The sequence below is a fragment of the Ursus arctos genome, unplaced genomic scaffold (assembly GCF_023065955.2).
Source record: "Ursus arctos isolate Adak ecotype North America unplaced genomic scaffold, UrsArc2.0 scaffold_2, whole genome shotgun sequence".
Classification (NCBI taxonomy): Eukaryota; Metazoa; Chordata; class Mammalia; order Carnivora; family Ursidae; genus Ursus; species Ursus arctos.
In genome coordinates, this window is record NW_026622874.1 from 63,690,631 (window position 1) to 63,757,343 (window position 66,713).

A 66,713-nucleotide genomic window follows, 5' to 3' on the forward strand; every position below is an offset into this window, starting at 1 on the left:
CGTCGCAGCCAAAGCTGTTCAGGACGAGTCCCTCGGCCGCCCGGCGGCTGCAGGACGGCTGGAAGCAGAACACCCCCGAATCCCCGGAAACAAGAGCGCGCGGGCGAGTTTCCGCGACCACAGTGCAGGCAAGACAGCCTCCCCCTACATGCACTTCCGGGTCCGCGTGCGCCTCTATGGTGTTGGCAGCCTAGAGGGACCGATCCGAAACTTCCGGGAAGATGGCGGCGCGCAGGCCGAAGAATGCACGTGTTCACGCGGAGAGGGCCCAGCGGTGACGGTAAGCGGCTACCGCCCCCAGGACGGTGGCAGTCGGAGGCCGGGCTCAGGAGTGAAGGCAGGAGCAGGGCAGTGGCTTTACCCTGGAACTGCGGCAGGAGGGCTGGCATTTAGATCTCATGAGGAAAGAGGCCCGAGGCAGGGTACTGGCCCTTTGGAACCGCTGTCAGAAGAGTGGTCCGGTACGCTTTAACATTAGAAAGCTCAGGTTGACCGGAGAGGAGCTGGTTCCAGAAAACGCGCTCGCAGCCTTCACGAGACTGCGGCGCACAGCCTGGGGCTTTTTTGCTTTTGTGCACAGTTACCATTGTCAGTCGGTGAAAGCACCCGTGTCATATCGACTGAGCGCATTCTCATTCCTGCAGTAAGTGCGTGGGGTTGGAGAAGAAAGCCCGACTGTCAGTTCCAGGGCGTGTAGTTTCGAACGACTGCGATGGTGAACATTAGGTCGGGAAGCACAAAAAGCTGTAAGAGGCCGAAAGGTAACTAAGAACACCTGTTCTGGGGGCGCCTGGGTGGCTCAGTCCTTAAGCGTCTGTCTTCGGCTCAGGGCGTGATCCCAGCGTTCTGGGATAGAGCTCCACGTCAGGCTCCTCTGCTGGGAGCCTGCTTCTTCCTCTCCCACTCCCCCTGCCTGTGTTCCCTCTCTCGCTGGCTGTGTCTCTCTCTGTCAAATAAATAAATAAAATCTTAAAACACACACACACACACCCGTTCTGGGATGCCTGCCATCCTGAGTCCTCTACTTGCCAGCTGTTGGATTTGGGCAAGGAATAAACTCTGCGATTTCTTTGTTTGCAAATGTCGGTAATAACACTTTCTCATAGGATTGTTGGGAGGATGAAATAAGATGGTCTGTGTAAAGCAATTAGCGGGCTGGCATCGAGAAAATGACTTAGTGTTAGACGTTATTGTTGTTATTAAAATCTGGGGACTGATACATCAGAGATAACTTCCGGGAGGAGGCCAGGTTTTGAGGTGGTCTTTTGAAGGCCCCAGTGTTTGAATTTTACTTTTCTTCCAAATTCAAGAAGCAAGATAGAGCCATTTCTTCACTCGGTTCTTTTCTCTCGGGACTCTCAAGGTATCAGGTTTTGGGGTAATCGTCCTTCACAGTAGAAGTGTGAACAGTAATGTAAGTCATCCTGAATTTGCTGTTCTTCATACCTAACCAGACCGGTCATCATTCCTAAGTCTACACATATATTTGTAGGAGGGGTGACTTCGTGATGTGTCTGATTTTTTAATAGCATATTTACTGGGCCTTCTTAAACACAAATGCAAGTTTTACCATGAAGAGTTGTCACTTTGGGAGGCGTAGGGTCACTCCAGTAGTGCCATTAATCTTTAAAAAGAGTCTGCAATCCCTGTAATAGATTATCTTTTTTTTTTTTAAGTTTTATTTATTTATTTGAGAGAGAGACAGAGAGAGGGGGAGAGAGAGAGAAAGAACATGAGCCACGTGAGGGGCAAAAGGAGAAGCAGACTCCCTGCTGAGCAGGGAGCCCTCAATCCCTGAGCTCAGATCTACTATCGTGACGTGAGCCGAAGGCAGACGCTTAACCGAGTGAGCCACCCAGGCCCCTATAAGAAATTATCTTAATACAGTTAACTTTAGTGAGTTAAGTCAGCAGTGGTGGTCTTAGTTTTGTGTGTCTTGTGTGATAAGGCAGCTTAGCCATTTCAGAGGCAGATTGAGTATAAGTTGGATGATTCTATTCTGGGCTCCAAAGGGCGGAGCACCTGCGTGACTATAAAGAAATGCAAATAGGAACTGATGTGATACAAAGAGGCCACTTGGGAGGCAGGCAGCCTGGGCTTGTATTCCAGTTCCGTCTCTTATTAGCTATGTGACCCAGGCTTTGTTTTCTTTGTTTGTAAATTAAAGATAATAGCTGTCCACAGGACGATCAGAATTAAATAAGACAGTACAACAATGTGTGTGATCAACCTGTTATGCATAAAATGCTCAGTAAGGGTGCCCTTCCTAAGCAGGACAGTTTCAAAAGGGATGTACCAACAAGACTGAAGAGCAGCAACGGGGAAGAGGTGCTGAGCTCCCACACCTCAGAGGACAGAGTGCTGGAGTGTGGGTGTGAGACCTGGGCTCCGTCGAGTATTCTCATAACTCGGTTAAAAACCCGGTTATCGGGGCGCCTGGGTGGCACAGCGGTTAAGCGTCTGCCTTCGGCTCAGGGCGTGATCCCGGTGTTGTGGGATCGAGCCCCACGTCAGGCTCCTCTGCTATGAGCCTGCTTCTTCCTCTCCCACTCCCCCTGCTTGTGTTCCCTCCTCGCTGGCTGTCTCTATCTCTGTCGTATAAATAAAATCTTTAAAAAAAAAAAAAAAACCCGGTTATCGCTCTGTTTTTGCGAGGCATTGCATCGCGGGAGCTGTTACCATGTGGTGGTAAAGAGCGGGGTTCTGCAGACAAGCCGTCTTGTTGAGTTCTTACACATATTAGCTGTGTGACCCAGAGCAAGTCCTGTTTCCTCATTTGTAAAGGAGGGATAATAATATTTTCCGAATGGAACGTTCAGGAACTTCTCCTGAGCTGGGAGAATTAAATGAAATAATCATGTGGTGAGCTGTCTGTAAATTTAGGTGTAGTAACACCAGTCCTCCTTGACCTTTGGACCTGCTGATGACCTCTGTGGTCAGAGGACCCTTCCCCCTCCACCGAAAGACCAGGCCTCCTTCCTCTGTCTCTGCCCCAGGTTCAGAAAAGAATTTTATGAGAGCAGTCAGGTTGGATCTGATGGATGATTTGGGCACTTTCTCCTTTTCTCTTAAAGGGATGATGACGGCGTCTTCTTCTCTGGTGAGGGCCTGAGGATTGGGACTCTTCTCTCACCATGAGCCTCACCCCAGAGGTCAAGAGTCGTGGGATGAAGTTTGCTGAGGAGCAGCTGCTAAAGCATGGATGGACTCAAGGTCATCCCGGGGAGGGGGGGCTTCCATGTCCCCCCAGCTCCCTGCCCACCTTGTGTCCAGGGGAGCAGTGTCATCCTGGGCTACCTGTATGTAGTCCATTCAGCTGGAGGAGGAAAAGCCAGTTCATTTTATTTAGTTAGTTAGTTAAGATTTGATTTATTTATTTGACAGAGAGAGACAGCCAGCGAGAGAGGGAACACAAGCCAGAAAAGCCAGTTTAAAGGGAAATTTGCAGGGGCACCTGGGTGGCTCAGTCATTAAGCGTCTGCCTTTGGCTCAGGTCATGATCCCAGGATCCTGGGATCGAGCCCCCGCATCGCGCTCCCTGCTCCGCTGGGAGCCTGCTTCTTCCTCTCCCACTCTCCCTGCTTATGTTCCCTCTCTCACTGACTGTCTCTCTCTCTCTGTCAAATAAATAAATAAAATCTTTAAAAAATAAAATAAAGGGAAATTTGCAGAAGAAAATTTCTTAGTTTTCCAGAAAATGGATGAGTGGAAGAAATTTGACAGTGGGTCATGAGAAATAAGTGGTTGGGAGGACTGGGGGAGGGAGGAAGGGTCACGACCTATGTTCTGAGAGAATCATGAAGGAGACAGCTTGGACTCAAAGGCAGTGACACCGCATGGAAAGGGGACTGGAGGGCGTCCCCGGGGATGGTGTAGACCCAACCCTCGGTGTGTGGCATGGCAAGGAGTGGCGTGTGTTGGTGCCTGTGAGGGCTTGGGACAGGCGGCAGAATAAACCAAGTAACTCACTGTCCTGCAGGCAAAGGCCTGGGCCGGAAGGAGAATGGCATTACCCAGGCCCTCAGGGTGACATTGAAGCAGGACACTCACGGGGTAAGACTGGGCAGGCTGAGGGAGGTCCATGTGGATGGAGAAGGAGACTCCGGGGACAGGGCAGGGACAGGTCCTCGGAGTTCATACTTCTTCCTCTGACAGGTGGGACATGACCCTGCCAAGGAGTTCACAGACCACTGGTGGAATGAGCTCTTCAACAAGACTGCGGCCAGCTTGGTTGTGGAAACTGGGCAGGTATGGGGTGCTAATCGATGGGTGTGTGGACCACGAGGGCCTGGGATGTGTGAGGGTGAGGGGCACGCCATGTCTCCCACTCACTGGTACCTCCCCACAGGATGGAGTACGGATAAAGCATCTTTCTAAGGAGACCACCCGTCGTCACCATCCCAAGCCCAACATGCTGTATCAGAAGTTTGTGAAGGTATTAGGGGCCAGGGGTGGGAGAGTCCATCTTTCTCCTTCCCTGGCCTCCCCCAGGGCCAGAACAGTTGCTTCACATGCCTTACCCGTCCTTACATAGTCTAGAACCATCCTAACATTGTCAGATCCTGTGGGCAGCTTTGCTCTCGCTTGCTTGGACTGCCCAGACCCTCGGCCAGAATAGGTCCCGTGGGTGTGGGGATAGGGAGCGGGTGGTGGGGCACGGGCAGGTGTTGCCAGAGCAGGGCAGGAGGGGAGGTCCAGTGCAAAGGACTTAGAATCCAGAGGAAACCGGACAGATTATCTGACCCATCCTCTGTTTCGTGGTTGTGGCCCCAAGCAGGGAAAAGTGGCTTGCAGACAGGACTAGAATCCTGGTCTTCAGACTCGCACTCTCTAGCATAAGTAGAAGGGAGCTCACATCCAGGGACCATCTGTTGCGTGCTAAGGGCTCTCCATGTTCTGTAGCAAGCCTTTCCCATTTCTCCCCATCCCTGTGGCCATTGTCCTCTCCTGCCGGATTTTGTTCACAGCCTCCTGCCCCGTCTCACTCCCCAGCCCACTCAGTTCACCGCCACAGCGGCCAGAGAGCTCTCTAACACATTTCACTGGGGCTCTGGCTCGTCCCTGACCGAGGCTGACCGTCCCGATGTGTCAGATTGGCTCACAGGGCCGTGAGGCTTTGTCCTGCACTCACCCTGCTCAGGGCCTCTACACTTTAAACCAGATGGGATCGGACTGTTTGGAAGGTACCACCTTCTTTCACCTGCAGGTTTTTGCATGTTCTCTCCCCACTCACGCCTGCAGTATTCTGCTGCCTTTCCCCCTTTCCCTGCCCACTTTTGGTGGTCTTCCAGAGCTCACTGCGTTCCCAAAACGTCCCCAAACCCTGAAGTCAGATCAGTATCCCTCCTCCAGTGCAGGCAACACTTTGCGATTGCCTATGTTCTGTGAGCCTCTGCCCCACGTGTAGATTCCATCTGGGGTGACCGGTTGTTCCAGTCCCACTCTGTATCCCAGCCCACTGGCCCAGAGTAGCTTCTCAGTCTGCTTAAATACAAACACTGCGGGTCGGTGTCGGGGAGGGTGGTGAGAAGCACCATGGGATGACCACGGGGGATACAAGGAGGACCTGATGACCCGGAGCACTCCCCCCTCCCTTCTTGTACTGCCCACTGGTGGCTCCCCCCGTGCCCAGCTGGAGATACACAGAGGCCCATCTCTCTGTGGGTCTGCGGGGAACTGTGTCGGGGGCTGGCAAATTTGTGCCTGTGGCTACCAATTTCTGGGGGGTTCCGGGAGGAAAGGGGTTGACAGTGGTGTTCAGTGGGCTTTGTTCGCCCCCATGATTGCTCCTTCTAGATGGCCACACTGACCTCGGGTGGGGAGAAGCCAGACAAGGACTTGGAGAGCCACAGTGATGACGACAACCAGGGGCCCAAGCCTCCAAAGATGTGAGACCTCATTTTAGTGCTGTGGGCATGTGGGAGGAGAGGCCTTTGAATCTTAAGAGAAAGGACCAAGTGTCAGGCCTGACTGGGGCCGTGTTGTACTAATCTGTGCTTCCCTCGCACCTGGAGAGTGCCAGGTCCTGAACGTGCTGAAGGGATGTTTTAGAGGGCAGGAGAGGTCAGGCCTTTGCAGGAGCTATTTGTGAAACCTGATCTCCCCCCAACAGTCTGACCGATGAGATGCTGCTCCAAGCCTGTGAGGGGCGCACAGCACACAAGTAAGTAGTGGTTCACTCCTTGGGGGTCCTTTCTTTCCTCCTCATCACAAGCCCTTGAGGATGTTCTGTGCCCCTTTGTACGCTTCTCACCCCAGGGGAGGGATCCCCCTGCCCACCTCCCCTGCTGTTGTTGCCTGAAACTGCAAGGACTAGACCTGTTTTCCCTTTACCTCCTCTGACCTGGGTCCCGTCTGTTTCAGGGCTGCTCGACTTGGGATCACGATGAAGGCTAAGCTTGCTCGATTGGAGGCCCAGGAGCAGGCCTTCCTGGCTCGTCTCAAAGGCCAGGACCCTGGGACCCCTCAACTGCACTCTGAGAGCAAGCCCCCCGAAAAAAAGAAAAAGAAAAGGAAGCAGAGAGAGAGTGAGGCTGCAGGAGCCGCTGGGAGTGCAGAAGAGGAGTGGCCGGAAGATGCTGGCCAGGCCAGTGGGAAAAGCAGGAAGAAGAAGAGACAGAAGTCACAAACAGTGGCAGAGGAGCGGGAGGGAGCAGCTGTCGGGAATGTGGATGGAGAGTCTGCAGGAACGAGTGGATCGGGAGAGTGGGAGAGCAGGGAGCAAGCTGATCAGCCCCGTAGGAAGAGGAAGAAAAGGCGGCACCATGCAGAGGAGACGGGGGGCCCAGACGGAGGGGCAGGAGGCCAGGAGGCTGCAGCCAGTGCCGGGACAGAGCAGGTGCAGAGTGGGGCACGCACGGAGTCATGCCACAGACGCAAGAGGCGGCGGCAGCCGGAGGAGGGGGACCTGAACACAGAGGAATCAGTGGAGGGGGCTGCTGTAGACGGTGGGGCTGGGGAAGCAGCAAGTGGAGCGCATGCTGACAGGAGAAGCAGAAGCAAGAAGAAAAGACCATGGCCTCAGGAGGAGGAGGATGTAAGGGATGACGGGGATGAGGAAGGCGGCAGGACTAGGGAGGCAGAGAGCAGGGCGCAGGCCAGCTCAAGCAGCAAGGCAAAGAGGAGGCAGCGGGAAAGAGCTGGAGTCAGCCCTGACCAGAGAGCAAGAAAGAAGAAACAGAAGAAGAGAGCCTGAAGGTCGGGCTCCACGCACCCCTTTTGAGGAGTTGAAGCCTCAGACCTAAGTCGATGGGTCTCCTGCACCCTCTCAGTGAGGAGCCCCTCCCAAGGAGGAAGCTGACCCCTGAATTCCAGCTGGTCAGAGTTGGGTGTGGAGTGTCCTTGGCAGCTTCTAACCCAGCGACCGAGGGCTCAGGTGCCTGTGGGAGCCAGGCAGCGGGGGGATGTAGAGCGCTGGGGCTGTGGGAAGGGGCGTGCACATGCCCTCTGGAGGGACACAGCTGCAGATGCGGCCTCCCAGCCTGGGAACATCCTGAATACAAATTAGAATTTTCTTGGATGCCTCCAAAGAAATTCCTTCTGTTAAGCTTCCATAGTCTTGCTACACTGCTGAGTGCAAGGGGAAAGCTCCGAGAACTTCACTTGGGAGGCTTTTTTCAGTGTCTGAAGTCCATTTTCACAAACCGAAAGTCTGTGCCCCTAAATGCCACAGCCGCCTCCCTTGCCCGTCCTGTTCCCCTGGAGAAGTGGTGCTGGATCTGCCCTGCGGCTCTGTGGCTCCTGCCACCTGTGAACAACCATTGCCAGGAAAGCTCCCAGACTCCACAGCTCTGGAGAGGGGCACTAAGTCTTTATTGGGGAGAATGGCCACGCATCTTCCCTCACTGCAGACGGTAGACACACTCAGTGTCGGGGTAGGGTGGCAGATTCAGCTGGTACTTCTTTTCCAGGGCAGGTGGCACAAAACGACCTCCCAGGTAGTGGTAGCGGCCGGCGAACTGGGTGGCAGATTTTTTGGGTGCTGTCAGGGAGATGAGCAAGTCTGGCTGGAGCCCTCCGGAGTTTCCCTTCTCCACATCCCATCCTGAAAAGAGGGTGGTGTTCAGGAAGAGAGGAAGATGTCTATTCCTCTTCCATGCCCTGTCCTACCCTAGTCCTGAAGGAGTGGGAGGCCCTCTATGTCCCCGCCTGAGGAACTTGCATCCTTGAACCCCTGTGTACTCCTGGGCTTTGGTCTCTTGGATCCAACATGTAAGGGAGGTCCTGAACTCTGCTCCCTGGCCCTTTTGTGGAATCCATAAAGCTGTGTTCTGCTTCTCTAGACTCAACTTTTAAGCTTGGTCTGAGCCTTGGGTCAAGAACAAGGACTGCTAGGTACCTGTCTCAAGACAGGGCAGGGTCCCAGCTCCAACTCCCCCCCCCCCTCCCCCTGCCCACCCGCCCCAGCCAACTTCCTTGGACCCGGCACCTGAGGGAATGTCGATGCTTGCAATGGGCACGGTGAGCCCATTCAGGACACTCAGGATGCTGCGGAACGGCTCCCGAACATCACCTTTGAAGCTGAAGCCAAAGATGGCATCCACAACCAGCTCATAGAGTTCGTCGATCAGCATGGGCTGTGGTGGGGCAGAAAGGAAAAAGCACTTCAGAGCCAGCAGCTGCATAGAAGGCCCTCAACGGGAGAAGGGTATCCTTTGCACACACCACTCGCAGAGGCACAAGCATCATTTCATCTCATTCAGGTGGCATCCTGGGGCCTAGACTTCCATGCAAGTTGGTCACTGACTTAGGCCAGACTGAGTCCAGACACATCTGTTCTGAGTGCCTGCTTGCCACTGGGGAAGCACCGTGTGGGACCGCCTGAGGCTGGGAGTCAGGACAAGCCACCTGACTTCTCTGTACCGTCCTAGTCTCTTCGTCTGTAGAATGCGTTAAACTTAAATCTCATTTCCCATCCTTCAGTCCCTGTCCCTGTCCCTGCAGAAATGGTTTAGGAAGAGGCAGTCACTAAAGTCTCTGAAAAGAGTGGATAGTGTTTACTGCTTGCAGGACAGGTCCTGACCTCGGGGAGAAAGGAGTGACCCTGGGCCTGAAGGGCTGTGCGGCGGGGCAGCACTGATGGAGCATGGCTTCTGGCAAGGGCTCCCCCTACTCAGCACAGTTCAGGCACCTCCTCCCCGCCCCGCCCCACTGCAAAGAGTCCACCCTCCAGAGAGGAAGATCAGGAGGTGAGCTCACCCTGGGGACAGGAGAAAGAGCAGGACACAGGCGGTGGTTGGGGAGGAGGAAGGCACCCCACTGGAGTCACTTACCTCTGGGGGCATTTCACCAAGGAAAGGGATGTCCATTTTCTGACACTGGGTCACCAGTGCGGTGAAGAGTGGCTTGTTCGGTCTTTTGGGATAATAAATGGTTGGCTGGTAGCCCTAGAGGACAGGAGAGGGGTCGTCCAAGCCCGGATCCCAGGAGCCCCGCCGCCCTGGCCCTCGCCCACATACTCACGAAGAGTTTGAGGTGCCGCGCACAGACCAGGCCGTCTCCTCCGTTATTCCCGGGCCCACAGATGACCAGGACCGCGGGGGGGCTCCGGGACATGGACGTGGGGGGATAGGCCTGGAGGCGGGGTCAGAGGGCCGTCAGAGGGGCTCTGGGCGTCCCGGGGCCACCCTGGCCCGCTGTCCCCGCCACTCGGCTGTGCCCAGGCCACTGACCTTGGCAATGGCTGTGGCGCAGCTCAGCCCAGCCAGCTCCATTAGTTGGTCGACGCTGAACTGGTACTCGTTAAACAGCTCCTCGTCCACCGCCTGGGCCTCCTCCTGGCTGCGGACACCCACAGCCTCAGTCCCGGCGCCCTGCGCGCGGCCCGTCCCAGCTCCCGCCCCCGAGCGAGCCCGCCCCAGCCTCGCCTACCTCAGGTACTTCACCGCCGGGCTCGCCATGCCTGCCGGTTCCCCGGGGCCGCCCGCGTGCGGCCGCCACGTCCCCCACCACGCGGGCCCCGCGCGGCAGGCGCCGGCCTGGCCCGGGACGCGCCGCAGGTGCGAGCCAGCGGCGAGCACCCCGAGCCCCAGCAGCGCCCGCAACGCGGACATGGAGCTCGCCCCGCGCATGTGCGGCGCCCGCCCCGCCCCCCCGAAGGCGGGGCCGCGGGCTTGCCCCGCCCCTTCGCGAGCGTGCGGACGCTGGGCCGCACGTTCCAGGGGGCGGGGGGCCTCGCCGCCGGCCGCTTGGGTAGTAATCGCTCAGCGCTCCGGGGGGGTGCCCCGGGTTCCTGCCCTTGCGCTTCCCGGCTAAGTGGACGGGGGCACCCCTGGTCTCAGCGTCCTGCGAGCACGAGCTTCACGGGTGCCAGCGCTTGCAAAGCCGGCCCGGCGCCCGCGAGCCACGCGCGGTGACCGGAGCTCGCGGCCTGGTTTACGCAGCCGGCGGTTCCCCTCTCAGGCTGGGCGGCTCCCGCTGCCCCGTCCATACTAGAGGGACAAGCGCGGGTGGGAAAGGAGGGGTGGCTTTATTCAGGAAGCGGGCGACCTGGGAACAGGGTGGACGAACACCGCAAAGCCATCTTCGATCTGGGCGAGGCTGGACCGTTTTGAGGGGGGGGTGCAAGAAATGTGGGGGCTCCGTGCCAGAGAAGCTGGTGCTCAGGCAGTTAATCGTTTGCGCACATGACCCTGAGCAGGCCTAGTCTTGGGAGAGTCTGGTCCTTCACTCCTCAGGGAAAGGAGGTGTTCTGCTACAGACCAAGGGACTTAGGGCAGCAAGCAAGGAGCGCAGAAGCTTGAAGTAAGTTAACCCCAAGGCCGGCTGGGCTGCTGTCGACAGCGTAATTTAGGACCCCTGTCCCAAGTACCTTAGCTGCCTCTACCTACCTCTGCTTACCAGGATAGCGTGTTGCATTTCCCTGATCATATGTAATATTTACCCCCCTTTATCAAGATAATACCCATGGTGGGGCGCCTGGCTGGCTCAGTGGGAGGAGCACGCAGCTGGTGAACTCCAGGTCATGAGTTTGAGCCCCACTGTGGCTGTAGAGATTACTTTTATTTTTTTTTTTTAAGATTTTACTTTACATAATCTCTATAGTCAGTGTAGGGCTTGAACTCACAACCCGGAGACCAAGAGTCACAGGCTCTTTGGACTGAGCCAGCCAGGTACCCCTAGGTAGTTCTACTTGTGTATATTTATTAGTCAAGACTCCCTACAGGCCTGTTAAAGAACATTAAATAGGATATTTTGAAGATTCATTTTTTTAAACTTTTATTTATTTAAGTAATCTCTACACCCAACATGGGGCTTGAACTCACAACCCTGAGATCAAGAGTTATACGCTCTTCTGACTGAGCCATCCAGCCCCCTGAAGATTCATTTCTAAAACACAATGCGAAGCATGTTTTTTTTGGGGGGGGGCAGTAAGATTTTATCTATTCATTTGACAGCAAGAGAGGGAACACAAGCAGGGGGAGTGGGAGACAGAGAAGTAGCCTCCCCGCTGAGCAGGGAGCCCCACAGGGGGCTCGGTCCTGAGCTGAAGGCAGACACCTAAGGAATGAGCCACCCAGGTGCCCCTGAAGCATGTTTTTTTGAGCATGTGCCACGTGCTAACATGAATCAGCTCATTTTATCATTGTGGCAACGCTGTTATTATTACCGTTTTACAGATGAGGAAACAAAGGCTCCAAGATGTTGACTGACACGCATAGGGATAGCCGTCCTCGGAGCTAGGGTCCAAGCAGCTTGAGCTAGCGTCTGTACTCGAAAGCATTATTCTGTAAGGCACTGCTCTCTGCAAGTGCGGAAATAGGTGAAGTGCCGTCACTGCTGACTTCATCCTGACGAGATGTGACAATAAAACAGTGACACACACATACCCCACCACATGCCCCCAGAATTTATAAGACAACCACCGGAGGGCTGTCCCCAGGAAGGTGGAGCTGAAGACTTCCTCCATCTTATTGCTGCCTTTCAGACTTCCAGAGTTTTCTTTGGGAAATGCCTTTAAAACCAATGTAGGAAGGGCATAGGGATCGAGCCCCTGCTGAGTGCCAGATGCTTACATATTTCATCCTGTCAGTTCTATGATGTAGTTTTATCCTCTCCTTATAGCACAGAGAAGTCAAGTAATTTTCCAAAGATTATACAGCTATTAAACGGTAGAGCCGGTGACGGTTGATATGGAGTTGGCCTGACCCTGTGGCAATATTCCCCGGTGGCAGGTGCTGCTACCTGTCCCTCAAAATCCATTCTCTTCTCTTCCTTTGGCAACAGAACCCCTGAGTTGTATGTGGCCGAGTGGCTGCCCAAGCCAAACACTACATTTCCCACTCTCCCTTGCAGCAGCTAGGCTTGTACATGTGACTACATGCCGACCAATGAGGTCTGAGCAGGGATGACGTAAAACTGCCAGCTCCTCCCTTTGGTAAAAAGGCTCGTTTTCCTGCACTTCCTCTTTCCCCCTTCCCCGCTGGAGGGAAGGCGCCCTGCCGTGGCCGGGCAGCCATTTTAGACCAGGGTGTGGGAATCCCGTGTTGAGGACTGCAGAGCGCCCTGCGGATTCCCTGAGCTCCGTGAACGGGTCTGCTTTCATGAGAGAGGAACAGAGTTGTCTCTGTTTAAAGGCAGGGCTCCATTGGCCTTGGTTAGGGAACCTGCATCCCGGTCAAACCTCTTGAATGCCTGACCAGATGATAAGGAAGGGGAGCAGCTGTGTCCCCAGCCGCTAGTTCTGGGCTCGGCACAGACTAGGGCCTCTTCGGGTATTTTAATGAATCCTCAAATTCTCACGAAGTATGATGAGGTTGTGGGATATCAGTGAGGTTCACTGGGGTGGAGTCCGGAGCCGATGACCAAGAAAGAATTCTGGAGGCGTCCTTGGTGCAAAAGGGTGGTTTCTTAGAGCACGGGGACAGGACCCCTGGGCAGAAAGAGCTGCTGCCCCGGGTTGTGAGGGGTGGCTGATAATACACTATGGGGTTGGGGGAGGTAAGGAAAAGCGAGGTTGAGAAAATACTTTTAGATGTTAAAGACTCACAGGATACTGGAGGCCTGGCCTTTGTCAAGTTTAGGTTGTTTCCCCCTCTAGTAAGGCATTAACATGAGGATCGTTGGGAACTTCCTGGAGGCTGCAGATTATAAGGACATTTAATTGTATCTACATTTCCTTCTGGAAGCTAGGTTATTGATAGAAATGCTTTGTTCCCGGCGCCTGGGTAGCGCAGTCGTTAAGCGTCTGCCTTCGGCTCAGGGCGTGATCCCGGCATTCCAGGATCGAGCCTCACATCAGGCTCCTCCACTGGGAGCCTGCTTCTTCCTCTCCCACTCCCCTGCTGTGTTCCCTCTCTCGCTGGCTGTCTCTCTGTCACATAAATAAAATCTTTAAAAAAAAAAAAAGAAAAGAAAAGAAATGCTTTGTTCATGTAGATCGCCACCAGGACATTTGTAAACTGCGGGAGATTGAAATCTTGCAGGATTGTGGTCTCTATAGGTTAAGTACTTCTTTTTCCTTTAGGGCAACCAGGAGTGCCTGAGGAATGTCACCTACATCCCATGGGGGGGGGGGGGTTGCGTGGTGTCAGTTTCTGCTTTGTCCTCAGCTTGCCTTTTGTTCCTTCATCAAAGTAGTTCTCAGTGTAGTACAAGCCCTCTTCTATGGGTTATCTTATTTCAACTTAAACGCATTCATTTGCCATCTGTCGAAGTGGGGCCAGGGTCTCTCTTTGAGCCCATGACTGGAGCTCTCCGTCCTTCCTCGTGGACCTCGGCACGGGCCACCTGCGATTTCCAGTTTGCTTCCTTGACGTGGAACAGTTAATGGCGCATTTGAAGCAGTCCGAGTGCAAAATCCATCTAGATTTTTACTGTTTTGCCCCAAAATGTGATAATTATCTTGCTCACATCTATTTAAATGGTTTTGAATTGACTCACCTTAATCGAGACTTCCAAGGATTCAACTTTGTTTTCATACAAACAGTGCTTGTTTTCACACTTAGTTCATCAATTTATGTAATATTTAATTAAATCACGAATTACAAGAACACATACACCCGGCACAAGCACATTTGGTATCAACACAATCAACTCCTTAGCATCAGTGGGGGAGCAGAACGGCACGGCATTCTGGAAGGTGCTCACTGCCCGGGTTCGAATCCCGGCTTCCCCACTTACTAGTTGCGTGGCCAGAGAGGACGCACTCGTTTCCAGCGTCTGTGAAAGGGGGTCATCTGCTGCGAGGACTGCAGGAGAAAACACTCGGGAAGCGCTCAGAGCACTATGTGGTGTGCACCGAGTGGTCAGTACCCCTTACAAAATGTGGCCGCAGGCAGCGGCATCCTACAGGCTCGAGGGGCTGCCTCCCCAACCTGGGACTTGCGGTAGAATCCATCAGGGGGTTAAGATGTGTCCTCTGTAGTTTAGATGCCCATTTCCCCTTCGAGAAGGTGGAGGTCTGGAGACAGTCCATGACTGCAAAGCCTCCTGACCAAGATGTCACAGCTTTTAGAACTGGCAAGGGCCTTAGCAATCATGAGGGCTGGATCCAGAAGGAAAAAGGGGAAATTCACTGTTCATTTTCCCTTTTGCTTTTGCCCATTGAGTCCAAAACTCCCAACAAGGAGCAAACTGTACACCTCAGTGCCCAGACTGCAAAGGCCCTGTCCAGCTGACCCACTTGTCGGTGGTGTTCCATTATGTGTCTGTAGGGCACTGAGCAACAGGGAACTGGCTTAGTCGCAGAAACCCCTAACGTTTGTGTGTTGGTGGGGGGGGTCACACAGAGGCCACATTCAGGGCCAGCGGAGTGGGGTCACATGATCACACAGAAGCCAGACTCCATGGGTCTCCTCTGAGGGTTCCTGCTGGGGGTTCCCCTGGGCCAGATGGACGACCTGCGGGAGGCAGGGAGGGGCTTGCCCTTGGGGTGGCTAGGGAGAGAACAGAGGGCAGTCTGCTCTGGCTGTAGTTCCTGTGGCCGTCCCTGGCCCTCACCTTGGCTGCTGGGCCCCAGGGCAGGAGGGGGAGGCTTGAGCGCATGCCCCCACCCTGGACCCTGTTCGTTCAGCAGGATTTTCCGTCTCTGGGAGGCCTCCAGTCAGGCTGTTCAGGAGACGGGGGACGCCCCAGGTGAGCGCTGTTCAGATTGCTCAAGGCCAAAGACAGAGAGGCTCCAAGCACTAGACCCCCAAGCACTGGACCACATCTTCCCCCAGTCTGAATGGTGGTGATCACGTTCCGTTAAAGCCATCCAAAGCCACATCCTCTCTTACTCCTTGTATCCATTCTCCAGGCCTCCTCCTCTCCCCCAGGGACTCACCTATTGGCTTGGGGGCCATTGGGTACCAGAATGCCAGGCTGCTGCATTCGGAGAGAGCCTTGGCCTCCAAGCAGGAGGTGGGCCCCGGGTCCTGGACCTAGATGGAGAGGGACAGGCATATCCATCACAGGCCTCTCTGCACCAAGAACCACATGGTGGAAGGAGAAAGCTTTGGGAGAAGACCGAGGGTGGTGGGTGCCGGGATGCGTGCACCGGTCATGGACACAGAGGGTGCACCAAAGCCTACACTCGTACAGGACGGGCGTTCGACTACAACTCACTGCTTTCTGGAGGCAAACACACTACAAACAGAACAGGATTCCAGTCGGAAAAGCAAGTAGCCGGGAGCTCTGGCCCCAGAGGCTGAAGCCTCAGGAGAAGCTGGTGAACAGCTGGGGCAAGATAGCACCGGTACCTGGCATGTAGCAGGCTTTCAGTAGAACTTGGTGCTCTATGACGCAAAGTTCTAGAGGCTAGCGAAGCCACGCAAGCCAGGAGGAGAGGGGACTGCCGAAGGGTTTGGGGAAACTGGCCAGGGTCTTGAGACGCGAACGGGACAGGGGAGAGGGCTGGGCAGCCTCAGTGGCAGACTGGGGCAGGGGCATCTGGGAAGGGAAGGGGCTGGGAGAGCGCTCCCATTTTCAGGGAGGAGATGCACCATTGGGGACAGTCTGCTCCCACTCACACTCCAGTCTCTGTGCCCAAGATGCCAGCGGCTGGTCCTCTCTCTCCTCCTGGCCCTCCATGCACTCTTCTTTCCACCCACCCGAAGACCTGGAGGGGCGGGGAGCAAGGGGGAGAGCGGCGGCTCCGGGCCACCCTCTCCTCCCTGGGGTGGCTGCAGGCCCCAGCCCCACCCCCACCCCCCCACCTGGCAGCTGTGCACCTTCAGTGCGCCCAACCCTGGAGCCCCAGCCCTGCTCCACTCACCTGTACGGCACTTCTGCTCCACCCCTTCCTGCCTGGGCTGGGTGCCCAGCCGCCCCACCTTGAGCCTGGGGCCTCCCTGGCGCCGAAGTCTGGGAATGGTGGGGAGCAAAGGAAACCAGCTAGGGGTGTATCCACGAGTGTATGTTCTCTGCACACGCTATGGCCCCACAGAGACACAGACGTGCTACAGTCAGACTGGGGCGTGCCACCCATCTGAGAGTGGAAATCCGTGGTGAGGTCTCTGTTAGTGACTCTCGAGTTAGAATCAGGCTCCTGACTATCAGGCCTGGCCAGAGCCTGGCCTCCACCCCACCCTGCCTGGCGCCTCCAGGGGCAAAGTCCCAGCAAGGTGATGGCCACCAGTCCTCTGCCTGGACCAGACTAATTTAATTTTGCTCGCAAATTATAAGTACAGTGTCCTGGTCTTTAAGAGAAGACATAAACCCCACTAAATAAATAGAATAAATATTTAAGTATAATTTTAATTCCTGGGTGGGAGGTTGGTTGCCTGAGGGTCTCTCAGAGTGTGAGGCACATGGACCAGCTGAGAGGCTGGGAGGCAGACAGAGGGTTGGGGGGAGCCAGAGAGGGAGGGGGCAGTGGAGACACACAGAGAAAGTCCCCAGACAAGGCGGCCAGGGAGAGGACCCTCCCTGGAGCACTGCCCCCACCCTGTGGCCTTTTGGAGAACTGCAGCCAAGAACTTGGTTTCTGTCCCCTCTGAGTAGGGCTCCCCACCCTTGACTGCATCCCTGTGCTCACTGTTAGGCTGGTTACCACTCAGGCAAAGAGCCGGCACAGCCTAGCACTGGGAGACATGCCAGAATGCCCCCCCCCCCCGCCCCGGTGTCCTTGGAAGAATGATCTGTGTCCCCTACGCAGGCTCCAGTGCAGCATCCCTAGGGGGTCAGCTCTGCTTGCTACCACCTCCTTCTCTGGGTCACCTCTCCCCACCCCCAGCTCCCCGTCTCAGGGGTCACCTCACCAGGGTGTACATCGGGACAAGCCCAGCCTGGGCCAAGTGGGTCCTCATGGCGTCTGCCAGCTTGGCCACCAGCCGGTCCCGCACAGAGTCTGGCTCCTTCTGGGGAGAGGGTGGATAATGGGGGAATGGGGGAGATCTGGGCTATGCGGTCCTCTGGGGATTGGGGAAGCAAGAAACTGGACAGGCAGGAGGGAAGGGGGCTTTGTATTCCCCTCTCTTCTACCCCATCCCCACGCCTTTGCCAGGATCCTGCTACCACCTGCCCGGAACCGTGAAGAGACGAGCTCTTCCTCACAACAGTGTCCTGGGACCTAGCACACGATGTGCCCGATGCATGTTTGGTGAGTGGATGGATGGCAAGGAGAAGACAGAAGGCAGGCTGGTCAACAGACGAGGCTTCCTGGAGGCGTAGCAGGAAGAGTTTGGTCCTGGGGTGGCCCATCTCACCTGACTCCGGGCCAGCGCTTCCTTATAGTACCGTAAGGCCTGGTCGTGCTGCCCCAGTCTGGCCGCCGCAGCCCCCAGCCCCTCGCAGGCCTGCCACTGCCCCTTCGTGTCCCCTGGGGAAGAGAGCCCGGGAGGTCCTCTCATGGGTGCCCGCACCACTGACCCTCCCGTCCAGAGGTCTCGCCGCTAGCCCCCAGGACCCTTGGCCTGGCCCCTTGCCAGGGCACCTGCTAAGCCCTCACCGGTGTCCCGGGCAGCCTGTAGGGCGTGCAGGTAGTTGTCTCGGGCTGCTCTGTGGTCCCCCAGCTGGCTCAGTGCGAATGCCAGGCTGCCAAAGCTCCGTCCCTGCTCCCGCCGCTGCCCCACAGAGCCTGACAACAGAGCCAGCCCCATCCTAAGAGGGGACCTTGGCTGCGGAGGCGTCCCCCAGCAACCAGGGGCAGGCTCCCAGGAGTCCTGGCGCTCAGCCCCAGCACACCTCCAGGCGCTCTCAATAGCCAGCCTCTCCACAGGCCTGAGTTTTGGCCTGAATGCATCCCCCCCGCCCCCCGCTAGTTGGAGACATGCGACAAAGGCCGGCCAGGCAGGTGTCACCAGCTCCCTTCTTACCCGTGTGGAAACTGAAGCTCAGAAACCCGGAACCACTCACTGAATGTCACACAACCATTCAGTTGGAGGAGGCCTGTCTCCTAGCAGGGGCTCTTTCTGCTGCCCACTGCCACCTTCCCAGCCCCAGGCCTCGCCTCTGAACCCTCACCCCCCTGTTCTGTCTGCCTACCCCATCTCCTGCACCCCCAGCCCTCACCCCCGGTTCTGGGCTTCCCGGCCCTATACCCCGTCCTGAAGGTCTGTCCACTCTTCAGCATTGTGCCCCAGCTGGAGCCCCTCTGATCCCTATCCCATTCCCCAGGCCCTGGTACCCACCGTGCAGGTCAGCGGCCTTCTGGTAAAAGTCCCGGGCTTCCTGATAGTTGCCGAGGGCACTGTGGGCCATCCCAAGGTTTCTCAGCACCGTGGCATCCTCTCCTGGCCCCCGGCACAGGGGCAGGGCCCGCAGGAAGGCCTCTGCTGCTAGCGGGAACAGCTGGAGCTGGGAGTAGCTCAGGCCGAGGTCATTATAGAGCTGCCCTGGAGGGCATGGGCAGGGTCACCAGGAGCCAGGTCAGATGCTGCTGAAGCTGCATGGGTACGGCCCCTGTCCCACTCTCCCAGGGTCCTCCATCCCTTTCCCCGGCCCTCAGAGGAGCCTCTGCCTGCACCCCAGCTCTCAGAGCATCACCTGGTCTGAATGTCCCCAGACCCCATGCCGCCTTTGCCCAAAGGCCTCACCCAGCAGTCCCCGCTCAGGGCTCCTCTCCGCAAGCCTCCGGCTCTCCTCCAGCACCTGCAGCACCTCAGCCACCCCGTGCCGCCCGCTCTTCAGCATACAGCCTGCCGCAGCCCCCGAGGCCAGGGCTGCAGCCTGGGGCTGCCCTGCTTGGGCGTAGGCCCGGCTTGCCTCCTGCAGACAGTGGGCTGCTAGCTCAGGCTGTCCCAGAGCCTGGTAGCAGGCTCCCATCTTTGCCTGGGCTTGCCCCTGGTCACCCAGTGGCCGGTAGTGACCCAGGGCCCTGTGGTACCAGGCCAAAGCTTGAGGCAGGTTGCCCAGGGCCTGGTAGGCCAAAGCCACATTGAAACACTGGTCACCATGACACCTGCCCTGTGCCTTCTCTTCAGGCTGGGCTCTCAGGAGCAGCTCAAGGCCTCTGGCTGGGTCCCCAGTCTCCACATAGGCGGCCCCCAGGTTGAAGGCACAGGCCTGGAGAACAGGGGTACCCCTAGTTTGTGGGGCCTCAGAGGCCAGGATGAAGGCCCTTTGGAAGCTGGTCAAGGCTTCGTGGTTCCGGCCAGCCAGTAGGGCTCTGTGGCCAGCCCTGGTGAGGGCTTGGATGCCAGGCTCTTGCCGTGGCCGCTTCTTCTTCTTCTTGGAGGTTGAGGGCTCAGGCTCCAGCTCTTGGGGGGCATCCTCAGGGTTGGAGAAAGACATAGTGCTGACAATGGGGAGCAGAGCGGTCAGTATGTCACCCTTGGCTTCCTCCAAAGCAGGATCCCTCAGGGGTGATTCAGCCCCACCCCTGCCCTGCTGTGACCTCAGAGTTTCAAGGACTTCTCTCTGCCACCTTACTTTGCTTCATCGGTCCTCCTGGGGCCATATCAACCCTTACTCCAACGTCCCAACTCGTTCTTAGTCTTTCAGGCCCCAGTTCAAGTAACATTGCCCTCCAGAAAGCCTCCTCCCTCCACCGTCTGGGTCCTTCTGGACTCCCAGGGCACCTATGCCCGTGTCTTTCACAGCATTGACCACGCCGGGCTGAAGTTGCTGACTTTTTGTCTATCTCTCCTACTAGATTTGGAGCAGCGTGAAGGGGCTGGCACATAGTAGGTCCTCCATAAATGTTCATCGAACGAGAGGGACCCGGATGACGCAAGTGTACCGTGCGGCACTGAGCCGTGCACTTGGAAGCGGCTTGGCTGGCGGAAGGCACGTTACATCTATGTTACTGGAGTCCAAAATCCCACATGAAGGAGTAAATGAACAGACAGACAAACAGAGCACATGCAGGGCCTCTCCCCATCACCCCTTCACGCTGTTCCTCCACGGACGCCCATACACTCACAAGGATGGGTGCTCCCGCTGCCCGATCCCAAGGTGTCGATCAAGTCAGCTCAGCAGACGCTGGGTGCCAGCCTGCTGCGTACCAGGAGCCACAGGACACTAGGGACACAGAGCTGGACAGGCTCTCGAATTGGCAAGGAGTCAGCTTTCAGGAAAGAGGGTGCTGTCTCCCCATTCGCTGCCCACGCCCTATCTCAGGGGACCTCCTTCTCCATGGCTGGCTGGTTCTGGTCCCCCAGCAACCTGCTCTGGTCTCAAATGTGCTTTTCCCCATTAGGATCCTCTCCCCTGGAAAGGCAAAGCTTTCTCCCGAGCTCTCCTCCCAGGAGCCGGGAAGGGGTGGCAAAGCCTCAGGCCTGGGCTCTCAGCCCCTCCCCTTCCCTCTGTCCTTCCGCCTCTTTTATAGGAGAGACAGTCAGAGGTGATTCTCTTTTTAAAGAAATTCCCCCTGCAACTAAGAATACCTAGGAATCTTGCTTTCCAGGCCCTCATCCCTGGGGCATTCCTGGCTACCCACCCCAGGCCTTGGGGCCCTAGCCACAGGATACCTTACCTCCCTCCATCTTCTCCGCACCTGGCTTTCTAGAATGGTCCCTCTGGCTTGGGTTACCTCGCCAAGCTCTGAGCTCAGAGCCCCGGGGTTACCAGAGGACCAGGTACCACCCTCTACTCCTAGGAGATTTTTGATGGACACCTCAGATGCCCTATCTTAGTGTGGCATCACTGAGAGTGGGCGGGCACACTACCTGCATTCCCTTGCCCTTCCTGCCCCCCACTCACCCCCCACCCCTGCACACCTCCCCCCAGTCCTTCACTGCAAGCAAGGAATCAAGCAAGATGGCTTGTTACTAGTTAGAACCTCAGGGGTCTTCTGTCCCATACTCTTATTCTACAGAGGAGGGGACCAGGCTCAGGAAGCAGGTGGGACCTTCCTGAGGTCACAGAGTGCGTGTAGCTGGGATCAGACCCGGGGTTTTCTGATTCTGGGCTAATTAGCCTAGGGTTCCTTCCACTGCACTGTGACTGCAAGTTTTAATGAGGCCTGGGCTGTCCTAGAACTGAACGCTTTCACACACACACACACACACACACACACACGCACACACACGCACACGCACACACCTACGCTCTGTGCTTCTGTGTGGTACATTCCACATTTGGGAATGGGGTTAAAGGTTGACGTCAGGAAGGGCCTGGAGATCAGAGGAGTCTCTCTGCCCCCAAATCCCTTTCCCAGCTCCGCCGATCTGCAGCCTCCACGTTCTGCTAATGAGAGGACGGCAGGCCCCAGGACGCCGGGCACCTATGGCGTGAACTCACGCAGGTGGCGTGCAGCCGAAAGCAGATGTCCTCATTTGCTGGCAGAGAGGTCTCTTTTAAGTAAAGAGGCCTTTGCCAGAAACAAAATTACAAGGAAGTCGCTGGGCCCCCTGCACTGGGCAGCCTTTGCCGAGTGCCTGCCGTGGGCCCGCATAGCGCTGGGTGCCACACACTGGGCCCATACCCATGGCGGGCTTTCTTGGCGGCCACTGTGCCTGCCCACGGCCTGGCCTCCAGGACACCACCAGGGCCTGGCCAGGGCTGCACAGGCAGCTCAGCCGGCTTCCCTTAAGGGGAGAGGTTTGGGGAGGGGGCGGGGACTGAAACTATGCTGGCAAGGTTCCACTGACCTCTCAGTGACCTAGGGATCGTTTCTGAATCACCAGCTTGTTCGATTCCCACTTTAGGTGACATATCCTTGCAACTGTCCCCCTACTTGACTTCCAGGATCCACTGTGTCCTGGCTCCATCTCTTCCCCGTCTCCTTGCTGGGCCCTCTGTATACCCCTTGAATGCAAACAGTCCCCACCCCTCTGCCCTTTGCTCTCTTCTTGCTTTATAGACATTTCCATGAATGTTCCATCCACTCCTCTGATTTTCCCACCACAGATAAGCCAGTAATTTCTATTCTAAATGTAGATTCTAGACTTGGCTAGTCCGAGCAAAGTTCCCGTTCCCCCCTATCTACCCACTCCCTGTTCCCGGTGTTCACTGGTCCACCACCAACCCAGTCTGTCAGCTGGAACTGCGGGAGGTATCCATGACCCCCACTGCTCCCATGCTCGGTCCTACTGGTTTGACCTCTGAGCCCTCTCCCCCGTGCGGTGTCATAGCCACGGCCTTGGAGGTGGCACAGCTGTGGGAACTCAAGCCTGGAGTGGCACGGACTTTGTGTCTTGGCTTCACTGGTTTTTAGCTGTGTGACATTTCTGAGCCTCAGTTCCCGTATCCGTATTATGAAGATCGAACAAGATGATGCTAAATGTGGCTCCAGCGGACCATTCACACTGTGCACCTGTCGTTGCTGTGCGGTCCCTAACGCCCGTATGCGACAAATACATCTCCTCGGGCCCTGTGTCCGGCCCCTGTTGCCCTGGCATGGAGGAGACAGTGTGAGTCAGCTGGGTTTGCCCCCTCCTTTCTCCCACGGGGGAGCCCCAGTTGTAGAGAGTATGGGATGCTAAGACTCGAGAGGAAAGGCCCACCGGGTCCTCAGCCATCTGTTTACAATCCACCTACCCTCTCAGGCCCAGCAGCCCTCGTCCCAAGCAGAAGTGTGGGTAGCTCATCCAGGTTCCTCCTTTCTGGCTGGGTTGGGGGTTTCTGCACATAAGGGCCTCATTATGCAACTGTTCCCTGTCAGGGCCCTGGGCTGCCCAGGTCCTTCCCAGCAAGCAGGGAGTGGGACCTCTATCACCAAGAATCTAGATTCTACTTCCCTGCGTGGAGAGCAAAGGGGACCCCTTCTGGTCTCAGGGAATGCCTACTCTCTTCAAACCGCACATCTCCCACTGTTTTGTCTCAGCTCTGAGGCCCCTCTGTTCCTCTGAAGGTTTGGATATTTTTGGTTTTCTACCCCTTCAAATCTCTCCCCTGAGGCTAGGAGCCTAGGCTGCCTTGCCTCTTGACTGGGGCATTGGTGGGTGGGAGGGAGGGCAAAAGAAGAAGTGCCAGATGGGGGAAGCCTATTAGATAATATAGCAAAACAAATTTTAGGACAGGTGTCATAATTATTTGTACTAGTTCAGACCTTACTGTCTCTCGCCTGCGCTGCTGCCATGAGCTCTCAGTCGGCCTCTGTTCCTAGCCTCACCCTGTTCCAAGCCCCTGCTGCAAAAGGACCTTTATAACATATAGACCTGGCCTTGACCTACGTGTGAAGTGTTCTTTGGCTTGTGGCTGCTCCCCAGACGGCATCCCGGCTCCTCAGCCTGCTGGCCGGGCCCCTGCAGCCTCTCTTCCTGCCTCTCCCTGACTGAGCTGTTTGTCTATCAGCTGCCCCAGTCCTGACCTTCCTCCTTGCTCTCACACGTGCTGTTTCCGCGGACTGAAATGTCTCTCCTTCAGGCTGATGAATTCTTGTTCCCTTTCCAACCCAGATCAGCTGTCACCTCCACTAGGCAGTCTTCCTGTCCTTCACTGCCCTTAACTTCATGACAGCGGTGACCTCATCCCTCTGAATATCGCTGACCTCTAACATATTTGACTTCATGTGTGTCTCTCATTCCAGAACAGCAGGCTTTAGGGCCTTAATTATGCTGATTTTTTAAGATTTTTTTTTTTTTCAGTAATCTCTTCACGCAACGTGGGGCTCGAGCCTAAACCCCCAGATCAAGAGTAGCACGCTTTACTTTGCGGACTAACCCGGCCAGGTGCCCCTAACTATACTGATTTCTCTTTGCATCCGCACCATCTCCTTCAGTGCAAGCCGGTCCGCCACTTAGCGGGAGCCAAGAACGCTACAGGCGGCGGCGCGGGGTTCGTGGGAACACTAGGGGGAAATGATGGAGGCAAGGGCAGCCGACGAGACTTGGAGGAACAGCAGCACCCCACCACTGCGCAGAAAACGGACTGCGACTCCTATTGCCTCCTGGGCCTCCTCCTCCGCACCTGGCCGCGCTCCTGGGCCTGCGCCGCCTGGAACTACAAATCCCAGCGGCCTCCGCGGCTCGGGCCGGAAGTGCTGTCCGGCGGCGGCGACGGTGAGGGCGGCGGCCCGGCGGCGGGAGATTCAAACCTGGAAGGAGGAGGAACATGGAGCGGCGGAGAGCGGGCGCGGACGCCGCGCTGTGTGAGTGCAGAGGGGGCCGAGGAGGGCGGTGGGCCTGCGCCCCGCGGGGAGGAAGTCCCCTGTCGGGTCTCCGCTGCGCTTCAAGCTTCCAGAGTTTTCTCCCTCGTCCCCAAATTCTGGGGCTGGGCGAGTGGGGGTGGTCTGGATGGCCCCTTAAGAAGGCAGCAGTTACAGGTGGCAGGCGTGCTTGCCCAGCCCCGAGAGCTTGGCTTTCGGTGCCGCGTTGAGACCGTGCAGCCAGTGGGAATTAGCCGGGAAGCTTGTTTCAAATGCACACTCCTCGGCCCTGGCCCGCGGCTTCAGCTCCCGTGGGTGGGGCCCATCCTCTGCATTTGTAACCAGCACTGCTGTGCTACTTCCCTCGCCCCAGGTAATTATGCAGCTAGTCCTCGGGCCACACTTGCAAAGACACTGCTTTAGAAAGAGGCCGGGGTCGGGAGGATTGCCCAGCAGAAAGCTTGCTGTCTGACCTTCTGAATGACAGGGAGCATCTCCTTCTTCCACCCCTTCCCCGTTCTTGCCAGCGGGGTTCAAAAAACAAAGTCCATGTTCTCGGATCTGTTGAAGGAAAGCTAGCTCCACACCTGAGAAGCGCAGGAGGACTGACTTTTTTCAAGACGTGTGTGTGTGTGTGTGTGTGTGTACGCAAAGCCCTGCCCATCTCACACAGCCCTCAGTTCATAACTCCGAGGTGATGTCATTTGCTTACTGGTTTAGTTTCCGTGCTTAGCAACCAGTGCTTGTTCCTTGTACACACCCTTGAAGGAACTGATGGATTTCCTACAGTTGGCTGGTGCTTTCGGATCTGAACGAGGACGTTGTGTGTGTGTGTGTGTGTGTGTGTGTGTGTGTGTGAACTTGCTTAACTGCCAATTCCGGTAAGCCCTGCCCCTCGTCCAAATCATGTTGCAGGATATGCAATATAAGGACATATGGTAAAGAGTAGGATTAACGTTAAGTGTTGGGGCAAAGACTTGTCTCTCTTCAAGCCCTCTATGTTTATTTCCTGTGTGTGTATGTGTACAACTTTGTCTCGCCCTGTCCGATTTTGTATTGTCTTCCCTAAGGAGACTCCAGAGGTGGCGGACGGGAGAACGGGAAGAGAAAGGGAGGCTGAGGCTAAAGCAGACTATGTGCTGTCTCATCTAAGGCATTCCCTGCTCTCAAGTTTGAGGGTCAGAGTATTGTCTGCATTTTATTTAGCTTGGAGATTATGTTCTTTCTCAGGGGACTTATACCAAAAAGGAGAGTAAAGATATCTTTGCGATCTTTTAAGATTCTCTGTCCTTCCACTAATCCCTAGTGAGTGCCCTATTCCACATGGTTCCCTTTGTTGAACTACCTTCCCCCACTTTCCCTGCTCGTTCTTTAAGATTCTACTCATGGGTGGAACCCTTTGTTTTGTCTGCTGCTTGCATCATATGTGGCTATAATCACACCTGTCACTTTAGGATGGAATTTTTCACTTACACATTTTTCTTTTCTAGCACTAATCTGTGTTTCGTGAGAGTAAGGAGGCCCTAGCCCAGGGCCTGACAGACAGAAGGTAGCGCACGAATGAATGGTCGTTGAATGATGAGTCCCAGTTGGTCCTCTTAGCCTAGCCCCTGGGAGCGGGCCTGAGGAGGGTGACACCGGTCCAGGTCTTGGAGAACTCAGAGGCTATTAGGGGTAAAACAAGGGGCTACGTTCCCAGCTGTGGAGGAGTCTGGACATCCGTGCTGGGAGCCCTGAGGGAAGGGCTTGAAATAGATGGGAAGGAGGGGTCAGGAGATGGCTGGAGGGGAAGAGGAGGGAGCACCTCTGACACAGGGGAGCCCCCTGTTAAGGGGTGCCAACCAGGGCAACTTTACGGTATGGGGGCCGAAGGTTGGAGCCAGAGGTGTCAAGAAGAGGGGGGTGGACTGTGAGAGGTGCTTCAGGTCTCTGGGCAGAGTCACCCAAGAAAGTCTGTTGAGAAGCAGCTTTGGTGCTATGGCCCTTTGTCTAACACTCCTCCTCGGCCTTGTCCCCCTTCACTCCTCAGGCGAACGCCTCACAGCTGAGGAAATGGATGAGCAGAGGCGGCAGAATGTTGCCTATCAGTACCTGTGTCGGCTGGAGGAAGCCAAGCGGTGAGCAGAGGGACCGCCCGCCTCTGGTCCCCGTTTCCCATCCTGCCCACCCCAGGCACCTGCCCCCAGCAGATGCAAAAGGACAGGGGCCCCTTCTTCTCTTTTAAGACTGTATTTTGTTAGAGCCGTCTCGGGTTCAACATTAAGAGGAAGATAGAGATTTCCCAGGTATCCCCGGCCCCCACACATACAGCCTCCACGGGCGACATCTGCAAACGTGGCATATTCGTTACAACTGAGAAACTCACCTGGACACGTGGTCTCCCAAAGTCCGCGGTTGACCTTAGGGATCACTCTTGGTGGTGCACGTTCTATGGGTTTGGACAAACGGTGAATGACATGTATCCACCATTATAGTGTCTTAGAGCAGTTTCACTGTCCTAGAGTAGTTTCAGGGTGCTCTGCCTCTTTGTTCCCCATCCCACCCCCTGCAACCACTCCTCTCTTCTCCTGTCTCCATAGTTTCTCCATAGTTGGAATCGTGCAGTACGAGCCTTTTCGTCTTTCACTTAGTAATATGCCTTTGAGGTTTCCTCCATGTCTTCCTAGGGCTTGACAGCTCATTTCTTTTTAGCGCTGAATGATATTCCATTGTCTGAATGGACCACAGTTTATTAATCTGTCACCTACTGAACGACATCTCGGTTGCATCCAACTTTTGGCGGTTATGAATGAAGCCGCTATAAACATCTGCAAGCAGGTTTTTGTGCGGATGTGTGTTTTAACTCCTTTGGGTAATTAGCAAGGAGCACGATGCTGGATCGTACGTTTGGTTTTGTAAGACGCCGCAGAACTATCTTCCTAAGTGGCCTCCGCATCCTGCGTTCCCAGCAGCCGTGACTGGGAGCTCCTAGTGCGCCCTTCCTCGTCAGCGTCCGATGTTGTCAGGGTCCAGATTTCGGTCATTCTAACAGGTGTGCAGTGGAAACTCATTGCTTTCATTTGCATTTCCCTGATGACATGTGGTGGGAAGCATCTTTCCAGATGCTTAGTTCCCATGTGTGTGTCTTCTTTGGGGAGGTGTCTGTGAATGGGTGGCTGTGGCCCATATTTTAATCGGTTGTTTGTTCTTTTATTGTTGAGTTTTGAGGTGTGTGTGTGTGTGTTTTAGTAAGCTCTATGCTCAACGTGGGGCTTGAACTCATGACCCCGAGATCGAGAGTCGCATGCTTCACTGACTGAGCTAGCCCAGCAACCCCGTCCTTTGTGTATTTCAGATACTAGTCTTTTATCAGATATGTGTTTTGCAAATATTTTCTCCCAGAGTGTGTCTTGTCTTCTCGTTCTCTTTTCTAGAGCAGAAGTTTTTCATTTCATTTCATTCATTTATTTAAGATTTTATTTATTTACTTGCGAGAAAGAGCACACAGGAGCAGGGTGGGGGGAAGGGGCAGAGGGAGAGAGAGAAGCAGATTCCCCACTGAGCAGGGAGCCCGATGCCGGGCTCTACCCCGGGACCCTGGGATCATGACCTGAGCCCAAGGCAGATGCTTCATCGACTGAGCCCCCCCGGCGCCCCTGATGATCCATTTCGAGTTGATTTAGCGTCTAGATTTATTTCTTTTGCATGTGGATGTCTGGTTGATCCGCGCCGTTTGTGCAAGAGACGCTCTGCTCCCTTGGATTGCCTCTGCTCCTTAGTCAAAGATCAGCTGAGCGATGTGTGGGTCTGTTTCTCTCCATTCTGTTCCGTTGCTCTAAGACCACACTGTCTCGATTACGGTGGCTAAGATGGGCGATGTCAGTCCTCCAGGTTTGTTCTTTGACTGCAATATGGGGTTGGCTATTCTGGGTCTTTTGTCTCCATACAAACCTTCGAATCAGCATCTTGATACCCACAAAATAACTTGCTGGGCGTCTGTTTGGGATTGCACTGAATCCGTGGACCCCGTTGGGACGAACCAACATCTTGGCAGGTATGGAACCTTCCTGCCCAGGAGTGTGGGGTCTCTTTCCACTCCGCTTGCTTTTCCTTTGATCTCATTCATCAGGGTTTCATAGTTTTCCTCAGAGATCTTGTACATATTTTGTTGCATTTATACCTAAGTACCTCATTTTTGGGGTCTAACGGAAACCGTATTGTGTTTTTAATTTCAAATCCCACTTGTTCAGTGTAGTACATAAGACAGCGACTGACTTGTGTGTGTTACCCTTGTGTCCGAGAGCCTCGTGTGAGGCTTTGTGTCGCCTCCTTTCAGATTCTCCACGTAGAAGGTCACGCCATCTGTGAGCAAAGACAACACCACATCCTTCTATCCCCCTACATTCTTCAGTGCCTGTCTCTAAATGTATGGACATTTGCTCACATAATAACCACAGCGCCATTCTAATTCCCAGGGAAGTTACCCATTAATCCTTGGAAGCTCAACACCCGGCCATTTTCAAGTTTTCCTGATATTCCAGAAAAATAACCTATTTTTCAGTTGGCTTATTCAAATAAGGATCTAACAAAGCTCACATGTTGCATTTGGTGGTTGTGTCTCTGAAATCTTCTTTAACCCAGAATAGCACACCTCCCCTTTGCAGCTCTTTATGTCACCGACTTGGTGAAGAAACCGGCTCGTCTGTCGTGTGGACACCCTATGTTCTGGGTTTGTCTCTGCTTCCTTGTGTCCACTGGCTTGTTCCTCTGTACCCCGCATGTCCTGCAAATGGGTGTTGGCTCTAAAGGCAGCGTAAAATGCTCCATCCTTTCCTTTTAATCAATAGTATATTCTTAACGTTCTCCAGAAAAGCAGGTAGCGTGGGTAGACAGGAAATCAGGTGTCTGTGGCCGGGAGGGCATAGAGCGAGGCGTGACTGGCTGTCTTTGCAGACGGAGGCTTTCCTGTAGCTGTCCGTGCATGGAGAAGTTTGGAGGTCCCATGACCCCCTCATGCCACCATCAGTAACAACATGCTTCACGTGCCTTCTCCCAGGGTGTTCACACTCAATAGCTCGCGCACCCCCTCACACACCCCTGGCAGCTGCCCCCTGAGACAGCGCGTGCAGGCCGCGCTTTCTTCAGTGTGCGGGTTACACAGTGAGCCTCCGAGAGGTCGGGGAGGGGGGAGATGGTGTGCAAACCAGGTCTTCCGAGTCCAAGCGCTCTGGCCTTTCTGTCCCTTTGTGCTGCTTCCATCACCCTGGGGGTTCCCTTCATCAAAGCTGGGTTCTGAGCTGTGTAGACGTGACCCTTCAAGCCTGGGTTCTTAGAAAACACGCAGAGTGAGAGCAGGGAGAGGTGTGGTGCGGTGCGGCAGTCGTGCTAACCACACTTGAGAGGAAGGGTCTAGCGTGTGACGGGCATGGGCCTCCCCGCGACGCACAGTCTCAGGGTCTGTCAGGGAAGATTTTCAGGGGTGAGCAGGGGCTGAGGACTGGCCATTCCAGTGCTTGGCGCGGCTGGGGATCAGGTGGCAGCAGCCAGACCACAGGCTGAGAGGGGAGCTGGGAGTAGGACAGGGACGGGAGGTGGGAGTCCGAGGCCCCTCTGCGCCAGGGGGGAGGCGCAGGCGCTGGGGCCAGAGTGGGTGGCAGGCGCTGTCCTGCTCTTGCCCTTTCAGCTGGATGGAGGCCTGCCTGAAGGAGGAGCTTCCTTCGCCGGTGGAGCTGGAGGAGAGCCTCCGGAATGGAGTGCTGCTGGCCAAGCTGGGCCACCGTTTTGTGCCTGCCGTGGTCCCCTGGAAGAAGATCTATGACGTGGAGCAGCTGCGGTACCAGGTGGGGAAGGGAGGTCTTGACCTTCCGCTCCCTCCTCTCAAACTTGCCCTTCTCCTCAAGGCTGTGACAGGAGGGCGACCGTATAATGTATTGTCCAAACCTGGACATGGTTGAGGATGAAGGGGGGTGCTACCAATCACTGCCAACAGGAGCCGTTGAGGCCGCCCGGCCAGACTCCGCGTGCGGGCAGCAAGGGACTCTTGCTAGGTGGGCCCTGAGATGTCCCTGGTAGGAGACGTCTGAGCAGACTTTTCTACGCAAGTCGACGCTCAGAGGCTTGTGGGCTTTGCCACCATGATGGTACTCCCGGGCCCTCTGCCCCTTCCCTGTGCCCTGGCCAGCCCACCCCTGTCTCCTTCCCGCCTTACCTCTGGACTCCCCTTTTCTCAGAAGGCTTCCTGGGTTGTTAATCCCACATCTTCCTTCCCAAATGTCCTTCTGGGTCAGCCATTCCTGGCGGTTTCCATCTGTCCTGTGGGGCAGGGGGACAGAATATGGGAAACCCATAGGTCAGGGTCCTCTGGCTCCTCCTGGCCTTCAGGCCTCCAAGCCGTGGTCTGGGCTCTGCCCACGGGGAACCCTGAGAACTGTGGAAATAGATTCTCATCTCTTCCCTTCCCTTTCAGGCAACCGGCTTGCACTTCCGGCACACAGACAACATCAACTTTTGGCTGTCTGCGATAGCCCACATCGGCCTGCCTTCGGTAATACTGGGCCTCGAGATTGGGGTTCATCTTTGCTCTCTACCAGCCCTGGACCCCCTGCATGCAGGCTTTGTCTCCCTGGGACCCTTCAGTCCCTGCCCTCCTGTCTCCTGAACGAGCTTAATCAGAGGGTTTCGATGGCGGCTGCCTGTCTCTCAGCCGTGTTACTTGGTCCTGCCTCTTCTTCCTGTGGGGGAGGCAAGTGGAGGGAGGTGAAGGTCCCTGACCCAAGCTGCAGTGTCCCCACTAGTGAGCGCGGCCCCCATGTGGTGCAGGAGACGGGCTCGTGTTAGCCAGCCTTCTTCCCGCCAGTTTGAGGATATAAAGCAAGGGGAGGCCACAGGCCCTGTCCCCTGGGGTGGACCTGGAAGCCTGGGCCCAAGACCCCCGCCGGCCACGTGCTGCATGTCCTCTGGCTCCGTGGGCCTTATGTGTTTCTTGACTGTAAAAGGGGCGTGGTGATCGTGGACGGTTGTCGGGAGGACCGGAGGCGCTGCGCGGGTTCCCTTCGCGAGCTGTAAAGAACTGGACACATTAGGGCACGATAGGATTCTACAGTGTGTCTCTTCTTCCGGGGAGCTGTGAGACGAGGAGGCGGCAGTAAAGGAAGACTAGGTGGGAGGCAGGGGCAATGGAGACATCTGTCCTCAGTGAGGCGGGAACGCTGTGCCGTCTCCTAGGCATCTAAAGTGGCCAAGAGGTTTTGAGTTTAGACCTCACTAGTCACCAGGGCGCACGGGAGGCCATCCTCCGAGGACTTGATTCTTTGAGGGGCCCCCGCTGCTCAGAGGCCTTTGGCTTAGAGTCAGGGATGTGTGCTCTCCCCGCTTTGTGGTCCTTGACAGCGTGTGCCTCATTGGTCCCTCTGTGGGAGCGTGGCCATCTATCTGGTGAGAGTCCAGTGTGAGGAGCACCGGGCTCGCTGTGTCTCTGGGATGGATGGGGGCCTCTTTCTCCTGGAGGGTATGGTCTGCGTCCTATAACCTTGATAGCCCTGCCTGTGTCGGGTGAGCCCAGGGCTGTGTGTGTGTGGCTGGACCTTGGTTCCGTATGTGGCCCCAGGGCCTTTCTTTAACACTGAGTGTATGGGTATGGTGCTGGGTGTAAATGGCTGGTGAGACTGACCTAGATGCCCCAGTCAACAAAGGATCACACACGCAGGCGGGAGAGGAAGACTGTTCCCCGGCCCCTCTCTCTCTAGCTGGTGCTGTCACGTTTCCGACGGCAGTAACCAGCTGGCTTCCCCTCCAGACCTTCTTCCCGGAGACCACAGACATCTACGACAAGAAAAACATGCCCCGGGTGGTCTACTGCATCCACGCGCTCAGGTGAGAGGCCCTACACTGCCGTCCTCCCGTTTCCTCTCCGTGCATGCAACAACGGTCAGCAACACATGTTGGAGCAGGGAGGACGGCGGGTAGGCCCCAAGGAGCCCCGCTCAGGAGAGGGAGACTTTAGATTTTTGTAGTTGTGTCCAGATTTATATGCATAGTTTGTTTTTTTTTTAATTTTATTTATTTGACAGAGAAAGTGAGAAAGCACAAGCAGGGGGAACAGCAGAGGGAGGGGGAGAAACAGACTCCCCGCTGAGCAAGGAGTCCGATGCGGGTCTCGATCCCAGGATCCTGGGATCATGACCTGAGCTGAAGGCAGACGCTTAACCATCTGAGCCACCCAGGCGCCCCTATATGCATGTTTTTAAAAGAGTTTATTTGAGAGCAAGAGAGCGCGCACAGAAGCCAGGCGGAGGGGCAGAGGGAGAAGCAGACTCCCTGCTGAGCAGGGAGCCCACGTGGAGCTTGATCCCGGGACCCTGGGATCCTGACCCGAGCTGAGGGCAGATGCGTCACCGACGGAGCCGCGCAGGCGCCCCTCGTGCATGTGTGTGGACACGTTTGCATGTGCGTGGGGGTGAAGGAAAAGGGCAGGAAGGAAGGGTCTTCTGCTTGTGACGGGCACAGAGGAGTCAAAACAGGCTCCACCAAGAATGTCGCGAGCAAGTGACTTAGTGTGAGTGGTGATGGCTGTCTGGTTCTACCCATGGCCAGCCATTAGCGACCAGCAGCTGAATCTCAGAGTGACCGACCTGTCCCTGTGTCTGCCATGTCACCTCCTCCTGACTTCATGTCCCACGTCCGTGTGCCTGGCCCTGCAGGTCTCTGCTTACAATGCCGCCCCCCCCCCCCCCCCCCCCGTCTCTGAGCACTTCTCTGAGAAGTCCGCGCCCCCCCCCCCCCCCCCACCTCTCAAGCATCCTGTTTCTCTTCTGTAGCACTTGTCTCAGGCTCACTTCCAAGGTCCCATGAACCGGGGGGCTTGGTCCCCACGTCCAGGTCCCCGTGGCATCTCGTGCAGACCCATGCGTCCAGCACACCAACATAAATAGGCCCCCATGCCTTCCCTTCTTTTCCAGTCTCTTCCTCTTCCGGCTGGGACTGGCCCCTCAGATACATGATCTGTATGGGAAAGTGAAATTCTCAGGTGAGCCCAGCTCCTTCCCCAGCTGCTCATGTGGGCAGGGTCTCGGGGGCTCTGGCCCTGAGGAAGAGCGCCTGTGGTGTCGTTGCAGCCGAGGAACTCAGCAACATGGCCTCGGAACTGGCCAAATACGGCCTTCAGCTGCCTGCCTTCAGCAAGATCGGGGGCATTCTGGCCAATGAGCTGTCGGTGGATGAGGCCGCAGGTAGGCGCTGGGCTCTGCCCTGCAAGGGGTGGGCTCAGTGAGATCAGGAGGGCTCCGGGCCTCAGATGGATTCTGGGTGCCTCTCATCGGTAGGCAGGGCTGCCAGGCCTCCTGGGTGGGAGGAGGGACTGCTATCAGAGTGCCTGGGGCTGGCCGTGCTGCAGCAGTCTGGGGTTAGTCTGGCCTCCTGACCTTGTATCTGTACCCTCCCCAGTCCACGCAGCTGTCCTTGCCATCAACGAGGCAGTGGAGCGAGGGGTGGTCGAGGACACCCTGGCTGCCTTGCAGAATCCTAGTGCTCTCCTGGTGAATCTTCGAGAGCCTCTGGCGGCCATCTACCAGGAGCTGCTGGCCCAGGCCAAGGCGGAGAAGGCCGCCAGTGCCCAGACCCGCGTAAGGAGGAGCCTCGGTCGCTGAGAGCCAGGTGGCCCATAAGACCTGCAGTGGACAGGACTCCTGTCTGTCCAGTCCCACATCCCAGAGTTGCTGAGAGGAACTGTCACTTGTGGGTTATCATAGAGAGACAGGAGAGGCACCGGGGAGAATGAGGATTCAGAGAAGGCAGGAGGGGGTTCTGGAGCCTGGAGGTTCGGGGCAGACTGAGATGGGGACGTAGGACTGGATGAGACCGTGCAGGAGTTGCCAAAGGCGGGCCTGAATCCTGGGTTCCCCAGAATCCTTCTGGCCAGATTGCCCTTGGGCTGGAAAGGCCCCCGGGGGAGGAAAGAGGTACAGACAAGGAGGAGCTGGTGTCCCAGGCCTCTCTCTCGGTGCAGGGTGGCGGAGAGAGCCGGGATGTCTATGACTGCTTCCTGACTCAGGCTGAGATCCAAGGCAACGTCAACCACGTCAACGGTGAGAGAAGTGGGCTGGGAGTGAGCGAGTCCCTGCATCGGGCGGTTTGGGGGTGGCTCTCACTTGGGCCAGCCCTCATGTCTCAGGAAAAGATCCCAAGTCAAGAAGAAGCGTGTGCCCTGCTGTACGGCCGTCTGTGTCTAGAGATGTGGCCCCATCGAGGGTGTTTCTGTTTGGATGGAGATCCATGGGGAGGGCGGAGGCAAGGGCAGGCCTTCCAGCTCTTGGGGCAGGGGCAGCCAGCCCGGGGTCCTTCTTGAGAAGGAGGTGTGAGGAATGGATGGGGGAGGGGGCGGGGGCGGGAGGGGCTGCTGGAAGACTCAGGACAGCGGGGGCATCCGCCTGTTTGGGGCAGGACGTCCTCAGGGTCTGGGGTGGTGTGGTGGGAAGGCTGCGAAGATCCCACTGCGGGTTTGGGGCTGGAGCAGGGTCGAGGAGCTCTGGGCCGGTGAGAAGAATAGGGCTGGGCTTTCACGTATTGTCCACCGTGAGTCTTGGTCTTTTGCAGTCCATGGGGCTCTAGAAGCTGTTGATGATGCGCTAGAAAGAAAGAGCCCTGACGCTTTGCTGGAGGCCCTTCTGGACCCTGCGCTGGCCCTGCGAGGGGTCAGGAGAGACTTTGCTGACTGGTACTTGGAACAGCTGAGCTCAGACAGAGAACAGAAAGCACAGGTCAGGCCCCACTACATGCCCGCCTCTTCCTTGGGCATCACCTCTGTCACCTGCTGGTATTCAGGCAGTGCCAACTACATGTGTAGATGATTACATCACCCCAAAGCCTAACGGCCTAGCCTGGCGGGGGTGGGGGTACCCAGGGGCAGCCCGACAGCTCCCCTGTTGCCGAAGCGGGGCATCTGCTCAGCAGTCTTGTCTTCACGGCTGCTGGCATTTCCCGGACGCGCCGTCCGTGTTGTCTGGGTAGTTATGTCAGTGCGTGCTGGGTAAGAAGGAGGCAGAGGTTCGACACAGGGTAGTCGGGGGATGCTGGGAGCCCGTGCTGGCAGCTCCTGTGGGTGTTCACAGCCCAGGGCTCCCCTCAGCTTTATTCCTTCCCCTCCCCAGGAGCTGGGCCTGCTGGATCTTCTGGAAAAGGAGGAGGTCCAGGCTGGTGTGGCTGCAGCCAATGTGAAGGGTGATCTGGAACACGCCAGTAAGTCACCTGCAGGCCGAGGCCTGGCGGGGCTGACGCTGCGCCTCTGACCCTGGCTAGCTTCCGTGGAGCCGGCAGGGGCCTCTCCCCCTCTGTGCCCCGCCCAGGCTGCCTGGAGGCACAGGACAGCTAGATTCCTGAAGGCCATGGGGGTCGTGATGGCCCTGTGGGGCTGGCTGGGTCCTGGCAGGCGGCTCTCTGTAGGGTACTTCCCCTGTGTGTGGACACTTTGAACGTGCTGGCTTCTCCAATGTAGCGATTTCCCAGATGAGAGGGAAACGCGTGATCCCACTTAAAGTTTAAGGTTCCCCTTAAAACCACGGTGTACAAATACAATTCTCTATTGGAGGAGTGGGTTGGTGACCATGTCCCTCCCGGGGGTCAGCCCACCCGCAGCAGGAGCGAGATGAAGCCGAGCGTGGGGGCCTGAGTTGTAGCCCGTGGCCACCAGGCCTGTTAAAGCCACGTGTGCTGGCCGCTGGCCTGGCCGCTTGCGATCGCTCGGCTCTCCCGTTGCCGGTGTACTGGCCTGCCGTTCACATCTTTGTTGACCGTCGCAGGCCTTCCTGGGCTCCTCCATGCTTCAGCCTAGACTTCGGTCCCATCCGCTCAGCCAGGCAGATGAGACCTGCAGTTCTCCCCTCCCTTCTCGTCCACCTGTTCCAGCTGCCCAGACGGGCTGCTCTTCCCCAGCCGCCCGGCCTGCCCCACCGCCGGGCCTCTGATATCTGGGTTTCTGCACGCTGTCACCCGTGGAGGATGGGCGACGGTGTCCTCCAGTGTGGCCTTTATCGCTTCTGTGCTCCCCCAAGGGCTGGAGCTCTGGGGGACGGAAGGTGGAGCTGGCATGGAGTGGCTGGTCTTCATATCCTCATTTCTCCCCATAGTCCACCTCCTTGACACCAGGGCCCAGATCTGCCTGGTATTTTCCAAGCCCTGGCGTTGGAGACCCCACTGATGCCCCACGTCCCCGTTAAGCTTACTCCTGCCCTTTGTGGCCCAAATGGCTCCACTTTGGGGCTGGTTGCTTGTTCCTCTGTGCTTTTGGTAAGATTTGGCCCCTGGAGCACCTTGACTGACCTCTTCTCAGCCACGCTCCTTAGCCTCCTGCCAGTCTTGTCCCTGCCACCCCAGCGCCTCCTCTCCGCCGAAGTGGCGGCTCCGTTACCGGCCATGCTGCTCCTTCTCTGGGCCTGACAGATTGCTTCTTCCAGAAGCGACCCAGCACCTCTGCCTCCCAAACACTTAGAAACGTAGGCAGGACACTTGCGTGGTTTTTTTTGTTTGTTTGTTTGTTTTTTAAGATTTATTTATTTGAGAGACAGCGTGTGAGTGCACGTGTGCATGGTGGGGGGAGGGGCAGAGGGCGACAATCCCAGGTAGACTCCCTGCTGAGCACAGACCCAGGGCTCCATCTCCGGACCCTGAGATCCTGACCTGAGCTGAAACCAAGAGTCAGACACTCAGGTGACCGTGCCACCCAGGCGCCCCCAAGGCAGAGCAACTTTGAAGAGCGGCTGCCAAGCCGTTTCGTCTCAGAGACCCCAGCAGAAGCCAGTTAGCCTGGAGAGTGGGATGGGCCCTGGGTGGCCAGCCTGCGCAGCCCTCTCCCTCCTTCCCTGCAGTGCTCGAGGCCGTGGGCAGGATCAACAGAGCCATCCAGAGGGGAGGGGCAGCTGCTACCGTGAAGGAGCTGATGTGCCCCGAAGCCCAGCTGCCTCCGGTGTACCCCCGCGCCCCGGCTGTGTACCAGCAGGAGCTGACAGCGCTCCAGCAGCAGCGGGGAGGGGTGAGGCCCAGACCACACCCCCGTGCAGAGTACCCTCAGCGGGTTCGGGGAGGGAGGTGGGCCACGTTCCTTGCCGCCCTGAGCTGATCCTAGGTGCTGGCACTCTTGAGCAGAGGGTGCTCTACACGCTCATTTAATCCTTGCAAGAACCCAATCGGGTAAGTACGATTCCCATTTTAGAGACAGGAGAGTGAGATGCAGAGGCGGACACGGCTCCTGCCACGGCTGTAGCCCGCTGCGCTGGGAGTGCGTGCAAGTGCACGGAAGCCTGTGCTGCTCACGGCTCTGTGTGCAAACCGCCCCCGACCCTGCGTGTCCAGACGGCTCCTCCCACAGTGGGGTGGCCTCCTGCACGGACTTCCCAGTCCCTGTGGGAGCTGGAATACACCCAAGGGTCTAGACTGTCACGGGGAGGGAGAAGTGGATGATGTCAGGGGCGGAGGATTCTAGACTAGGAAATGGAGGAAGCAGAGCTGGGAGTAAGTCTGGGAAGCCTTCCTGGAAGAGGGGAGCCCCATGGAGAATCAGTCCCACGGCAGGATTTTTAGATCAGGACCCTGGTCGTGGCCCTGAGGAAGGGCGCGGTCTCCACGTTGGTGGCTGTGTGCAGGGTTGCCGCGTGCTGGGAGGTAAAGCACAGCGCCCCGGCCACGGACGCCGGAGCACGCGGTAACTTCGGGCTCTGTGCCTCCTTGTGGTGTGACCCTGGGCAAGTGAGTTACTTGTGTGCCTCTCAGTTCGTGTGTGAAGCGGGAGCAGTAGCATACTTAGCACGTGGGATGATTGGGATGAAACGAGTCCCCGCATGCGTTCACTATGAGCCTGGCGTGTGCTGGGATTCTCCCGGGCTTCCGTCTGGAGGACCGGGCGGTGCTCCAGACACAGGGAGCAGCACACGCTGGGGTTTGGAAGGAGAGACCTGGGCCTCCGAGGCGTCTGGTGTGGCATGGAGGGGCCGCTTTGTCCTCCTCACGGTCCCCCGGGGCCTGGCGCACTTCCCGGTGCGTGCTAGGAACCAGCAAGGAGCCCGTGGCGCTCACGGGCTGAGCGTGAGCCCTGGAACTGGGGGGCTGGGTTTAACGTCCATGACTATGGGCTCCTCGGGGGAAGGGCGCTCTTAACGGCCCCTCCCTCCCTGGCCTGTTATGAAGACTAGTGATAATGTGTGAGGCACTCCCCTCTGAGCACGCGGGAGCGCTCTCAGGCATCGGGCATGGTGGGTCAGTGAGTGAATGAGGCCACCGGGGCTTGGATTAGGGACTGGAATGCAGGGGCGCTTGAGGGCAGGATAGCGGTGGCCTCAAGCCCTTCACCAGCCCCGTGGGAATCGGCGCTCCGCCCTTGTAGGAGCTCGGCCACGAGGAGCTGTTTGTGGCAGTGGAGATGCTATCAGCCGTGGTCCTGATCGACCAGGCCCTGGAGGCCGGGGACGTTGGTGGCTTCTGGCGCAGTCTGATGAACCCCGCCACGGGCCTGGCTGAGGTGGAAGGAGAGAACGCTCAGCGGTGAGAAAGGTTTAACCCTGTGTCCAGAGGGAGGGGGTGGAGGCATGACTCTGTTCTGTGTGGAGACCCGCCTTCAGCACTGCCCTGCTCCTGGGCCCGGCCCCTCGGTCTCTTCGCAGCTCCTCAGCCCCTGACTCGTCCTGAGAGTGGGGCTCAGTCTTCCCCCCTTCGTACGTGTTCCGTGCTTCCTAGCAGAGGTTAGAGTATCCCCAGTGCCAGACCTGCCCTGGGTACTGGGAAACAGCAGTGAACAAAACCAAGTTCCTGCTCTCATCCAACCGACATGCCAGTGGAGGGGGACAGGCAGAAACCAACGTGCCAGGACTAGAAGGGAGGACGCCACGGCCCAAACCACTCTGGGCCAAGGGGGTGAACGGTGGGGTTATGCTGCGGGTTTCGGAAGGCCCCGTTGACAAGGGGGCTTTGAGAGAGACCTCAGGGCCTCTGTGATTGTGGGGGGGCGTGCGGGGCCCAGACCCAGAGCTGGACGTGTGCTCTGCGAGTCCGGGTAGCACCAGGAAGCCGGCGTGGCAGGATAGAATGAGGAGAGTGGCGGCAGGGCAGAGCAGACCACGCTGTGGCCTTGGCTTTCCCTCTGAGCGAGAAGGAAGCCACGGGGGTTCGGCGTGGAGGGGGTGATCCGAGCTACGTTTGGCAGGCTCACCGTGCCTGCTGCGCTGAGGACGGGCTCCTGGGTTGGATGGGACAAGAGGCAGCCTCCGGGCCAGGTGTGAGGCACGCTTGGCTGAGGGCGGTGGCCGTGGAGGTGGCGAGGGGGAGTCTGGTTTTGGGTCTGTTCCCAAAGCGGATCTGATGGGATCTGGTTGTGTGTGGATATGGGCTGTGGGAGACAGTGTGGTCCGATGTGGCACAGAGATCTTTGTCCTCAGAGGGTGGAGTGAATGTTGGCTGAAGCAGGCAGGACTGGGAGACACAGGCTGGACGGGGGGTCAGGAGCTCAGGTCGGGTTTGGGGTGCTCATCAGGCATTCACGGGGAGGTGCGAGGGGGCAGCTGGCGCTCACAAGTGGGCTGCGGGTGTCCTCTGGGAAGTCGTTAGGATATGGCATCTCGAGCCAGGAGGTCAGGACAGGCGTGTGGCGCCTGAGCGGGGGAGGCTCGGGCGTGTAGAAGTCAGGGAGCAGCCAGAACGGGCTCTGAAAGAACAACCCGCAAGGTGAGAAGAGAACCGGAGGAATGTGATGAGCGGGAGGCCGCGCAGCGTTCGGAAGTGTGCCGACTGCCGGCTGACGACGCCCCTGCTCCTCGCCCGCCCCTCCCCCACTGCCAGTTACTTTGATGCCCTGGCCGAGCTGCGACGTGCACTGGACGGGGCCGTCTTGAGCTGGAACGACCTGCAGGCCACCGTGCACCGGGTCAACGCCCAGGTCCAGGAAGAGACCGACCGTGAGTGGAGTCCAGGGCAGACGGAGACAGCTCCGCGTGCACTGCCCGTCCTTTACCGTCGGTCCAGGCCCTCTGCCCACCTAGATCTCTCTTTCCCAGAGGTCCTCGCGGTCAGCCTCATCAACGAGGCTCTGGACCAGGGCAGCCCTGAGAAGACCCTGTCTGCCCTCCTGCTTCCCTCGGCTGGCCTGGACGACATCAGCCTTCCTGTCGCCCCTCGGTACCATTTCCTCCTCGTGGCGGCCAAGAGGCAGAAGGCCCAGGTGAGGTCTGAGTGGGCTGGGTTGGTCACCAGAGCAGGAAGAGCAACCCCTGTGGGTGGAGCTGTGCCCAGGGTGCACCCCAGGAGAGCCAGGGCTGATGACACAGTCCCTTCTGGGGGTGGAGGGCAGGAGGGGCCATGGGGGAAGGGGCCGTCGGGCCAGGCCCCACACTGAGCTCCAGTCACCAGCATGTAGAGAATGATGGGGCTTTGTGTGTGGCAAGAACGCAGGCCCGGGGCCAGAGAACCAGGCTGGACTTCCTGCTCTGGCGTGTAGTGACCACATGACCTCCAGCAAATCCCTAGTGTCTCTGAGCTCTGCTTGTTCATCTGTAAATACTACGTGCCCTGGCCCTCCGGCCCGCGTTGGGGCGTGTGGCGGGGTTTTGAGTGGTGGCGCCCTGAGCACGCAGCAGCGCACGGTCAAGGGCTGGGTCAGCTGGGCTGGACTGCCTGGGTTTGCATCCTGGCGCCGGCCCTGCGCGTGTCTCACACTGTCGCTCTCCTGCAAGCGTTCGGTGATAACGAGCTCCTCTCCGGGTCAGGGCTGTCGGCGAGCAGCATGAGGACAGTACTAGCTAACGTGGAGTGGGCGCTTCCCTGCCAGGCGCTGATTGTGTGCATGGCAAATGGGGTTCCGAAGAAAGTGCTCTACTTTTATTTTTATTTGTTTTAAAGATTGTATTTATTTATTTATTTGAGAGGAAGAGCATGAGCGGGGGCAGAGGGAGAAGCAGGCTCCCCGCTGAGCAGAGCCCGAGGCGGGGCTCGATCCCAGGACCCTGGGATCAGGACCTGAGCTGAAGGCAGACGCTCACAGACTGAGCCACCCAGGCGCCCCTGGAAAATGCTTTAGAACGCTGCCTGGAACGTAGTGCTCACGCAAATGTCTGTTTAGATGTTTCCCTCTGCTAACGAGGAGCGTTGGGAGGGACCAGAGTCTGGGGTTGGGGTTGGGTGAGGCACGGGGGCGGAGGGACCCAGCCTGACCTGTGGTGAGTGAGTCTGGGTTACATGTGAGCACAGGGGCGGTAGAAAGGCTTGGAGCGGGAATGGACAGGACAGGATGGAGTTCGGGGTCAGGGTCGGACTGAGAAGGTGTGCATGGAGGCGCAGGGGAGTGGGGAGCAGGGGCAGGAAGGGGGAGCCTCTGATGTGGGCTTTTCCTGGCCGTGGCTGGGCCCCGGGGGCAGGAAAGTGAGCTGCTGGGAGGGTGGAGGATGTTGAGGGCTTCTGAGTGCTCTCTGAGCGCTGCAGCCCCGCTGAGCCGAGGCTTGGCCAGCCTGAAAGCAGGCCGGGAAGGAGCCCAGGGAGCGCAAGGCCATGCCTGCACGCGGCAGGCGGAAGGCAAGGGCATGGCTCTCCCTGGGGCTCCTGCTGCCTGTCTGTACTTTGGTCCTCGTACAGCTGAGCCCGGGGCCTGGGGCGGCTGTCCCGGGCTCTCATAATCCCCATCTCAACTTCTAGGCGACGGGGGACCCCGGAGCAGTGCTGTGGCTGGAAGAGATCCGCCAGGGCGTGGTTAGAGCCAACCAGGACACAGACGCCGCGCAGAGAAGTACATGGGCCTGGGGTCCCCGCAGGAGGCAGGGGAGGGCTGGGGGGGGGAGGGGATGTGGGCTCCCCACTCACCCCCTCTCCCTTTCAACCTCTGTGGGGAGGCGGACCAGAAACAGAGCAGGGCCTCGCCGCTTGGCCTGGACGCTAGGTCTCCTAGCCACAGCCCAGCAGGAAAGTCTTAGGGGCTGAGAGCCCACAATCCACCCGTGCCTCTGTCCACGCCTTCCACGGGTACTCGCCCCCGAAGTGTGAGCCCGTGAAATCAGGTGGTGGCCAAAGGTCCATCCCGTCCTGTGCTAGTAGCTGGAGTTTGGGGTCCCGCTGTCAGCTCAGGTCATGGGGGGCAGGGAAGGACCGGCTCTGAGGACAAGTTGGCAGGATCGGTGCAGACAGACACTGGTGTCTGTGGTGGGTGCTGGTAGTGTCTGCTGTCCCTCTGTCCGTCTGTCTGTCTCTCTGTCTGACATGAAGGCAGGTGTCACACTTCTTAGATTTTATTCTGTTTTGAAGAAACTGTCTTGAGGTTCTCTGCCCGCATTCTGCCTTTGAGTTTCTGTAAAGAGACTTGGGGCTGTCCTTTGACCCATCCCCAGCTGGCCCCATGCTGCCTCCCTCAGGAAGCCTTCCCTGACTCCTGCCTTTCCTCCAGGCACAGCTGCATGCTGCTGTTCTCATCTGTGTCTGCATCCATGCTCAGATGTTCTCTGTCCCTCCATCAGATGGGGGGATTGTGTCCCCCTTATTTGAATCCCTCCCCCGTGGATAGGACGGGGCCCATGGGAGGGACTTGGGGAAGGGGTAAGGACCAACCCCTGGCTCCCAACGCCCCTGTCAGTGGCTCTCGGTGTGGCCGCCATCAATCAGGCCATCAAGGAGGGCAAGGCAGCCCAGACGGAGCGGGTGTTGAGGAACCCCACCGTGGCCCTCCGAGGGGTGGTTCCCAACTGTGCTGACAGCTACCAGCGGGTCCTGGAAGGTGCCATGGCAAAGAAGCAGCAGCCAGGTAAGGCCCCAGCCTCACCCTCCTCGTCTCCGCCCGCCCCAGCCACCTCCCGCGTCCTGTGCCTCCTCCCAGTGTCCTCTCCTTACTTGGCTTCTGCTTAGGAGACACTGCGCTCTGGGTCCGACACAACATGAAGGACGGCTCCGCCTACTACTTTCACCTGCAGACCTTCCAGGGGACCTGGGAGCAGCCTTCCGGCTGCCGCCTGAATACATCCCACCTGACTCGGGAGGAGATCCAGGTCGGCAGAGCCCCTGCGGGGGAGGGGCTCGAGGAGGGAGCTCCCACCCACTAGGTGCCACAGGTTCTCTCTCCCACCCGCAGTCAGCCGTCACCAAGGTCACCGCTGCCCACGACCGCCAGCAGCTCTGGAAGGCCAATGTTGGCTTTATCATCCAGCTCCAGGCCCGCCTGCGCGGCTTCCTGGTCCGGCAGAAGTTTGCGGAGCGCTCGCACTTTCTGAGGACCTGGCTGCCAGCAGTCATCAAGATCCAGGTGGCGGGCTCTGGCCTTCGAAGCCGTCAGGGCCGGGCATAGCTGGGCTTCAGGGTGTTCTTCTTACTTGCTTTTGCTGAGTAGAGGGGTTCAAGCGTGCCATCTAGAGCCTGGAGTGCCCGGATTTGAATCCCGGCCACAGGTAGCCGTGCGACCCCGACAGGCGCTTACTCTCGGCCGGTTTCCCCACCTGCGGGATGGGCATGGGAACGTCGTAGCATCTCTGTGTAGGGGTGTCGTGAGGGCATCCAAACAGTGCCTGGCTGGCAGGCGCTCACTGTCGTCACCATCACCGTCCCCAGGGCAAGAGCGGCTTTGTCGCCTCCCTGCGGGGAGGTGGGAGTGAGATTTAGTAAGCCGTCGGGGTCCAGACATGAGGACCTCCTGAGGTGGGTAAACAGGAAAGGGTGGACCAGCTCCGAGGGGAAGAGCTCCTGTCTTCTCTCCAGCTAGCCCTGTGGCTAGTCCAGTGTGGTCGAGGGGCAGGACCCATGACTAACTGGGAAGATGGGCTCGGGCCCGCCAGCTTTACAAGCCAGTGAAGATGGGAGTTGAGCAAACAGTGGCCTCCCCAGGTAGATGTGACCTGCGGGTTGCACGGAGCTGTGTGCAGTGTGAGGGTCCTTTATTGACTAAACATCTGCATGCCCGGGCTGCAAGGGTGCCCCCTGGGCTGGGGCAAGGGCAGAGACGGATGGGACAGATGAGTGACCACAGGTCCCCTGGCAGGACCTGGAGCACAGCTGATGTTGGATGCTGTGATGGCGGGGACGCAAAGGCAGCCCCCAGAGCCCGGGGGTGGGAGGACAGTGCACAGGTGGGGCGGGCACGTGGCCCATGAGTATGAACCAGCACACATGGGGTAGTGACTGGGGGCTCAGGCTTTAGAATCAGAGGCTGGAGTTTGCCTCCTGGCCCTCCCACTTCTGGGTCATACGACCTTGGGCACCTCTTCTAAGCCCGCTACAACACCATTTCTTATTCGTGGGGAACGACAGTCCCCCCTTCGTGTGTGGATCGTGCGGGCTCAGCGGGAAAGTACATGGGCCCTGAGTGCAGTGAGCCCTCTGTGGGTGGCAGCCATTAGAATGTGTTAAATTGCAGGGCACTGATCCCAGAACTCAGTACAGAACCTTAGCAATTCGCATTTAGTGGTCTGATCATGGGGATTCCTCCCTCCTGAGCCTGGACTGGAATTTCACACACAAACTAAAGACCTAAAAAGCCACAGTGACAGGAGAGGGGACGGGGTCGGAGGGCACGTGTGCCAGCAACACTGGAGCTGTGCAGGCTCTGGCCTGGGTCCTAGGAGACAGGGAAAGGAGCGGTGACCCAGAGCCTCAGGCCACCTGTCCTCCAGCTGTAGGGAAGTAAGAGTCAGAAATGGGGCTCCCGGAAGCTCTGAGCCTGGCTGAGCCTGAAGGTCAGGTCCTGACTTCTGACCAGTCCAGACTGGCAGGCACCTTCTCTAAGGGGGAGCCGTGGGTAGGCAGGCGGGGGAGGAGCCGAGAGGGGGCCCCTCTGCTCTTCACCACAGCAGCTGTCCAGAGGGACAGCCGCACCTGGAGGAGAGGAAGCAGTGCTGAGGAAAGGCTCGGGTGGGGGCAGGGGGCTTCCTGGCCTCCAGGCTCTAGGGTGCACAGCCGCCATCCCGGGGCACGCTGCCTCTTTCACATCCTGTCCTAACAGAGCGGCGGGGTCTGCCATGGGGGTGGAACCTGCCCGCAGAGCTGGCTTTAGGAAGGGCTGGGAGGACAGTTGGTCGAAAGGGGATGCTCTGAAAACACCAGCCCGCGTCAGTGTCCGTGCTGGAGGATTGTTCAGGGCCTGAGTGCCCAGGAGAGGTGTCACGGGGGCCCTGAAAGACAGGAGAGGTTTCAGGGGTCAGGGTATCAGGCATAAACAAGGGTTGGGGCCAGAGCCTCACCACGCATGTTTAGAAGGAAGTATCCTGTCTGAAGCGGCTGGAGTCACTGGAAGGAACCACGGGAGAGTTGTGTAGGGTCAGGTGGTTGAGAATTTCTGGAAACTCTGGGGCTGAGAGACCTAGTCCAGGTGGTTCTTAAGGAAAACTGATCTTGCACAAGCTAGCTGTGAGAGGGGAGAGGCCCTAAGGGGAAGGGAGCTGCCGGGTTTATGTTTTAGAGACCAGAGAGCGTGTGGTTTACAGAGGAGGCGGTCATGCCAGCCCCTCACGGCAGACCAGCCAGGGCCGGGGAGGGCAGGCCAGTGGAGGCAGGAGTGCAGTGCTGGCTTGGCAAACGGGTGTGAGCTAGGGGAGCCTCCGTGGCCTGCGGCCCACGTGGCATTGGCAGAGGTGGGCTGCGTAGCTTTGCGCCTGCACACGCCTCCCGTCCGTGCCCTGTGTGCCTCCCCAGGCTGCGTGTGAGTGCGTCTGGGGGGGCACAGTGTGTGGGGTGAGGTTGGCGTAGACGTCGGTAATGTTTTCACAGCTTGCGTCTTACAGTTAGGTTTCCGTGGGGAGGGGCTGGCTAGCCTGGGTGTGTGGGGTTGATCGCATGCGTGTGTGTTTGTGTGTGCACGCGTGCGTGCTGGGACCAGGGAGGGTGTGCTTGACTGGTGCGGATGTCTGGTCTCCCCGTGAGGGTAGACGTTCTCTGAGAACAGGGCTGGTTTCCCCTCCGCCTCCCCCTCTGGCCTCCCCCGACTTCCCACGGCCCTGGACAGCCTCTCGGGCCAGCGGGGACCAGCGGGTCTGCCCCCTTTCCTGTCCTGACGCACAGGCTCACTGGCGGGGTTACAGGCAGCGGAAGGCGTACCTGGAGCGGCTGCGGTATTTCAGAGCAAACTCAGATGCTGTAATCAAGGTAGCTGCCACCGCTGGGGAGGGGGGTTCCTGTCTCCTGAAGGGCCCTCTGTCCTCTCACCTCGCCACCTCTGGAGACGGCTGGACCGGCCCAGGTCCTGGCCTGGCTCCGAGGCCTGGTGCCCAAGCCCGCAGCTCTGAGGCGGCATGTATCCTCAGATCCAGGCCTGGGCCCGGATGTGGGCAGCTCGGAGGCGATACCGGAGACGTCTGGGATACTTCCAGAAGAATGTGAGTGTACCCTGCTGCCCTGTCCCCATGCCCAGCCTTCACCCAGGAGACCCAGGCGAGGGCAGCCAGCAAGCCTTTCCCCACCTGCGTTCGTGGCAGGTTGAGTCCGTTGTGAAGATTCAGGCGTTTTTCCGCGCCCGGAAGGCCCGGGATGACTACAGGATGTTAGGTACGTGGCCTGGTCCCCTCTCTTCGCCGTGGGTAAACTGCCCGCGCTGCCCCCTCTGTCTGTGCGAGTGCGTGGCTTTTGAGAGTCAGTGGGGCAGAAGTCATGTCACCCCATGGCTTACAAATTGGGCTTTGGAGAATTTGTCTATCCTTGAGCCCCTTCCTCAGCGACCGCTGATGCCCCAACGTTGAGCGTGTCTCCGGACCCAGGGCGCATGTGGGAGTGAGGACATGTGCTCTGCCTTTGGGGATCTCCCAGTCTGGAGGGAGAGACAGGAACTCCCCTAGATATCCCTCCCGGGGCCACACAGCAGGGAACAAGATTGTGTCATCGAGTAGGGGCCGTAGCCAAAGCCCCCGCCGCCCCAGAAACAGCCTGGTCGCAGGGAAGGCTCCTCTCAGGAGGTGCTTGCTGTCCCAGGCTACAGTTATCTCCCTCTTGCTGCCACCAGAGCAAACAAGGGAAGGGTCTTCTCCCCCTAGAGACCCCGCCTCCTCGCACTTTGCCTTCTCATGTGGCCTGGAGCTCCCCCAGCTCTGGCCCTCTGTGGAACCTGTGCGTGAAGCCTTGTACGGGGCTGGGACCTGAGTGCCAGCACCGGACGGCGCGCCCTTGTCCTGCCCCTTGGTCCCCTCAGTGGGGTGTGCATCTAAAGCCTCACTCAAGTCCTTTTGGGCCGCTCTTGTCCTGTTCTTAAAGACAGAAGCCCAGCCTTGGAGGTCCTCGTCTTTGTGAGGTGGACCCAGGGTCCATTTCTAAGTTGACCTCCAGTCCTTGGGTTCTGGGAGATGTGGGCCCTTTCCCTTCCAGGCCTGAGGTGACACTCCTGGGCTTCAAGTAGGATGCACGGCACTGGCCACATGTCCTTTACCGCTCTGCGCCTGTCCTGCCCACAGGGGTGCCACTGGTCCTTCTCTGACTGCGGGCACTGAGCCAATCTGAGCAGCAAATTGGAGTAGGGGGTTCATCAGAGGGAGCTAGGGCTCTGACCTGGCGGCAGGCGGTCCCTGCCATGGGCCCCAGTTGGGGGTGAGCAAGGGAAGGACCCCTCTTCCATCATACCTGTATATCACCTGGGGAGCTAGGGATAGGACTGGCTTGAGGCAGCTTGCTGCCCCCCTGGCCACAAGCAGAACCAGTTAGAAAAGGGCTGGGTGTTGGGGGCCTGTTGGCCTCAAGCAGGTTGGGGACCAAGGGCTGATAACAGGCAGGGAGCTGGCGAGGAAGCCTCTGGGAGTGCACGGCTAGTCCTGACGCTTCTTCCCTTCCCGCCAGTCCATGCACCCCATCCTCCTCTCAGCGTGGTATGCAGATTTGCCCACCTCTTGAATCAAAGCCAGGAGGACTTCCTGGCTGAGGCCGAGCTGCTGAAGCTCCAAGAAGAGGTGGTCCGGAAGATCCGGTCCAATCAGCAGCTGCAGCAGGACCTCAACCTCATGGACATCAAGATTGGCCTGCTGGTAAAGAACCGGATCACCCTGCAGGTGAGGGGCCGCGCGCTGCTGCCACGTCCGGCCACTCCTGGGGAGGTGGGGCTGACCGTCTGCCGGCTGCTCAGAATGTTGTCCACCTGCCCGGACCGTACCATCTGGATCGGGTCCTTGCTCCAGCGGTCCCCTGCCCTTCGGAGATCGGTGGGGACAGGTGACAGGCGACAGAAGCCTGGATGTGAAATGTGAAGCAGCCTCTGCTGCTTCCTCGTGGTGGGTACCGGCTGCCCATGTAATCTTGGGGAGCAGGGAGAGTCAGAGTGTGCCCCTTGCCGGGCCAGCGTAGGGGTAGATACAAAGGCTCCCCAGACGGCGAATGAGCAGGCAGACATGCAGCGATGGGGAGGAGGGACAGCTCCCGCTCAGAAGACGGCCACGACGTCAGGGCCCGGCAGCCCAGTTCTCTGTGGGGACTGCCCCTGTGAGAGTGGAGGAGCCCGACGGAGTGTCGGGTGGCTGGGGTGGGGGGCCCTGCACACCCTAGAACCGTTCATCTCTCGCTCACGCCGTGAAGGCCTCACACAGCAGAAAGCCGCGGCTCTTCGAGGCGCCGATTCTGACCATAGCTCTGACCAGCGCTGGCCTTCCCCCCGCCTGCAGGAAGTGGTCTCCCACTTCAAGAAGCTGACCAAGAAGAACAAGGAGCAGCTGGCGGGCATGATGGTTCTGGACAAGCAGAAGGGACTGAAGTCGCTGAGCAAAGAGAAAAGGCAGAAGCTCGAAGCTTACCAACACCTCTTCTACCTGCTGCAGGTGCGCAGAGGACCCCCCCCCCCAGGCCTTTCTCTCCCTGTACGGTGTCCTTTCCCCAACCCTAATGCCTTGACCCCAGACAGGCGGACTGCCCCCTCCTGTTCATCCTCCGAGGAGGCTTCTGGCAGGAGAGTCTTTCTTTATTCGATCGCTAGTCCTCGAGGCGCCTCGTAAGCCGTTCCTGTCCCCGTTGCTTGCAGACTCAACCGACCTACCTGGCCAGGCTGGTCTTCCACACGCCGCAGAGCAAGACCACCAGGTTCGTGGAGTCCGTCATCTTCAGCCTGTACAACTACGCCTCCACCCGCCGCGAGGCCTACCTGCTGCTCCAGCTGTTCAAGACCGCGCTCCAGGAGGAGATCAGGTGGGCTCCCCGCCTGCGGAGGAAGGGGAAGGGAGCAGGCCGAGATGGCTGCATGGGCTCCTCGCGGAGGGTGGAGGGAGTCGGAGACCTCTTATCTCAGCCTCCCATGGAGCACCCGGCCACCGAGGACAGTGCGGAGGGTTAGCACAGCCTGAGGTCGGGGACCTGCCTGCAGAGGAGCCATCCCAGAGCAGGCTTCGAGGCCAAGATCTCAAGAAGGAAAAGCAGCTCTTTGTCCTACACGGAGGCAGAGCAGCTTCCGTGACCTCTTGAACCATAGGTCAAAGGTGGAGCGGCCCCAGGACATGGTGACCGGCAGCCCCACGGTGGTGAGGCTGGTGGTGAGATTCTACCGGAATGGGCGGGGCCAGAGCGCCCTGCGGGAGATCCTGGGCAGAGTCATCCAGGATGTGCTGGAGGACAAGACGCTGAGCATCCGCACAGACCCCGTTCACCTCTACAAGAGCTGGGTCAACCAGAGCGAGGCCCAGACGGGACAGCGCAGGTGAGAGCGGCGGAGGGAGAGCGCCCTTGGATGGGCTTGCTCGCCGCCCCCTCCCCGCAGCGCACCGGCGAGCACGCTGACCGTTCAGATCCAGCGGCCCTATCGGATGAAATGAAGTAGGCTTTTCAACCCCTCTGGTATTAACACGGACCTAGTGTGCTTGACACAGGACGAACACAGATGATTGTGCTGTGTGTTTAATTGCTGTGTCCTGCTTGCAGGTGATGCGTCCGATTGGCCCGGAGTTGGGTTATGGACTCCTTATTGATAGGGGATAGCCGAATACTCAGATTTCCAGATGAATAGACCAATAGGGCAGCAAGAGCTGGGTTGGCCCTGTAGACGGGGCGTTGCTCAGGAAGCGGGGCCCCCGAGGAGCAGCTGCTGCTGGTGGCTTCTCCCGTGGCAATGGGCTTATACCTCGTCTTCCCGATCGCCCCAACGGCCAAAGACACAGGACAGCTGTGGCCTCCTGTTCCCCTGAGGAGTCCTCTACGGACTGCGGCTTATCCATCTGTCCCACACTCACCCACTCGCCCTGGGCCCTGCAGCCCTTTCTTCACTGTCCACCCATGTTGCTCCGTTCCCTCTGAGTCCTTTCTTACGTTCTGGCCTGGTCCCCTTGAGCATGCGGGGCTGCCCTAGTATGTGCGCGCGTATACGTGTGTGTGGCGGGGTCCTGTTGTTAGGTGAAGAGTTCAGGGTCTGGGGCTTCGGGGAGGGGAGGCCATGGGAGGGGCCCTGGCTGATACCTTGACTCTCTGTCCACAGCCACCTCCCCTACGATGTCACCCCAGAGCAGGCCTTGAGCCACCCCGAGGTCCAGAGACGACTGGACATCTCGCTCCGCAGCCTCCTCGCCATGACCGACAAGTTCGTCGTGGCCATCATGTCCTCTGTGGACCAGATTCCGTACGTGCGTCAGCCCCGCCCCAGCCGGGCCCCCGGCAGCCGTAACCTTGAGTCGCTGAGCTCTAGGAGGGGGAAGGAGATGGCATTTGTAGGTGGCACGTCCACAGTAGGAACCGCGATAATAAAGTCTAGCACATCTGGCTATCACGGTACCATTCAGCGCTAGTTCCACAGACATCATCTCACTAGATTCTCACAAAAACCCTGAGCTAGAGAGAGGGCAAGATCCCCTGCCTCCGATTTCCAGAATGGGGGGCAGACCCGCAGGGGAGGGCATCACGTAAGCCGCCATCTGGTTTGCGGTAGAGGCGGGACTGGACCTCCTACTCGGATCTCTGGTTCTCCTCGGGTCCTGCCTCCAGCCCCGCCCCGCCCCTCCCATGTGCTCTGTGATGACAGACAAGGTTGGCCTCCTCAGAGCCTCCCAGGCCGTCCTGGGACATGCCCAGGGGACACGCTGAAGGTGCCTTTGTGGGGGAAGGCAGGCCGAATCCTGGGCACTGGGGTGTCCCCAGGGGACACTGGAGAGAGGCAAAGCCGAGGCCCTCAGACCAGGCTGAAGGTTGCACGCCAGTTTAGCGGGTGGCAGGGCCTGGCCCCGGGTGCTGACCCGAAGGGCGGCAGGGAGCTGGCTGTGGATAGTGGGAGGCCAGTGCGCCACGCCCAGGCAAGTCAGCGGGCAGCGCTCGCGTGCGCTGAGCTCTGGGGGGGATGGCGGGACCACGGTGCACGCACGCTTTGTCCCCAGGTACGGGATGCGGTATGTGGCCAAGGTTCTGAAGACCGCTCTGGCAGAGAAGTTCCCTGATGCCTCGGAGAACGAGGTCTACAAGGCAAGTGCCGTCTGCCCTCCCCAGACTCCAGAGCTCTCCTTTGTCGTCCTGGTGCCTGTGAACCCCCGGACTGAGAGAAAAGGATAGAAAACCCTATTCTGTGAAATGCCTAGTGGGACGATCGTCCCCGCGCCGGCTCACCAGCAGGCCCTCTGCTGGCAGGTGCAAAGGCAGCTGGGCCATGAGCGAACAGGGCGGACAGCCCTGCACTTGTCAGGAGATCTGCGTTCCCGTCCCGGCTCCCACTCACGTTGTGCGGTGTGGCCTTGAGCGGGTGCTTTGTGTGAGATGACGGGGTTGGCCCACGTGGTCCCTTCCAGCCGCGGGAGTTGGGGAGCAGGGCGGGGTGCCAACGCGGACCCCAGGGCGCTTCTGGGATGGTGTTCTCTACCCTCAGGTGGTCGGGAACCTCCTGTACTACCGCTTCCTGAACCCAGCCATTGTGGCCCCCGACGCCTTCGACATTGTGGCCATGGCAGCGGGTGGCGCCCTGGCCACCTCCCAGCGCCACGCGCTCGGGGCTGTGGCTCAGGTCCTGCAGCATGCTGCCGCGGGCAAGGCCTTCTCTGGGGAGAGCCGGCACCTGCGGGTCTTGAATGACTACCTGGAGGAGACACACCTCAAGTTCAGGTCTGGGTCCCGGCACCCTGTCCCTCCTGTCCCCTCCTCCTCTTACCTTCTGTCGTGCCCCGCCTCCCTCTCTGGAGTCCTTGGGGGAAGCGCTGCACGGAGGTGAAGGGCGTAGTTACCGAGCCGGAGGGTGGATTGTTGGAAGAACTGCCCGGTGGGCTGGAGGGGACCCTGGAGGGGCGGGGGGGGTCTGTCGGGAGCAGAACATGTGGGGGTGCTGCCCGCCCCGCCCCTCCCACACCCTTCCTCTGGAGATAGGAGGTTCGTGTGCCGAGCCTGCCAGGTCCCGGAGCCAGAAGAACGCTTTGCGATGGACGAGTACTCGGACATGGTGGCTGTGGCCAAGCCCGTGGTGTACATCACCGTCGAGGAGCTGGTCAACACGCACAGGGTGAGGGGTGCCGCTGGGGGACGCTGGGATGGGGGGCTGGCACTTGGAGGAAGGCCCCGCTCGGACCTGCATCCGCCGCTGTGCTCTGACCCGCAGCTGCTGCTGGAGCACCAGGACTGGGTCGCCCCCGACCACGGTGACCCCCTGCACGAGCTCCTGGAGGACCTCGGGGAGCTGCCCACCGTCCCCGACCTCATCGGTGCGTGCGGTGCTGGGCCGGGGGGCCGGGGGGCCTGCAGAGAGGATGGCAGGCGGGCGAGTGCGTCCTGTCTGGAGTCTTGTCAAGGGGGGGAACGTGTACTAGGAAGCCAGTCTGCACGCGCCTGTCCTCTCTTCCCCGGGTCCTAAGAGGGACACGTGCACATGGACTGATGGGAGGAAAGGGGACAGACAGTAGGGGGACCCAGTGCCATCGTGTGAATGGCCGATCAAATCGCATGAGAGAGATGTGGATGGATGCGGGTCTGTTCTGAGTCACTAAGGGTTTCTCTGCCGGGAGCTTCCAAACGAGAGGAGCGGCCCAGGGGCGGAAGGTCAGGGTGGGGGTGGTGACAGATTGGGAGCCGAGCGCTCCATGCCCCTGGGCTGAGGGTGTTGGGCGGAGGCTGAGCTCTGGGCAACAGCCCTCCCTTCAGTGCTGAGGGCCGAGGACTGGGGCGCCGTGGGCAGTGTGGACCGCCTCTCCTGGCACGGGGGTGCGCGGAGCAGGCAGCTAGCATGGCTGTCCGGGCACGGCGGTGCATGCTGGTCTCATCCTGCGCCCCATCTCAGGGGAGGGCGTGGCTGCAGCTGGGAGCCCAGACCTGAGCAAGCTGGAGGTGTCCTTGACGCTCGCCAACAAGTTCGAAGGGCTGGAGACAGACGCCGGGGACACCAGTGCCCAGAGCCTGCTTCTGAGGTGGGTGAGGCAGCCTCGGCCGGTGACTCGGCCCCTCCACCGTCTTCCTGTCCTTCGGGCAGCTCTCCCTGCGGCCTCACTGGCACTGCCCTCGCCGGGCCTCTGTGACCCCCTCGGCCTTTGCTCTGTGCTTCGGCTGATGGCTGGGGGAGACTTGGGACATTGGTAGCACCTGGTGTTGGCGTGTTGGCGCGCTGTTCACCAAATGCCTTTTCACGCGTTACCGTTTGACCTGAGCGACAACTGCGAGGTTGGGGATGGTTTCCCTGTTTTGTGGTCAAGAGACACGTGGGGTAAGTGGCCTGCTGGAAGTGATGGTCAGGAGAGGGGCCTGGAGCTTCCCATCCCCCATTCTAGGAGAGTAAGGGGGGCACCCAGCAGGCCTGGCCAGCCATCTGGGCAGAAGAGGAGCCAAGTTGCCACCTCTATCCCACGCCATTAGGGCAGTCCCCTCCCCTCACGCATTTACCCAGTAAACCAGTGAGCCGGGTGGTCAGCTTTGTCTTGCCACTGAAGGCCTTCTAGCAGGGTGGGGCCAGGTGAGAACACAGCCAGAGCCACCAGGAGGAAGGTGGCCATCAGCAGAAGGGATGTCGGAGCTGGGGAAGGTCTCCCAGAGGAGGAAGCGCGTCCTTCAGCCCAAGGACTCCGACGACAGCCTGTGGGACTGTCGGTGGAGGGCAGGGGTGAGGCAACACGGTGTGTGTACACTGAGATCCCTCAGCCCACCTTGGCGTCTCCTTCCTTGCTCACTCTCCAGACCTCCCAAGCGTCCCTGGCAGCCATGACGCAGGGCAGGGTCCACTCCCTTTCAGCTACTGGCCAGCCCCATAATCCAGACCCTTCCCTGTCCCTCCCCTCCTCCTGCAGCACCAAGCAGATGCTGGCCGACATCATGCAGTTCCAGCCTGGGGACTCCCTGGAGGAGATACTGTCCCTCCCCGTATCCAGAGAGCAGGTGCGTGGCCAGGTTGCTCACCAGTCCAGTGTGTGCATCCCCCCAGCTTACCAGCATTGCCCGTTCCTTCCCCTGGCCCCACCCACAGCCCACCACAAGCAGACAGCTGTGCTTACCGGAAACAGCCCTGGGGCTCCACCTGCATTCCTGTCCTCCGCACCCTGCCCCCCCGCCCCCGCAACAAGCGTGAGCTCTGCAGGGACCCAGCCCGGGACGACCGTGCTGGGCACTGCGGGCGGCCGAGCAGCAGTCTGTGCAGCTGCCGTGGAGAGTGCTGGAGGGCTGGCACCGGCTGGGGAGCAGTCCGGGAGGCCTGGAGGCAGGAGAAAGTAGTGAGTGGGTGGAGGTCCCGTTGGGCCAGCAGCGGGAAGGACTAAGCCACCAGGGCTTCCCAGGGAAAAGGTGAGGACAGCCGGCAGGTAGAGGCTTGTCCCTAGACACAGGACAAAGGAGAGGAGCTCCCCCCGATACCCTGGCAGGTGGCTGCCATCGTGCGACCACAAGGTTTTGTGCTGTGGCTTCCGACCAGGTCCCCCTGTGCTGACCCACAGGCCCCTCTGTGTCTGTGATGCTGTTCTTCCCCAAGGCACCCGCTTCGCCTGCCCCCACCCCCACCCCCCGAAGCTGGGGTCCGCCCCGGGGACGGGGTGGAGGCGGAGCAGAATGGCAGAGCCTGCTCCATCTCGCCAGCTCTTCTGTTCCCCCAGGAAGCGGCCCATAAGCGGCTGACGTGCCAGCGCCAGGCCTGCGAGAGCCAGACCCCGGAGCCCCTGCGCCGGCACCGCTCACTGACCGCGCATGCCCTCCTGCCACTGGCAGACAAGCGACGGCGAGTCCTGCGGAACCTGCGCCGGCTGGAGGGCCTGGGGCTGGTCAGTGCCCGCGACGGCTACCAGGCGCTGGTGGACGGACTGGCCAAGGTAGCGACCCGGGGCTGGCGTCCGTGGGCATGCGCGCAGGAGTGTGGGGGGTGGGGGCGTGGCTCTGGGGGTGGGCATGGGTGCACAGGCAGGCAGGTGGGGGCGTGTGCAGGTGTGCCAGCGCAGTGGGGTGTGGAGGCGGGACTCAGGGGGCCCGCGTGGGTGTGGGTACACAGACAGGTGTGGGGGGTGCACGGCAGGCTGGGGGCGGGTGTGTCAGGGCGGGGCAGGGGTGGGTGCACAGGGACCTCGAAGGCAGGCCTCTTCCTGGCAGTTGTCCACCCAAAATTGTCACCAGCAGGGAGAAGCCAACAGGCCTCCACAGGGTCCTTTCTGGAGGGAAGGTCTCAGGCAGGGGCCTGTTCTTGCAACACTCTTCCTAAAGAGCAAGGAGCCTTGAGACAGTTACTCCTCAGTGCAGGCCAGGCCCCGACACTGTCCCTTGAGGGTTGGAGATGGAGTCCTTGAGCTTGTCCTCCTCCCAGGAGAAGCAGCTGTGAAATCGGCCTCTTCCTGCTTTTCCTGAAGACGCTCCCCGGGCGTGCGCGGGCTTGCTCAGGGCCTGAGGCTCTCCTGTCAGAGGGGCCAGCTCACCCCTGCCTTGGTCCCCTGACCCCAGGACATCCGCAACCAGCGTAGGCAGCGGCAGCGGCGGAAGGCAGAGCTGGGCAAGCTGCGGGCCACACTCCAGGGCCTGGACGCCAAGATGGCCTTCTACCAGGAGCAGGACGACTACTACAGCCAGTACATCCGGACCTGCCTGGGCCACCTGGACCCCCGCTCCAGGTAGGTGCCACGTACTCCCAAGGCTCCCTGGGACCTCTCAGCCCCACCCATGGGACCTTTGCCCCACTCCACCAGCTTTGAAAGGGATCCGTCCCAGGACAGCACGGCCCCTGTCTGAGCATGGCCTTCCAGCCTCTCACGGAGCCTCAGGCTCGGGTGCAGCCCTTGTCCTCCACCAGGGAGGGTCCTCGGGCTCTGATTCCCTTCCTGTAGACACGGAGGCCTAGTGTGTTTGGTGTTGAAGATGTGCTTAGACGAATTCTCTGCGGCCTTTCTGAAGCAGGAGTTCTGGGAAAGGGAAGAAGCAGCCGTCGCTCCGTTACACGGCCGCCCAGCTCCTGGAGAAGGGTGTCCTGGTGGAGATTGACCATCTTCCCACCTCTCAGTATGTGTCATGCCCCTGCTGTGCCAGAGGGACGAGGGGCCGTGGGGATGCTGGGGAGACGGGATGCCTCCAGGCAGAAAGCTGAGGCCAGTGCACATGGCCCAGCACAGTCTGAGACAGCCCACGGCAGGGGACGCTGGGACGCCTCCTGGAGGAGTGGACAGCTGATAAGGGCGGGTAGATGGCAGATACGCGGCGTGGTGAGCAGGCAAGACAGGCCGCCATGGCCGCGGGCACGCCGAGGGTAATTCTGGGCTCAGTGACCCACAGTGCTGTCTGGCCGAGCCTCAGGAAGTGGAGGAACAGGGCTGGGTCCTGGAAGGAGGCACGGAGTCCCCATTTCAAATCCTGTCCCTGACAGCTTCAGAAACGTGATCTTTGACATCACCCCTGGAGACGAGGCAGGAAAGTTCGAAGTAAACGCCAAGTTCCTGGGTGTGGACATGGAGCGGTTTCAGCTTCACTACCAGGTGAGGGGCCTTCCGTGGGCCCGCAAGCCGCCGATGGGGCCTGGGTGCTGACCCGAGCACGGTAGGCCCTCGTCCTTTCCCTAGGCCTCAGGGCACACCAGCTCCACTCCCCACCTAGTCGGCATTCTCTGTTCCTGAGCAGAAGGGCGAGGGTCTCCCAGCCCAAGCCCCTCCATCCCCAGGCCCTGACACAGACCCCAGTGCCAAGCAGCAGGCTGCGCCGAGGGCTGGTGATGTCAGAGCCGGACCAGCACTCGAAGCCCCAGCCCGTGCCCTTGACTGCGCACGCTCCCCCGTGTGCCCTGCACGCGGCCCCACGGCGGTCCCCCAATTTTACAGGCTCTGAGGCTGACACAGAGGAAGCTGGCCTGTAACAGGCCAGCGTTCAGGAAGCGGTGTTTTTTTTTTTTTTTAAGACTTTATTTATTTGAGAGGAGAGAGAGAGCGCATGTACATGCGTCAGCGGGGTGAGGGGGAGAGGGGGCAGAGGGAGAGGGAGATGCAGGCTCCCCACCGAGCAGGGAACCCGCCGCGGGGCTTGAGCCCAGGGCCCAGAGATCATGACCTGAGCCCAAGGCAGACACTTAACCAACTGAGCCACCCAGGCAACCCGGGAAGTAGTGATTTTAAACCCCAATTTTTTGGTTCTGCTCTTCGGCCTTTTGGACAAGAAAACAGATTTCAAGCCCTCCTTGTGCTTGAGTTGACGTTTGGTTAAGTCGCTGTCCTCTCTTGGTTTTGGCGTCCTCCTCTGTGAAGTGGGGTCTCGGTGGCCAGTGCCACTGGATGAGTGCGTGAGGCTCCAGGGTGAGAGCGTTCTGGAGACTGGCTGGGCGCCACCCGCCGCCTCACCCCTGCCCGCCCCTGCCCTCTCCCCAGGACCTCCTGCAGCTCCAGTACGAAGGTGTAGCGGTAATGAAACTCTTCAACAAGGCCAAGGTCAACGTCAACCTTCTCATCTTCCTCCTCAACAAGAAACTTCTGCGGCAGTGACAGAGGCAGTGGGCTCCCCGAGGCCCTCCTACCCTGCTCGCTGCTTGTCTCCACACTCGCCACTCCTTGCTGCAGACCCCGAGGGCGCAGGATGGGGCTGAGCTCCGGGAGTCCCTCCCCTCCCCCAGCTGGGAAGAGCTTGCCCACCTGGCCACAGGTAGGGTGTCCAGCTAATGGGAGCCTCGCCCCAGAGTCTGGCTGTGTGGCTAAGAAATCCCCCCCCCCATCTCCCACCAGTAGGGCGTGAAGTGGGGGCCTGCCCTTTGGCTGGGAAGGCTGGTGCTCTCGTGTCTGCTGCTGCCCTCCAGTGGTCACCCCAGCATGACACGTGCTGCGAGCGCGACTTCCCTCCGCCTCCCTTCTCCCTGCACACGCCCAAGCCAGGGCCAGGCGCCCTCTCCCTCCTCCCGCTGACAGTGGGTGCTCCGGCCCCGCTGTCCTCGGGCCGCTGTGCTGCTGAGACGCCACACGCCCTCCAGCCCCTGCCCGTCAATCCCGGGACAGGCGGCAATGCTGGCCTCGGTGGCGGCTTGGTCAGGATGACCCCATCAACCTCAGATCTCATTGCCTTGCGGATGGTCTGTTTGGTCTGTCGGCCCCTCGGGTATTTATTCTCCCCCAGCACGCACCTCGCATCACTCTGCGGCTTTCATCATGGTTTTCATCCTTGTACCTTCTTGAGCTCAGAGTTGTCGTTTCCCATAATCACACTAACAGTCCTGCCAGCGCCTCACGGCGTGTGCATCAGGCACCTTGGGCCAGGGCCAGGAAGGGTCCCCTGCGCGCTGAAGATTCAGTCGGTCCACTTCCTACGGTACAGGGAGCGTCTCTCCCCCTCCGGACTCCGGCCTGAGAGTCAGCTCTCTTCTGCGCAGTTTCAGTCCTTGTGCCTTCTTGTCCCCACATCCACCTGACTTCCTGTCCCTCTGCCCCTGATGGCATTTGAATAAAAGCAGCTATCACCCCACCTCTGCTCTTAACCCTTGGCTTTATTTCGTGCAGAGCAGGCCCCCAAGTTCCGGGACAGCTGCTCCCTGAGCACGCAGGGGTGTCCTCCCTGCAGCCCCTGTGCCCGCCTGCCTCCCACATGGGCCACTCTGCCTGCCTGCGCTCGACGCTTCCCGAGATGTGGCCTGTCCACCTGTGTCCGCTCCCCCACGGGACAGAGACGAGGAAGGAATTTAGGTTTCGATGCACAGTGGCCGCACTCCCAAGACTAAAGCCGAGAGGAGAACCCAGTCCGAGTTCCGCCCTCCCTGCCCTGCCCTCATTTCCAGCAGGTGCTCCCCCCGCCTGGGCGACACTAGAGGTGCTCTCGCCGCAGCTCCTTACTGTACCGTAGCTTCTGCACTCTGATCAAAATCCCCTTTCCGGGGTGCCCGGGTGGCGCAGTCGTTAAGTGTCTGCCTTTGGCTCAGGGCGTGATCCTGGCGTTCTGGGATCGAGCCCCGCATCAGGCTCCTCCGCTAGGAGCCTGCTTCTTCCTCTCCCACTCCCCCTGCTTGTGTTCCCTCTCTCGCTGGCTGTCTCTCTCTGTCAAATAAATAAAATCTTAAAAAAAAAAAAAAATCCCCTTTCCGTGACAAAAGCCCCCTCCTTTCCTCCTTGCTCTCAGGGAACAGGACAAAGTCTGGGGAGGAGGGGACGGTACAGAGACACCTGCCCTGACCTCTGAACTCCCGAGAAGCCCCTAGTGGGCACGCCCAAGTTTGCCTGGCGCAGCCTGCCTCCCTGTCACTCGGATCTGTCTCGCTGTCACATCCTCTCCTTCCCGTGACATGTCACAGCAGACTCCCAAGTACCACCGTGCTCTGGGTGACAGTGACACGTAGCGCATCCAGGTTTCTACACATGATCGGTCATCACTGGAAATCTCACACTCACCAAAAGCCTCCAGCACCGTCCCTCTGTGACGCTGCCCGGTGATCGCACAGTCTCAGCCACGTACACCGCGTACTGAAACGTCACAGTAGCTACTGTCCTTGAGGGCCTGTCGTGGCTGGGGTGTTTATGTGCACTTACCCCCACCGCAACCCCACGAGGCCAAGCCGCCTCTCCTTTGTAACTGAGACCCCGAGGTTTGGGTGACCGACCAAGGCCACCACAGTGAGGGGCAGAGCAGGGCTTTAAACTTGGGCCTACCCTGTCTGAGTTGATATTCCCCCACATTTTTGCCTTTTCTGAGACAAAGATTTCCAGTTCCTTCAGCCCACGCTCTCATGCCACTCTCTCTCTCAAGCCCACTGCTCAACCCTACTGATGGTCCCTGATGAACGTCCATTCATCAGGGTCTTCCTAACCGTCGGCGGCCAATCAGACGCGGGCACTCAGCTCCTCTGGGGGGAAGTGCAATCTCTTTGGAGGACAATTGACAACAAAAATGTATGCGCAGGTTGCCAAGACCATTTAATGGGGAAAGAATGGTCTTTCTACCAAATGTGTGTTGGGACAACTGAATATCCACATAGGGAAGAATGAAGCTGGACCCCTACCTCGCACCAAATACAAACATTGAAACAGATCATAGACCAAAATGTAAGAGCCAAAACTCTTATAAAACTCTTACAAGAAAACCTAAATTATCATGACTTCGATCAGGCAATGGTTTCTGAGGACACCAGAGACACAAACAGCAAAAACTAGATAAAGTGGACCCCATCAAATTAAAAAACTTTTGCTTCAAAGGACACCTTCAAGAAAAGTTTAATAACCTGCAGAAAGGGAGAAGATACTTGCAAATTATCCATCTTCTATGGGACTTGCTTCTGGAATGTATAAAGAGCTCTTACAACTCAAAAAGGCAGCCCAATTAAATGGGCAAAGAATTTTAATGGCCATTGCTCAAAAAAAGACATACAAATAGCTAATAAGCACATGAAAAGATGCCCAACTTCATTAGTTATTAGCAAAATGCAAATTAGGTTTTAATAAACACTTCATCCCCCAGTAGGATGGCTAAAGTAAAACCGGTAATAACAAGGGTCGGTGAGGATGTGGAGATTATAACTTGTATTTGCCAGGCGGTTGTAAAACGGTGGAGCCACTTGGGAAAACAATTCGGCATTTCCTCAAGACGTTAAACCTATGAGCCGGCACTTCCTCTCCCAGGTGTATATCCAAGAAAATTGGAAGCATATATCCGCACAAAAGTCTGTACACACATGTGCATCAGCTGACGGACAGGTCGACAAATGGTGGTGGACCCATGCCAGTGGGATGCCGTTCAGCCACGGAAAGGGGTGCAGCAGGACGTGTGCGACAACACGGAGGAAACTTGAAAACATGCAACATGCAGGTCAGACCCACAACGTCATGTGTGTGTGATTCTGTTTATACGGACCTCCAGGATAGGCAAATCCATGGGAACAGAAAGTAGATTAGCGGTCGACGGGGTCTGGGGAAGAGGTAGAATAGAGTGACAGCGTGTGGGTGTGGGGTTTCGCTTCGGGGCGGTGGGAACGTTCTGTAATACAGTGATGGCCGCACAGCTCTGAGCACAGTAAAACCACTCCACTCTGTACCTTAAAAGGGTGAATTTTATGGCATGCAAGTTACGTTTCAAGAAAGTGGTTACTTCGGGGGCCTGGGTGCCGCTGGTTAATCGTCTGCCTTCAGCTCAGGTCATGATCCCAGGGTCCTGAGCCCACGGGGAGTCTGCTTCTCCCTCCCCCTCCACCCCTCATCCTGCGCTCGCGCGCGCTCTCTCTCTCTCTCTCTCTCTCTCGACCTCTCATTCTCTCTAAAATAAGTAAATAAAATCTTTTTTAAAAAAAGAAGAAAGCAAGCTGTTAGTTTTCAAACCGTGGGTGTACACACCCAGCGAGGAGGGCTTCCCAGGCGGGTCGGTGGCCGGGGGCAGAGCGCTGTGGAGTGTCTGTCGTGGGACTGTGTGCGGCAGCGGTGGTCTCAGGAGAGCGGCCCACGACGGGAACTCACGCGGCCCGTGGGAAAGAGAGCGAGGTGCGAGTGTGCCGGTGTGAAAAGCGGTCCACACTGTGTGTTGGGAATGACACACGAGAGCCGTGGCAGGGGTCACGTTTGGGGCGCAGGAACGAGGGGGCAGCTCTCTCTGCGCCGTTATTCCCGTAAGCCTGTCGCTCTCGGGGAAAGGGAAGCATGCAGGCTCCAGACCGAGGTGTGAGGCCGCGAGGCGCAGCGGGCCCCTGGTCCCCACGCTGGGGCCGGCCGCTGGCAGATGCCTGGGGAAACGGAAGCCTGAGCCAGCGTGCAGGGATCTGACCCCCGACTCTAAAAATTAAAGATCGAGTTCGTATGTGATAGGTCTTTCTCATTTCATTTCTCTAATAACTCGTTTTTGTGGCGTTTCACAAAAATATCAGTCCAGGGGGCGCCTGGCGGGCTCAGCGCGGGGAGCGGGTGACTCTTGATCCCGGGGTCGTGAGCTCGAGCCCCACGCTGGGCGTGGGCCCCATTCAGACATCTGCGTATCTGCAGATCAGTCCGTCACGCGGCGGAAACTTGCTCCCGGCGGCTGGCAGCACAGGCGGTCCGCTCTGGAGCGCGCTCCCGGGCCGCCGTGGGGGAAGGAGCGCCGAGGGCTCGCCGGTCATGCTGTCTGCAGTTTTAGGTTCTGCTGTATTCCTTCCGCCATGAAAAACATTTGTTCATGTCTTTCAAATTTCTTCAAAAACATTCACATCTATAATGGATCCCATATATTTAATGCCGTTAACATCCCCGCCAAGCTGCTGCTTTCCACTTGCGCTATGAAAGTCGGTAACGGCCATCTGCGTCCGAGAACCTTCCAGTTCTAACTTACCGCCTTAGACTAGAACGCTAGAACAAAAATAACTAGATCAACGAGCAGGAACTTCTCTTTCCTTTTTTTTTAAAGTTTGTTTATTTATTTAAGTCATCTCTGCACCAACGTGGGGCTCAAACTCACAACCCTGAGATCAAGTCACGTGCTCTCCCGACGGAGCCAGCCGGGCGCCCCAAAGAGCATGCACTTTTAAAAAATTATTGGTTTTTTCCTCTCAATTATATATTCATTGTAGAAAGCTTGGGAAATATTTATAAAGCAAAAAAAGGGGTAAGAATAAATCATGATACCATTACAAAATGGTAACCAGTTGTAACGTTCTGATGTCTTTTCTTCCAACAATATTTGTAATTAGAATCATGGCATGTATGTTATTTTATAACCTGTTTATTTACATGTACGTTTTAAACACTTTCCCATGTGAAATGGGATATTTCAGGGGCACCTGGCAGGCTCAGTTGGTAGAGAGGCGACTCTTGATCTCAGAGTCGTGAGTTTAAGCCCCAAGTTGGGCATAGAACTTACTTTAAAAAAAAGAAAAAAATCTAGTTAGTTTATGTTTTGATAGAAGAATGCTGTGTGACCAACCCTTTGTGGCGGTCGCCTGCTGGGTCTCTTCCTCTGGGGAACCGATCCCCCCTCCCTCCACGCAACTGTGGGGCTGACGGTTAGCAGATCCGCCTCCCACCGCCCAGGACCGTGAGCTCAGGACTCCAGAGCGGCCGCTCAGACTTCCTTCCCCTGGGCCGTGGGAACTTGAATTCTGAGGGCGGCACCCAGGAAGGGAAGCCAGTGGGGGCTGAGTCACCCGCTCACAGCACCCTGCAGAGATGGCCACCAGCTTCTGGCACCGGGATCCCAGAGGGGTCAGCCTGTCATCGCCCCCAGGTCAGGTCACCCCACTCCTGACAAACCTGAATGCCACGCGGCACCTCCCAACAGCTCTCCATTCGCTGACGTTCCTGAGCCCCACGCTTTGTTGCTTAGAGATTACTTCCTGATTCGTCCTTGTACATAAATCTTTCTGTATTTCCTTGGACTCTGTTTCTAAAAGGGAAGTGGCTGCATCAAAGGGTGTGTGCTTTATAAAGGACCTTTATACATGTGGCCTAGGGTCCGGAAAATCTGTTCCAGGTAACAGAAAGAGGGCACAAGAGGGGAGAGAAAGGGATACACGCCTGGGGCCAGACATCCAGGGTTCCAGGGTCCAGAAAGAAGCCCAGCTTGGCTCCTGGAGATCAGCACAAATCTGCCCAGGCTGGGCCTTGCGACCCCACCCCCACCGTGGCCTTTCTGCCAGGGCAGCAGAAGGGGACTCCTTTCTCCACAAGGAACACACACATTTAAAAAAAGTATGACTTGGGGGTGGGGGTCAGACGCCTGGTTGCCTCAGTCGGTGGGACGTCTGCCTTCAGCTCAGGTCATGATCCCGGGGTCCTGGGATCGAGTCCCACATCCGGCTCCCTGCTCAGCGGGGAGCCTGCTTCTCCCTCTGCCTGCTGCTCCCCCTGCTTGTGCTCTCTCTGTGTCTCTCTTTCAAATAAATAAAATCTTTATAAATAAGTAAATAAATAAGTAAATAAATAAAATAAAATAAAATAATATAAAACAAAAAAGTATGGCCTGCTGATCCCAGTGTGGTAGCCTGGCTGGGACGCTGGGACAGGAGGAGAGGACATCCACAGGAAACTGGGGACTTGGAATCAAGTCCGGGCTTGACTTAATAAGAATATGTTAATACTGGTTTCTTAGTTTTGACAAACGTACCACAGAAACGCCAGGGTTAACCTGAGGGAAGCTGGGTAGTGGTTCGCGGGAACTCCCTGTACTGGGTTGCGACTTTTCCATAAATGTGAAACTATTCCAAAATTAAAAGCTTATTTAAAACTGTATTGCTGGGATTCATAGTCCTGTTAGAAGGGCACGAAAGCGCTAGGCTTACCACAACCTTGCCAGTAGCAAGTATTTTTAAAAATTCAGTCCTTTGACAAATATTTCTTTTTAATTTTTTTTTAAGATTTTATTTATTTATTTAACAGAGATGGAGACAGCCAGCGAGAGAGGGAACACAAGCAAGGGGAGTGGGAGAGGAAGCAGCAGGCTCATAGCGGAGGAGCCCGATGTGGGGCTCGATCCCAGAGCACCGGAATCACGCCCTGAGCCGAAGGCAGACGCTTAACGACTGCGCCACTCAGGCGCCCCTCTTTTTAATTTTTTTAAAGATTTTATTTATTTATTTGAGAGAGAGAGAGAGAGCACGAGCAGGAGGAGGGGAGGGGAGAGAAGCAGGCTCCTTGCTGAGCCGGGAGCCCGATGCGGGACCCTGGGATCATGACCTGAGCTGAAGGCAGATGCCTCACTGACTGAGTCCCCAGGCGCCCCTAGACAAATACTCCCCAAGGGCCCTCCACGTGCCGGTCCCTATCTCAGGGGCTGGGATCCATCAGGAAGCGAGGCAGACATGGACCCGCGCCCTCCTGGCGCGGACAGGGGGCAGGCAAAGACGGATACTTCTCTGTGTCAGAAGCAATACGTGCTGGGGAGAAAGGAGAGTGGGATCAGGGACAGCGGGGGTGAAGGAGAGGAAGGAGGGATGGGCTGCGATTTTCAACAGCGTGACCAGGAGAGGCTTCCCCGAGGAAAAGACATCCCAGCCCTGACCTGGAAGGAGGGGGAGTGGGAAGCCGTGTGGCTCTCTGGAGAAAGGTGTGGCGGGTAAGGTGGACGGGCACCCCGTGAACGGCCTTCTAGGTGCCCAACAAGATGGGGCAGAGGCCGGCCAACGCTCACCAAACGCCCTTGCAGTCGGGCGGGCCTAGTCGGGCCAAGGGAACTGAGTACGAGCACAGCACGTTGCGTCCAGGCTCGGGCAACAAAAATTCCGTAGGTGGTTCCCTAGTCTTCCTGTCCCTGCTGTGGTGTCTTCTTCCGAAGGAGCCTCAGCGAGGAGCCGACAGAGCCTCTGTCAGCCCGGGTCTCGGGTTCCTCTGTGCAGCAGAGTTTCCCCTACTAACCCGTCCTGAGCTGGTAGCAGCCTGGACAGACAGCCCCAGTCCGGCACTGAGACTTTATTTTTAGTAATCTCTACACCCAACATGGGGCTCAAACTCATGACCCCAAGATCGAGTGGCGCGCTCTTCTGACTGAAGCAGCAGGGTGCCCCTGGCACTGAGACTCTTGCTCTGAGGTTTGGGGGTGCCCATCCCCGCAGCTTAGCTCCTGGCCTGATACAGAAGGAGACGGCTTCTACCACGTGAAATGAGCCGATTGTTAATTTGAAAAATACATGCATCGTTGTTTAGTTCTCATTGATTTGATGGTTAATGAATGTAGCATGTAGCAGACTGTATTCTCTAAGACGGACAGAGCACTGTCCCCCTTCCCCGTGCTCTTATCGTGACAGCGGCATTCCCGCCATTGAGAGGTGACGTGGATGTCCCCCCCCCCCCCCGAATCTGGGCACGTCGATAATTAGTGACAGCGAGGTTACAAGACTTCTATAGCGACATCCTAAACAATGCTGGGGCGTCCGTCTGGTGCTGGTGGGGCGTCTGCTCTCAGAAGCCCGCTGCCAGGCCGTGAGGACTCCCAAGTCTTGTGGAGAAGTCAGGTGTCGGTGTCCTTGCAGCGCCGGCCGCCGACGCTCCCGCGGACACCTGGCCGGGTGAGGAAGCCTCTGCAGGGCCTCCTGCTACACGAGGGGCCCTGGGGGTGAGCCGCCCTGCTGAGCTCAGCCAGGCCCAGAACCACAGTCAGAATCATCCTGTCGTTATTGCTGTTTTGAGCCATAAGT

The 66,713-nt window shown here is 58.1% G+C and overlaps 4 protein-coding genes across 5 annotated transcripts; 2 read left to right on the forward strand and 2 right to left on the reverse strand.

Moving 5' to 3' along the window:
- Nucleotides 1–201: 201 nt before the first annotated feature.
- On the forward strand, nt 202–7,519 carry LOC113245226 (G patch domain-containing protein 4). Of its 2 annotated transcripts, XM_048225336.2 has the most exons (9): nt 216–280; nt 645–761; nt 3,075–3,213; nt 3,980–4,053; nt 4,156–4,248; nt 4,349–4,435; nt 5,797–5,888; nt 6,113–6,163; nt 6,364–7,519. In XM_048225336.2, the coding sequence occupies exons 3-9, from the start codon at nt 3,135–3,137 to the stop codon at nt 7,193–7,195; spliced, it is 1,308 nt and encodes a 435-aa protein (XP_048081293.1). In that variant the 5' UTR covers nt 216–280; nt 645–761; nt 3,075–3,134; the 3' UTR covers nt 7,196–7,519. The 2 variants fall into 2 exon arrangements, with proteins under 2 accessions (XP_044235040.2, XP_048081293.1); XM_044379105.3 differs by lacking the exon at nt 645–761 and having other exon boundaries at nt 202–280.
- A 274-nt stretch (nt 7,520–7,793) lies between these two features.
- On the reverse strand, nt 7,794–10,059 carry NAXE (NAD(P)HX epimerase). Its single transcript, XM_026485122.3, has 6 exons — nt 9,871–10,059; nt 9,672–9,780; nt 9,463–9,573; nt 9,273–9,386; nt 8,429–8,576; nt 7,794–8,044 (listed from the first exon to the last, which is right to left on the reverse strand). The coding sequence occupies exons 1-6, from the start codon at nt 10,050–10,052 to the stop codon at nt 7,842–7,844; spliced, it is 867 nt and encodes a 288-aa protein (XP_026340907.2). The 5' UTR covers nt 10,053–10,059; the 3' UTR covers nt 7,794–7,841.
- Nucleotides 10,060–14,758: 4,699 nt separating this feature from the next.
- TTC24 (tetratricopeptide repeat domain 24) lies at nt 14,759–19,653 on the reverse strand. Its single transcript, XM_026485049.2, has 9 exons — nt 18,957–19,653; nt 18,552–18,755; nt 17,870–17,998; nt 17,628–17,740; nt 17,181–17,279; nt 16,196–16,284; nt 15,951–16,039; nt 15,266–15,362; nt 14,759–14,840 (listed from the first exon to the last, which is right to left on the reverse strand). The coding sequence occupies exons 1-9, from the start codon at nt 19,651–19,653 to the stop codon at nt 14,759–14,761; spliced, it is 1,599 nt and encodes a 532-aa protein (XP_026340834.2).
- A 4,663-nt stretch (nt 19,654–24,316) lies between these two features.
- IQGAP3 (IQ motif containing GTPase activating protein 3) lies at nt 24,317–59,668 on the forward strand. The gene is made up of 38 exons (XM_057315482.1): nt 24,317–24,394; nt 26,421–26,508; nt 30,054–30,210; nt 30,837–30,914; nt 32,166–32,242; nt 33,328–33,395; nt 33,484–33,597; nt 33,812–33,990; nt 34,374–34,452; nt 34,961–35,124; nt 35,515–35,602; nt 37,228–37,391; nt 38,739–38,896; nt 40,187–40,302; nt 40,402–40,565; nt 42,032–42,122; nt 42,960–43,127; nt 43,229–43,368; nt 43,452–43,622; nt 46,367–46,450; nt 46,609–46,680; nt 46,780–46,849; nt 48,125–48,333; nt 48,940–49,092; nt 49,293–49,456; nt 49,737–49,961; nt 50,733–50,873; nt 51,622–51,706; nt 52,104–52,336; nt 52,595–52,727; nt 52,824–52,926; nt 53,499–53,625; nt 54,496–54,583; nt 55,291–55,503; nt 56,123–56,289; nt 56,573–56,674; nt 57,036–57,144; nt 58,024–59,668. The coding sequence occupies exons 1-38, from the start codon at nt 24,358–24,360 to the stop codon at nt 58,135–58,137; spliced, it is 4,893 nt and encodes a 1,630-aa protein (XP_057171465.1). The 5' UTR covers nt 24,317–24,357; the 3' UTR covers nt 58,138–59,668.
- Nucleotides 59,669–66,713: the final 7,045 nt, after the last annotated feature.

Excerpts from the sequence above, each read along its gene's own strand:
- NAXE (XM_026485122.3), bottom strand. The coding sequence starts at position 10,052 with ATGTCCGCGTTGCGGGCGCTGCTGGGGCTCGGGGTGCTCGCCGCTGGC. Across the intron at positions 9,781-9,870 it reads CCGGCGGTGAAGTACCTGAG|CCAGGAGGAGGCCCAGGCGG; the intron begins GTAGGCGAGGCT and ends GGGTGTCCGCAG. Across the intron at positions 8,045-8,428 it reads AAGCATCGACATTCCCTCAG|GATGGGATGTGGAGAAGGGA; the intron begins GTGCCGGGTCCA and ends CCCTCTTTTCAG.
- LOC113245226 (XM_044379105.3), top strand. The coding sequence starts at position 3,135 with ATGAGCCTCACCCCAGAGGTCAAGAGTCGTGGGATGAAGTTTGCTGAG. Across the intron at positions 4,436-5,796 it reads TGTATCAGAAGTTTGTGAAG|ATGGCCACACTGACCTCGGG; the intron begins GTATTAGGGGCC and ends TGCTCCTTCTAG. Across the intron at positions 6,164-6,363 it reads GAGGGGCGCACAGCACACAA|GGCTGCTCGACTTGGGATCA; the intron begins GTAAGTAGTGGT and ends CGTCTGTTTCAG.
- IQGAP3 (XM_057315482.1), top strand. The coding sequence starts at position 24,358 with ATGGAGCGGCGGAGAGCGGGCGCGGACGCCGCGCTGT. Across the intron at positions 51,707-52,103 it reads CGGAGAACGAGGTCTACAAG|GTGGTCGGGAACCTCCTGTA; the intron begins GCAAGTGCCGTC and ends CTCTACCCTCAG. Across the intron at positions 52,927-53,498 it reads CACCGTCCCCGACCTCATCG|GGGAGGGCGTGGCTGCAGCT; the intron begins GTGCGTGCGGTG and ends GCCCCATCTCAG.
- TTC24 (XM_026485049.2), bottom strand. The coding sequence starts at position 19,653 with ATGTCTTTCTCCAACCCTGAGGATGCCCCCCAAGAGCTGGAGCCTGAG. Across the intron at positions 16,040-16,195 it reads GGAGCAGAAGTGCCGTACAG|GTCTTCGGGTGGGTGGAAAG; the intron begins GTGAGTGGAGCA and ends CCGCCCCTCCAG. Across the intron at positions 15,363-15,950 it reads TTGGGCACAGAGACTGGAGT|GTCCAGGACCCGGGGCCCAC; the intron begins GTGAGTGGGAGC and ends CTCTCCATCTAG.